Raw genomic sequence first — 72089 nt, 5'->3', positions numbered from 1 at the left:
CGGTCCTCTCCCAATGCTCCGGCCCACATCAAAACCTCCATCCCCGCGCCGCCTTTTCTCGCCGGCTATCCCCCGCCCCAACAGAACGATGACGTATGGAACCGGGAGTTACTGGCCATCAAACTCGCTTTGGAGGAGTGGAGGCACAGGCTGGAGGGAGCAGAACGTCCATTCATCGTCTGGACAGACCACAAGAATCTCACATACATCCAAACTGCCGAACGCCTGAATTCCCGCCAAGCCCATTGGGCATTATTTTTTGGCCGTTTCAGATTCACACTCACCTGTCTTCGGGGGTCCAAGAACAGGAAGGCTGATGCTCTCTCCCGTCCATACCTCTCTAAAGATGGCCTTCCCAACCCCGAGGCCATCCTTCCACCATCTTGTGTGGTGGCTGCCCTCACCTGAGAGATCGAATCCATGGTCAAAGAGGCCCAACGGACTCAACCTGACCCAGGCAATGGACTCTCCAATCGCCTCTTCGTGCCTGACTCTGTACAGTCTCAGGTTCGCCAGTGGGGGCACATTTCTCATTTTGCCTGCCATCCCGGGATCGATCGAACTCTGTTCCTTCTGAAGAGACATCTCTGGTGGCCCTCCATGGATGCTGACACTCGTTCCTTCGTCTCTGTTTGTGCCCACGGAAGTGCCTCCCACCAACCACTGGTGGGTTGCTTCATCCTGTACCTGTCCCTAGCCGCCCTTGGTCTCACATTGCGCTGGATTTTGTTACTGGACTTCGCATGGGAACACTGTTGTACTCACCATGGTGGACTGCTTCTCCAAAGCCGCACACTTCATAGCCATTCCCAAACTCCCTACGTCCCTTGAAACAGCTGACCTTGTTCATCACGTCTTCTGCCTTCATGGAATTCCCTCTGACATTATTTCTGACCAGGGCCCCCAATTCATCTCTCAAGTCTGGAGGTCTTTTTGTCAAGCCTTTGGAGCCTCAGTAAGTCTGTCTTCCGGCTTCCATCCGCAGACTAACAGAACAAGCAAACCAGGATTTGGAAGCAGCACTGCACTGCATGACTGCTAACAACCCGTCATCCTGGAGCACCCATCTCGCTTGGGTAGAGTATGCCTACAACTCCCAGGTCAGCTCCATCACCAGAATGTCACCCTTCGAATGCTCCCTCTGTTACCAATCCCCTCTGTCTCCCGCACATGAAGAAGACATTACTGTGCCTTCAGTTCATGCCCATCTCCGCTGGTGCCGCAAGATCTGGAAGGATGCGCGTGCAGCCATGCTCCACTCAGCCGACTGCAACTGGAGGATTGCTGATTACCATCGAACTCCTGCTCCCAATTAGCGGCCTGGGCAGAAGGTTTGGCTCTCGTCAAAAGACATGCCCCTTAAGAATGAACCTAAGAAACTTGCCTATCGCTATCTGGGACCATTCGAGATTGAGAGTATAATCAACCCCTCGGTGGTGAGACGTAAACTGCCAAGATCCATGCACATTCATCCCACATTCCACATCTCCCAGTTGAAACCTGTATCTGTCAGCCCTTTGTGCCTCCTGCCAAACACCCTCCACCCGCCCGGATCATTGACGACTACCCAGCATACACCGTCTGGCGAATTCTGGATGTGCGCCGGTGAGGCAGGGGTCTCCAGTACCTGGTTGATTGGGAAGGATACGACCCGGAGGAATGCTGCTGGATTCCCCGCTCCTTCATCTTGGACCCTTCCCTCATCCATGATTTCCATCGTGACAATCTGGACAAGCCTAGTGGTTTGACTGGTGGCTGCTGTTGAGGGGGAACTATTGTCATGGTCCCAATCGTTAATTCTCTATTTTCATCTAATTTCCTTTGATTGTGTCACAACTCTGACTGTTAATTTCCCATTTGCTCCTAATTCTCTTTGATGACAACACACCTGGTTTCCATCAGGACCTGCAGCATAAGAACCCCAGCATTACAACCACTAGTTGCCAGATTGTTGGTATTGCCTGTGTGGTAATTAACGTTTCCCGGCCGCTTAGGACCGTGTGTTCTAAGTTCTGCTTCAATTTCAAGGTTTCCCTATACCGTGCCAAGATATATAGACACACAATTCTATAATTGGGGGTACATTTCATGTCCATTGATGATAATGATATTTTTTCTAACTATTTTCTTCAAAAATATCATATTGTACCGATTAAGGGAAAGCATATTATAAAATCAGACAAACATTTTGTGCACAATATGTTTCATTTAGCCTGAAATTGTCATGATGTTCCTAAACTGACAGTTTTTGCAATGTTAATTTTTTAATTGAGTGGATCTTGGCCTCAAAATAATGATTAAAAACCATTAAAGTTAGCATAATCTATTTGTTATTTATTTTAAAATTCTAAATACTTTTGAAAAATACAGTTTTTTAAAATTGAGTTTCACATTTAAATGAAATAATTATCTTAGTTGACAAAACTTTTACAGACATTAATAGACTATGTTACCAACAGAACACCCCCCCCAACTGAAAAATGGTTTGTCCCAAAACCATGTGACCAGCATCACAGGATGTCATTTCTCTCAGTGGCTGCCACTTTGAATACATTCTGGTGAGTGTCCTCTCATTTTTAAAAATATTTTATCTGTAATAGCTCATTGTCAAGGAGTATATTAATTGACCGCCAGCTATGTTCGGTACATTGTTATGGTTTACAATTCTTTTCTGACTTTAATTCAAATATATGTTGAAACTTAAGGTTAACCTGATAAAGAAAGTGACATGTGGTCAGCCATGCAAGGCCTACCATTGAAATTAGGGGCTAAAATAGGGAAATTGTCAACTCTGTTACCTGTCAACTAAGTTACCCAGTAGGGTCAACTCATGAGTAACATAGTTGACGTGACCCTACTGGGTAACATGGTTCACTGATGCTAATGGATCAGTTGCCATAGATCAGTATATTTTGTAATAGTTTAGGCTTGCATGTGCCAGAGGAGTTTGAGGATTAAAGGGATATGTGCTGATGATTTTAAACGGTATCAGCAGCTGAGAAGCAGCAGTGATACAGGGCTCAGCGGGATGCTGATCCTGCAAGATGGTCAGCGTACTTGGAGAAGCAGAGAGAGGCATGGCACAGGCTTAGAGCACAAGGCAAGGTCAAAACTGTGTCAGAGATGAGTGAGAGACAAAAAAGAAGCAAGAGGGCCTACTGGAGGAAAGTACAGCAAAGAAGCAGATAAAAAAAAGCGCCGACTTGAGACCTTAGCTACGCCACCAGAGGCCCAGACAGTGAAGTTTTCCAACAACCCGAGGAACACCTCTACAGAACTTTGGCCAACAACAAAACTGTGAGAGTGTTTTACACCCAGGAGGATCTCGTGGAAGAAGCTACAAAAAAAATGCCAAGTATTCTGCCAGTGCTGCCCCCAACTGTGCGGATCTACCAGGTAGTCACAGTGGCACCCGGAGAAATCATATACCGAAATGTAAGCTGCCCTTGCACCATAAAACAAAGTTTTGAGTGTCCGTGTGAGAACACTAATAACTTTAGTTTTGGAGTTCAGCAAAAAACCTTGTGCTGCCTCAAGCAGACAAAACAAGGATGACGAATTCCAGTGGGTCCTGATTTAATTGACCAGTGGTGTGCTGTGAAATACAATGGTAAAATTTACCCAGGAGTCATTCAGGAAGTCACTGAGACACATGTGCAGGTAAAGTGCATGCACCACATAGGAGTCAACTGTTTCTTCTGGCCACTAAGAGATGTTGTGCTGTGGTACCTGTTTGAGGACATTGTGAGAATGATTCCTCCTGCAAAGCCAGTGACATCGTGTCACGTCGAAATCGATAAAAATATCTGGTCTAGTTTCTAAGATGTGCAACTGAATGTTGTAGTTAATATGTTCTGTTAAATATTGATTTTACTGTACTATTTTTAGGTTAGGCGTCACTTGGACCCCTGCTGCCACAGTTGTTTGAACTCATTATTTTAACAAAGCATTACATAAAAAAAAACTGTTGTCTTCTATGATTCACCAGTTAGTCAAACTAAAGCTTGTTCTTCTACTACGTTTTTTTGCCTCACATCTGTCAAATTTCTAAATGTCAATGTAAAATACAATATATTGACTGTTTTGTATGAATTTTGTTAGTCAACATTTAATTCTGATTAAATGTGTGAATTGAAAGCACTTGTTTGAACCCTTCACCAGTTACTGGTCAATATTTTATTCAGACTGTACAAAAGCTTGTTCCTCTACTATGTGTTTGTTTCAAGTAAATGAAAATGTATTGTGTTCTGTATTCCTTTAATTATTCATCATTGAATTCTATCTATGAATTGAAAATTGAATGGCACTTCTGCCTTGAAATAAACACTGTGCTGATGGTTAATAATTATGTCCAGTCAACTATGTTACTTGTGTCAACTATAGGACTTTCATTGTCAACTATGTCACACCTGATTTTTTTTACATTGAAACTAATGAAAATGCTGCTTCTGATATCCTTCAAGGTATATCATACATCCACACAGGTTTGAGTTTTGCATAACATCTCTTAAAACTATGAAAAGGACCTGTAAGGCAGATTTATGATTTAAAAAAAGTTCTCCTGACCTTAATGACAGCGCTGAGCATATCACATTTATATCTGCAAAATATTAAATTCTTAAAAAAACATAAAAAATCATTGTGCATATGGCAGAATAGACACAAGAACTCCTAAAAATGTATGTTACCTAAAGTAGAGCATTAGACTAAGTGTGTAATGGCATACAGTTTGTCCATAACATAGTTGACAAACTAACTAGCAAAAATATCCTTTCCCTTAAAATATCAAAAAAGTTGTCAATGCTTAAGCTTTGCAACTAGTGGATACATTACATTGAATGAATATTTTAACTTAAACCACTGATTGTTTTATTGAGAAAGCACATTACTTTTGTACTTTTTTATTTATGTGAAATGTACCCCCAATAATAGAATGACTCACAAACAGAGAGAGGGAGACAGACAGGGTAGCAGGAGAAACACAGGGAAAAGAAAATTAGGAGAACATGAGGATTAAAAGGAAGGGACGGCTGGGACCGTGACAGTAACCCCCTTCCTCAAAAGGAGCCTCCAGGCGAACCAGCAGGCTTGCCGGTATTGTTGATGACCCAGACGGGTGGAGGGGGTTCAGCAGGTGGGCACAAAGGGCTGACAGATACAGGTTCAATTGGGAGACGTGGACCGTGGGACGTATGTGCATGGATCTAGGTAGCTTGAGTTTTATGTTGTCATCTTTTGCGTTCTGGACTTGCTTCTCTTTTTACGGCCTTGTTTAATCACAGGAGATGGTTGATTTCTTGATCTTGTAACTGATACTGGTGCTGGAGATTTTCCTGACTTTAGTTCAGTTGTTGGTTTCTCTTTTGTAGAAGTCAGTGAATGCTTTTCTTGCTCAGTTACAGACAAGTGATCAGGACAGCTACTTTCTACGCTGCACGAGTGGTTGGTTTACTCTGGCTACTTACACCAGTGGTCAGGTTTCTTGCTTTACCTTCAACCTTTGTGGTCTTTTCTTACGATTGTGTTCGACTTTCCTCCTCTTGTATTTGAACTGGTTTGGCTTCAACAGGTTCATCCACTGCAGCAGATCTCTCCTCTCATTTGTCTTCAGATCTTAACAACTTTTCAATTTGCACCATGTTTCCTGGAGAAACATGTGCAATTTCCTTAGTATCCAGTCTGCTTTCTTTTAAATGCAACTGGGAATTTTCTATATCAGTTCCTTCATTAATTTCAAATTTTTCACTAGACTCTGAGAATGTATTTTCAGATCTTTCTTTTGTACTATTTGTTTCATTTTCTCCTAAATGCCATTCCTTAAACTTGAAATATACAATATCTTTTTTCCCTTCTACAATTTCTTCATCTTTGATATCTGTATGCAAGTTAGCTTAAGATCCCGACTGATCATACTCCATTTTATGATTCTCTTGCATTTTATTACTTTTGATCATCTCCACCTCCTCCACATATTCTGCCACATTTTTCAGCTTATTACTCTTGTCTCTGCTTTGTTCATCTTCATGATCTGTTTTAGTCTTGGATAAAGCAGCTGGCGACTTGATCTCTTTTTCTTCTAATTTCTCATTACAAAGCAGATCTGGCACTTTATCCTTAGAACATGACTGAGTTGTTTCAAAATTACCCACAGATCCTTTCTCACCACCTTGTGCTTTATTTTTGGACCTTGCTTGCATGCTTTTTGGACGGGACAGGCTAGACAGCGGACTGGTAGGTAATGAGGCTCCGGGGAGAAGGTCAGTCGTGCAGTCGTAAGGGTGATGTGGTGGCAGAGAAAGGGCCCGTTGCTTACCAAACACCTCTCTACGATCATGATATTCTACGGGAACGGTGGACAAGTCGGGGCTCGGAGGCGGACGAGGTAGCATTGACCTCCACTGGGGGAAGGGCTGATTGCAGGCAAGAGGAATGGCAGAACGGGCTCCAGCTGACTATCTTCCCAATGGGCCAGTCGACGTGGGGGTTATGACGGCTTAGCCATGGGTGGCCGAGAACGCAAAGGGCTTGAGAGGGGATTAGATTGAACCGTATCTGTTCCCGATGGTTTCCGGAGAGAAGGAGAAGCAGGGGTTCCGTGTAGTGCGTGACTCGGGCCAGGAGTCTACTGTCTAGCGCATTGGCGTCCAGCACCGTACACAGAGGCTCATGAGGAATACCGGCTTGGAGGGCTAGTTTTCATCCAGGAAGTTTCCCTCTGGCCGGAGTCCACTAGCGCTAGCAGAGTCAAGGACTGTTGATTATGACACACAGTGGCTTGAAGCTGCATCCGGGGTCGGGGGACTACAGGGAAGGTTGTGCGGCTCACCAGGGTCCCCCCCCCCACCACTACTGGTGAGCCCTCCCCTTGGGCCGAAGTGGACAGGAGGCAAGGAAGTGGCCGGACTGACCGCCCGCTCTCATTCTCTCATTCTCCGGATACGTTCAGCAGGAGAAAGGTGTGCCTGCCCCAGCTGCGTGGGTTCCTCTCCCGGGGTGGTGGAAGCGGCAGGGCTGGGAGCTACTTGGGGTGCAGGAGGGGGAGAGACGCTTGTTCTGGCGAAAGGCGGTAAAGAGAGCTGAGAAGTGTCCAAAGGTGGTGGACAACCAGTTCTCTCTCTACGGCGCTCCCGGAGGCGATTGTCCAACCTGGTGACCAGGGAGATCAGGGAATCCAGGCTGTGAGAATCGTCTCTCGGCGCCAACTCGTCCTTCACCAGGTCACAAATACCCCCTGGAGCGACTCGTCGTTCCACCCCGAGTCAGCTGCTAATGTCCGGAACTCCACTGAGTATTCAGCAATACTGCGGGAGTCCTGGTGGAGAGTGAGTAGGCGCTTAGTGGCATCTTTACCCGAAACTGGGTGATCGAAGACCTTTCTAATCTCTGCAATGAAACTGGTGAAAGAGGAGCAGAAGTTGGTTGTCCCAAACTGCTGTGGCCTATGCTTATGTGTTTCCCCGTAGCAACCCAATGACATAAGCAACTTTAGGCTTACCTGTGGAGTAGGTCGGCGGCTGCTGCTGAAACACCAGGGAGCATTGAAGGCGGAAACCCCGGCACTTCCCCAGGTCTCCGGCATTGTGCTGCAGCTCTTGTACGTGAGGCTCTCTGGGTGAGGTTCCAGGTATGTGTTGGGTAATATGAGTGGAGATACGGTCCACCTGGTTCCCGATCTGTGTGACGTTAACAGACAGAGAACCGAGGTTCTCCATGACCTTCTGGAGGAGTTGGTCGTGCTGTCCCAATAGGGAACCCTGGCTGGCGATGGCTTGTAGGATGGTGTTTGCGTCCACTGGGTCCATGTTGGCCACATTGTTCTGTTACGTCGAACGGGTGAACCCAAACGCAGGACACTCACACAGAGGGAGTGTAATCTGAAGAGTGTTTATTAATGGTTGCAGGGAAGGCCGGGGAGTGAGGATTAGGCTGAGGAAAGCAGAGGAGAGAGCGAGGCTCAACCGGGAGACGAACCAGGGTTGCTGCGGTGAGAGCGCCCCGTTTAACCACTGAGCCAGCGGAGAGTGTAGGCTGGCAGTGCAACAAGGCAGAGCAGGGATGCCGATGAGGGTGTGAGCGTGGCTGGAGGAGAACGGCAGGCAGGAGGATGAAGGGGAAGGCAGGCGGAAAAAGGAATTAGGAGAACATGAGGAATAAACGGAAGGGATGGCCGAAACCATGACATCATGATTAAATGCTATAATTGGCTACAAAATGAAGCAGTATATGTTTGATCACACTACATCCCTTCTCAATGAACCTTATGCATTCTAAGCATGGTTTAAGCAGAAAGGGTTTGGAATGTCATCACTTGCCCCGTAGGCCTCCAGTGCTCCTGATCCCACAGTCACTGTTACAGATATCAATTCAGTCTGGAGACTCAACCCACGGAAAGCATCTGGACTGGATGGTGGACCTGGCCAAGTTCTCAGATCCTATGCGGATCAATTGGTGAGGGATTTGGCAGACATTTTTTAAACTTCGTCCTGCCTCTGTCTGAGGTTCCCTTCTACTACAAGATGAGCACTATCATCCTGATACCAAAGGTAATTTGCCTTAACCACTTTTGCTTGTTAGCTCTGACATTCACTATTCTGAAGTGCTTTGAGAGGCTGGTTGTGACACACATTAACATTAGCCTCCTGGACAATCTCAACCCATGGAAGTTCAACTACTGCAAAAACTAGTCTATGATGGAGGCCATCTTCCTTCCCCTATACTCCTCTCTGGAGCATCCAGACAGTAAAATACACCTGTGTTAGACTGCTTATGAATAAAGCTCTGTTTTCAATACAATAATCCAAGCACAATCATCTCCAAACTCCTAGGTATGGGGGACAGCATCTCTCTTTGCAATTTGATCCTTAGCTTCCTGACCAATAAACCACGATATGTAACGATAGGCAGCAACACCATCGAGATTATTGAGTTTAAAAGCCATTAGGTATTGTAGCAACTCTATAAAAACCCTGGTTATACCAGACTGGAGGATTGTGTTCAGCTCTAAACATCTCATTATATGAAGGACGTGGCAGTTTTAGAGAGGATGCAGAGGAGGCTCTCGTGTTCAAATGAAAACAAATATTTGTTCAGCTTGAGCATATTTACAATCATTGGATGAACAGCCCGAAGGTCAATTAACAGTGGGGAAACTGTTGGATATTGAGTTGGACCATACAATGATCAATGTGTTGTGACATTTTTCAATAGGATAGAATCTCGGTGCTGTCTGTGGCTGCCCCAGACTCCAGTTGTCACCAGTTGTAGTTTCAGGTGAAATATTATTTCCTTCTATGACGTTGTAGAGGACTACTGACCTTATAGAGGGATATAAAATCATGAGGGGCACAGAAAGAGGAAATCACACAATCATTTTCCCCAGGGAAACTCATGCCTGAAGAATGTTTTACAGTCTTAGGAATAGGGGTTTTATGTTGCAATCGTACAATTTGTTGTTGAGGTCTCACTTGGAGTACTGTGGACAGTTTTAGTCACCCTGCTAGAGGAAAGACATGGTTAAACTAAAAACAGTGCAGAGATGATATATCAAGGTGATGTTCGGTTTAGAGGGCACTGAGTTATAGGGATGGGTTGACCAGATTAGATCTTTATTCCTCGGAATGCAAGAATATGAGGAGTGAGCTTGTCGAATAAACAAGTAAGAACAACTTTACAGGTATAGCCACCTGAAACACACACAATGTATAGAAATCGACCAGTGAAAAATAAAAGTACACTGAATTTAAGGAGAAAATTGAAGAACTATGGAACAGGAACAGGATAGATGGTACATTGCCCAGTAGTAATATCTACAACTGGTATCTCCCAAATTTACCACACAATAGCATTAAACAATTAGATCTACACAGCAAATATTTATGTAAATCTCACATTACTAAATACCACTAGAATAATCCGAAAGGTCCTGGCAATTGAGAAATGAATGTGCTTGGCTCTGGTCGTACCTCAAGTTTTACCAGCTTGAACTGAGGGGAAAAAAACAATAACTAAATAATAAGAGGCCCTCGGCTGGTCAGGGTCAACCATGGATATTGCTTCCCAGGTGTCTACGTGATAAGCAAGCCGGTCCGTACAATGTGGAGAGCAAGCTGTTGCCCATGTAACAGATGCACCCCGCCCCCCCATGCAGCTGATGGTTCCAAAGGAACAGCAGAGACAAATACAGTTTGGCACCAGTGGCCTCACAGTAGTAGCCAATCAGCATTCAATTCAATGTAGGACTGCCATTGGGACACCTGGATACTCACAAAGCCTTACCCATGAGTAGGTACAGCTGCAAGGCAGTAGAGGTTTGAGTTGTGGAGTCTTCCAGAAGAAGTGATGAGGCAGGTACAGAAGCACCATTTAAGAAGCACTTGAATGGGTACATGGAAGGTCAGGGTTTCGAGAGATGTGGGCTGAATGCAGAAAATCAGAATCACGTTTAATATCTGTCGTGAAATTAGCTGTTTTGCAACAGAGGTATATTGATATTCATGTCTGTCTGTCTAGGTACCATATCCGATGCAGACTTTGGTGACCATGGTTTTCCATATAGATCTATCCTTCGTTTTTTGGATGACTTCCATTTCCTCGATGTGTAGCCACCTGGCTAGGCTTTTGATGTACATAAGCCGAGGTCTTCCTCTAGGTTTACTCCCCTCGATCTTTCCAGAGAGTATGAGTTTTTCTAGTTCATCTTTCCGCATGATGTGTCCTAGGAATCTGAGTTGTCTTTCTCTCATTGTTGTTACGAGTGATGGAACTGCTTGGGCTCTTCTGAGAACTTCTTCATTTGATGTGTGTGTGGTCCACGATATTTTTAACATTCTCCTGTAGAACCTTAATTCAGCTGCTTCTAGTCTCTTTTCCATTGCTGGAGAAATGGTCCAGCATTCATTTCTATAAGTCAGGATAGAATAAATGTAGCACTGCAGTATTCTGTTTTTGGTGTGCATTCTCATCTTTCTGTCTGTTAATATGATCTTCATTTTTTAGAAAGCTTCTTTCACCATTGCTATTCTGTATTTGATATCTGTGTCGCACCTGCCATTACTTACCATTAGGCTGCCAAGATATTTGAATTTGTTGACTTGTTTGATGTTTATAATTCCGATCTTGATCACACTTTGTGGGATGTTTGTCTCTCTGGAGATGACCATGCTTTCTGTCTTCTTGGTGTTGATTGAGAGGCCTCTGCGATTACTTTCTGCTGCCACTATAGTGAGTAGTTCTTGACGTTTTGTTTCTGAGTCAGCTATTAGTATGATGTCATCAGCATATCTGATGTTATTTATATTACGGCCTCCAATTGTGAATCCTTTGATGTCTTTGATACTTCTCAAGATATTTTCACTATACAGGTTGAATAAGTCTGGTGAAAAGACACAACCTTGCCTGACTCCTCTCATGATATTCACATACTCACTCACTTCTCCTTCTATTCTGATGGATGCTGTCTGGTCCCAGTATAAGTTTCTTAAGAAACATATATCTTTCCCATCTGTGTCAAGATCTTGAAGCATTTCCAGAAGATCTTGCTGTCTGACAGTGTCAAAAGCTTTTGTATAGTCAATGAAACGTAGCTAAATGTCTTTTTGTACCTGGATGGCCTGTTCACAGATCATCCGTAGCATGAAATTTGCATTTCTGGTTCCAGTGTTTTCCACAAAGCCGCTTTGTTCTTTACTGATTTCTGGTTTTAAACAGCATCTTGCTCTCATGGTGATTACTCTGAGAATAATTTTTGCCACATGGCTCATCAGGCTTATTGTATGATGTAACTCACATTCTGTTGCTCCCTCTTTCTTTGGAAGTGTGATGAACACTGATTTACTTAAATCATCAGGTATCTCCCCATGATCATAGATTTCATTTGCTATTACTGTTATTTTTTCTATTCCAAAATCTTCTAAGGCCAGTATCATTTCAACAGCGATGTTGTCTGGACCAGTTGCTCTATTATGTTTTGTTTTATTTACGGCTGCTCGAATTTCTGATTTTAGAATGCTAGGTCCTTCAAGATTCTTCTTTATGTTCTGTTTTTCTCCTCTTTGGTCTTCAAAAAGTTCTTATATATATATATATTCTGTCCATCTGTTTAGGATTTCCTCTTTGTTCATAATTAAGCTGCCATCTTTTGCCTTGATGCATCCACTTGCTGAGCAAGGTAATTTCTTCATTAGTTCTTTAATCTTACTGTGCATCAACTTTGTTCCAGGGTTATGGGTTTGTAGCATTTCTATCTCTGAGCATTTCTCATTTAGCCATCTGTCTTAAGCTTCTCTGCATTTTCTTTTTATTGTCTTATCAAGTTGTTTGTATTCTTTGCTATCTCTTAGTTTGATAGTCTGTTTTCGTTGCATCAATTGTATTATATCTTCAGTTATCCATTTCTGCTTACTTTTCCGTTCTTTTCATGGGATGGTTTCTTTTGCAGCTAATCCATGGATTCCTTCAGTATGTCGCAGGAAGATATGCCTCCTTCATCCTGCAGCAATTGAAAATGGTTTTTCACCTTGATTGTGTATTCTGTTTTCACATTAGGGTTGATTTGTGCTTGTTGATAATCCAGTGGTTCTGATCTTTTTGGTTTCTTTAATTTTCTCATCTTTATTTTCATTTTGCAAATGACCAGTATGTGGTCGCTTCCACACTCTGCTCCAGGGTAGCTTTTAGATTGAGTTATAGAGTTTTTGAATCTGTTATTGATTGTTATGTAGTCGATTTGATTTTTGTTGTTCCCATCTGGGCTTCTCCGTGTCCATTTCCTTCTTGGATGTTGTTTAAACCAAATGTTGGTGATTATCTGATTGTTTGTTTTACACCATGATATAAGCTTTTCTCATAATGATTGATATACATAATAAAAAACATAAATTACTATACTGTATATAAGCAATGCAAAAAGACAGGAAAAATAGTGAGGGGATGTTCATGAATGCACTGTCCGTTTAGAAGTCTGCTGGTGGAAGGATTGAAACTGTTTCTGAAACATTGAGTGTTTGTTTTCAGGCTTTTGTAACATCTTCTTGATGATAGCAATGAGGAGAGGGTCAGCATGCTCCAGAACATCAACCTCACTTATATTGTCCTCACCATCATCAAGTTCCCTCTCATTGGTGAATACCGAAGAGAAGTATTCATTGAGGACCTCGCTCACTTCCGCAGCCTCCAGGCACATCTTCCCACCTTTATCTCTAATCGGTCCTACCTTCACTCCTGTCATCCTTTTTTTCTTCACATAATTGAAGAATGCCTTGGGGTTTTCCTTTACCCTACTCGCCAAGGCCTTCTCATGCCCCCTTCTTGCTCTTCTCAGCCCCGTCTTAAGCTCCTTTCTTGCTTCCCTATATTCCACAATAGACCCATCTGATCCTTGCTTCCTAAACCTCATGTATGCTGCCTTCTTCCTCCTGACTAGATTTTCCACCTCACTTGTCACCCATGGTTCCTTCACCCTACCATTCTTTATCTTCCTCACCGGGACAAATTTATCTCTAACATCCCACAAGAGATCTCTAAACATCGACCACATGGCCATAGTACATTTCCCTGCAAAAACATCATCCCAATTCACACCTGCAAGTTCTAGCCTTATAGCCTCATAGCCTCATAATTTGCCTTTCCCCAATTAAAAATTTTCCTGTCCTCTTTGATTCTATCCTTTTCCATGATAATTATAAAGGCCAGGGAGCGGTGGTCACTGTCCCCCAGATGCTCACCCACTGAGAGATCTGTGACCTGACCCAGTTCATTACCTAGTACTAGATCTAGTATGGCATTCCCCCTGGTCGGCCTGTCTACATACTGTGACAGGAATCCATCCTGGACACTTAACAAATTCTGCCCCATCTAAACCCTTGGAACTAATCAGGTGCCAATCAATATTAGGGAAGTTAAAGTCACCCATGATAACAACCCTGTTATTTTTGCACCTTTCCAAAATCTGCCTCCCAATCTGCTCCTCTGTATCTCTGCTGCTACCAGGGGGCCTATAGAATACCCCCAGTAAAGTAACTGCTCCCTTCCTGTTCCTGACATTCACCCATATTGACTCAAAAGAGGATCCTGCTACATTACCCACCCTTTCTGTAGCTGTAATAGTATCCGTGACCAGTAATGCCACCCCTCCTCCACTTTTTCCTCCCTCTCTATCCCTTTTAAAGCACTGAAATCCAGGAATATTGAGAATCCATTCCTGCCCTGGTGCCAGCCAAGTCTCTGTAATGGCCACTATATCATAATTCCATGTATGTATCCAAGCTCTCAGTTCATCATCTTTGTTCCTGATGCTTCTTGCATTGAAGTACACACATTTCAGCCCTTCTCCCTTACTGTCTTTACACCGTTTATTCTGCTTCTCTTTCCTCAAAGCCTCTCTGTATGTTAGATCTGGCTTTACTCCATGCACTTCTTTCACTGCTCTATCGCTCTGGGTCCCATCCCCTTCACAAATTAGTTTAAACCCTCCCGAACCATGCTAGCAAACCTACCTGCAAGGATATTGCTCCCTCTCGAGTTCAGGTGCAACCCATCCAATCTGTACAGGTCCCACCTTCCCCAGAAGAGATCCCAATGATCTAAAAATCTAAAACCCTGCTCCCTGCACCAACTCCTCAGCCACGCATTCAACTGCCATCTCCTCCAATTCTTACCATCTCTGTCAAGTAGCACTGGCAGCAATCCTGAGAACGTCACCCATGAGGTCCTGTTCTTCAGCCTTCTGCCTGATTCCCGAAACTCACACTTCAGGACCTCATCCCTCTTCCTGCCCATGTCGTTGGTCCCAACATGTCTCACGATTTCTGGCTGCTTTCCCTCTCGTACCAGGATGTCATGCACCCGGTCAGAGACATGGCGGACCCTGGCACCCGGGAGGCAATAAACCATGCGGGTGTCCTTCTCACGTCCACAAAAGCTCCTGTCTGCTCCCCTGACTATAGAGTCTCCAATGACGACAGCTCTCCACTTCTCCGTCCCACCCTTCTGCACCACAGGGTCAGACTCAGTGCCAGAGGCCCTGCCACCGTGGCCCACACCTGGTTGGTCATCCCCGCCAACAGTATCCAGGATGGTAAACTTATTATTCAGGGGAAAGGCGATAGGGATGCTCTGCACTACCTGTCTGCTCACCTTCGCTTTCCCTCCTCTGACTGTCACCCAACAACCTGCTTCCGACAGCCTAGGTGTGACTACCTCCCTGTTGCTCTCATCTATGACTGCCTCATTCTCCCTTATGAGTCGAAGGTCATCCCACTGCTGCTCCAGATTCCTTACACGGTCTTCCAGATCGCCCAGCCGTATGCACTTCTGTCAGATGTGACTCTGCGGGAGAGGGGAGTTCCCCCAAGACTGCCACATCTCACATGAGAGGCACATCACCATCTCAGGAGACGTTGTAAAAACTAACTGCGAGCTAGCTTGTCCTCCGCCTCTTCTCGTCGAAGCCTCAAAGCTCCACTCCTTCACTGGCCCACTCACACTCTGGCCACTTTCCACTGGCCGCTTCGCTTGAGCTATCCCTCTACTTATCTGTTTGAGCTTTTCAAAATGTTTGGTCACCTGACCTTGACTGCCCAATCAGCTGCTTTCTGCTGAGTCTGAGCTTATTCAAATCTTGATTGTCTAATTAATGGCTTCCTCTTGATCTATTCAAATCTTGATTGCACAGACCAACTGCCAAAACTGCCAGAATCTCTCGAGTCAAAGCCTCAAAGCTCCACTCCTTCACACTGAGGAACTTGAAACTGCTCACCCTTTCCCCTGCCGATCCCTCGCTGTGCACTGGTGTGTGTTCACTAGACTTTCCCTTCCTGAACTGGGACCAGCTGGGGGGCCCTGTGGTCGGCATAGAGAGACTGGGCCGAAAGGCCTTTATCTGCACTGTATTGCTCTGTAACTCTACGAGATTGTTGTGAGTGCTGAACTATGCCACATGGACACCGAACATGTGAGATACAAAAGAACTTTATTCAACACAGCAGATCCAGAGAATCTATTTCTGCTCTCTCCAAGCATCAGTACCGTGATGTTTTATACTTTGTCAATAAAAAGACAACAATAAGTGATTAAATGCATTTTAGTAGCTATCGTTACCTAACATTTGACTTCAATTTTTGAAAATAGACAGGTAACTTTTGCAGAATTGCATATTTACAATGGGAGATCAGCACATCTGAATAGACTAGTGGCTGGTCCAAGAGCTTCTGAGCATAAACACCAGGCACCCAAAATATATATCTTTTATTGCAGAGCTGAGCAATGAACCCTTAACTATACAAAAGCAGGTATGTGTTAATACAGGAGACGACCACTTAATGGCTCCCTTGATTTTATCCTGAAGGCTTCATTAAGTACAATTTAACATCACCATTCATCTGTTGTCTCACCCTATGGCAATGTATAATCAGAGGAGGCCATCCTCAGGGTGGAGGAGCAAAAGCTTATTTTCCATCTGGTTAACCTCCAACCTGATGGCATGAAAATCAGTTTCTCCTCCTCACCTTTTCTTCTATTCCCCACCTGCCGATCACCTCCCCCTGGGTCCCTCCCTCTTCACTTTCTCATATGTTCTCGCAATGTTGTAAAATAATAAAAAATGCAAATATTCTAGAGGGGGGTGAATACTTTTTATAGGCACTGTAGATCAGCTGGGAGTTTGGGACAGAGAAAAGACAGATAGTCTTCAAATCACACAATCATGAGGTGTTGCATTTTGAGAGGTCAAATGCTGTTATGTAGTAACTGGCAGGACCCTTTGGAGCACTGATCGACAATGGGATTGTGGCATGAAAGTCCACAGCTCCCGAAAGTAACAATACAAGTGAACAGGGTAGCAAAGGCAGCGTACGGCATGATTGCCAACATTGAGTATGATAGTTAGCAAGTCATGTTGCAACTGTATAAAACTTTGGCAACATTTAGAGTAATTGTGTTTAGTTTTGGTCTCCACAATATAGAAAGAATGTGAAGACTTCGGAGGTGGTACAGTAGAGGTTAACCATGGTTTTGCCTGGATTAGAGTGTAATAGCTATATGGAGAGTGTGGACAAACTTGGAGTGTCAGAGCATGAGGGGCGACCTATTGGAAAGGTGTGTAATTATGACAGGCATAGACAGGGGAGATAGTCATAATTCCCTGGGTAAAATTATAAAATACCAAAGGACTTACATTCAAGGTGTGCAGTAGAAAACTTTGAAGGGGATGTGAGAGACATTTTTTTGATACACAGGGAGTATAAATGGTGCATGGAATGGTCTACCAAGGGATGTGGTGGAAGCAGATACAATAGCAACATTGAAAAGGTATTTAAACAGACACATGGACAGGTAGGAACATGTGCAGGCAGATGGGATTAGTTAGATTGGAATAATGGTCAGTACAGACAGGGTGAGTCCCTGTGTTATACCCTTATATAATTTATATTCTATGTTCTTTATTTCACTGAATTGGCCTCTACAGTTAAGGGAGTAGATTTCCAGTCAGCCTCATACAGCAATCTCTCCTTATATAACAAACACAAAATCCCAAGAATCTTTCTGGGTAAATGTTGCTGTACTCAGTCCATTTTAAGTGTGTCCTTCTGTAGATGGGAAGAACCAGACTTGTCCAGATCTAGCCTCCAAGAGGATCACAATCTTGTCATGGTTTGGAGGCTTGTATGCCTGAATGACCTGGAGAGCTACATTGACTGGAGTCAAGGCATTATGCTTTGGCTCTTGGTAGGGTTACCCTTGTCAAACAGTAGAGGCCAGACTAAGTGTAGTCTATAAGTCCTCCTGGTTCAGTCGTTCAGCTCAGGACTAACAACCCTGACAGGTAAAACAAAACTGCTGTGGAAATAGCAATGAAGTATTGTCCTATATCTGAGTGTGATAGTATTCCGGAGTCTCAACCCGGGATTTGCATGACTAACAATAGTGAAAACTGAGAGAAGGCTACTGACATGATGAAGGAAGCCCTGAACACCACCAGCGATGGAGGACTTTCATCGCTGCCTGAAACGCCAGTAGTGTAATGGGTAATAACACAGAGATGATTTGGATTCAGACACTCATTGCCAATGGGCTATACTTGCCTGTGAAGGGGAACTGGAAGAGGGGTGTGTCTGAAAGAAGCAGCTCACAATCAGCTTGAGAGAATAATTATTTGGATAGATTCAGTGGCCAGTTTATTAGGTACACCAATACACCTGTTCATTAATGCAAATACCTAATCAGCCAGTCATGTGGCAGCCACGCAATGCATAAAAGCATGCACATATGATCAAGGGGTTCAGCTGTTGTTCAGACCAAAGTTAGGAATGGAGAAGAAATGTGACATTAGTGATTTTAAAAAAATTCCAGTTCTGTGCGCGCAATGCCTGGTTAATGAGAGAGGTCAGAGGTGTTGGAAACCACTGCTTTTTAAAAACAATACTTTTTCTTATAAGATTTGTACATTTTAACAAATTTATGTATTTTTCGCAGTATGTAGTATTTCGTCCCCACTCCCGACAGAAACCGGTATAGCAGTTAAACTAATGGTTTATCACCTTCCTCACTTTCCATTGGCTAAGTATTAGCAAGTTACCCACGAGAGGTAATTGTTTTAATTATGTGGCCTTTTAATTATGTGGCCTATTAATTAGTTTATTTCTGTCGATTTTCCTGATCTTAACTATAAAGGTCATGGAGTTTTCAGAGATGCCATCATTTTGACTTCACATCTTTTGCCATTCATTTACCTCCAGGCATAATTTCTCACACTTCATTTACTTTGCTTAATCTGCTGAGTTACTCCAGCATTTTGTGCGTGTTGCTTAGTATTTGTATGTTTATTTGTACTTTAAAATAAATGATCATTAGAGCTAAGACTGCTCATCGTTCCTGTCTCCTGAACGAACCCGAAGGATCAGTAAATAAACAGAGGTCTAATAGAGGATAATGACAAAACTGGTTTAAACTGACAGGAAGGTGACAGTATCTTCTATATATTGGCGAGACCCAATGCAGACTGGAAGACCGTTTCACTGAACACCTACGCTCTGTCTGCCAGAGAAAGCAGGATCTCTCAGTGGCCACACATTTTAATTCCACATCCCATTCCCATTCTGATATGTCTATGCATGGCCTCCTCTACTGTCAAGATGAAGCCACACTCAGGTTGGAGGAACAACACCTTATATTCCGTTTGGGTAGCCTCCAACATGATGGCATGAACATTGACTTCTCTAACTTCCGTTAATGCCCCTCCTCTCCTTCTTATCCCATCCCTTAGTTATTTTTTTCCCTTTCTTTCTCTCTCTCTCTTTTCTCCCTCTGTCCCTCTCACTATAACTCGTTGCCTGCTCTCCATCTCCCTCTGGTGCTCCTCTCCTCCCATCCCATGATCTTCCCCTCCCATCCCATGATCTTCTCCTCCCATCCCATGATCCTCTCCCTTCTCCAGCCTTGTATCCCTTTTGCCAATCAACTTTCCAGCTCTTAGCTCCATCCCTCTCCCTCCTGTCTTCTATCAATTCGGATCTCCCACTTCCCCTCCCACTTTCAAATCTCTTACAATCTCTTCCTTCAGTTAGTCCTGACAAAGGATCTCGGCCCGAAACGTCGACTGTACCTCTTCCTATAGAAGCTGCCTGATCTGCTGCGTTTCACTAGCATTTTGTGTGTGATGCTTGAATTTCCAGCATCTGCAGATTTTCTCGTGTTTGCGTAACTCAAATAAACATGCGTTACAACAGTGGTGTGCAGAAGAATAGTTTTCAATGCGCAACATGCCAACATGCATGCTCTTATGCATCGAGTTCCTGCCATATGTTTGGTTGATTAGGTATTTGCATTAACAAGCAAGTGTACAACTGTACCAAATAAAGTGGCCTCTGAGTGTAAATCTTCTGCCTTACTCCACATAATGACTTTGTCAAACTTATTCTGAGTCCTATGGAGTACCAGGAGAGAAAGCTTTCCGTCTGGGCTTTGTGGGTTGGCTTTGAAATTTGATATCTGCATAGGTGGCGTTGTCCTCATCCATAACAGAGTGTCCTGCTCGTGACTTCCTTTTAAATTTCATGTTTGCATACACAGTTCCATTTTCATTGTTAGCCGACTGGGCAGCTGCCTCATTGTTTTGATAATGGTGTAGATCTGCATAAACGATGTTTTCTTCCAACGTGGCCGTTTCCTGAGAAGATAAATCAATTCCAAGATCTGTTGTCTGGTTGGTGAATGTGGAAGGTGAGGCATGAAAGGTTGCAGGGAGAAGGCTCCTTGCTTTCTGATCTATGGTTTTGAGTTGCTGGATTTAAAAAAAAATTATCTTATGTTTATAGCTAGAGTTCTATTCTCAACTTTAAGTGGAAACATATTCACTACTCTATAAAACAATTTGATACTCTTGCAGACATCTTCCAGAACACCTTCAGTTTCCTCTCTTTAAATAAACCCTGATTCATTCAATCAGCTTGTAGAATATAATTTTCCAGAATGTTTGATAACATTTTATGACTCAGTGGCTGTAATCCTTAGTCCGGACCCACTACTAACTGGGCAACAACAGCATGTTGCTTTACAACACCAACACACTAAACTGCTCGAAGGTGTTTCACAGAGTTTAGCAAGAGAAGAGGTTGAAAATGAACTTGAGCTAGGGCTTTTACTCTTTGGAGAGAAGGGGGATGACAGGAGACATGATAGAGGTGTACAAGATAATAAGAGGAATAGATAGAGTGGATAGCCAGCGCCTCTTCCCCAGGGCACCACTGCTCAATACAAGAGGACATGGCTTTAAGGTAAGGGGTGGGAAGTTCAAGGGGGATATTGGAGAAGGTTTTTTACTCAGAGAGTGGTTGGTGCGTGGAATGCACTGCCTGAGTCAGTGGTGGAGGCAGTTACACTAGTGAATTTTAAGAGACTACTAGACAGGTATATGGAGGAATTTAAGGTGGGGGGTTATATGGGAGGCAGGGTTTGAGGGTTGGCACAACATTGTGGGCTGAAGGGCCTGTAATGTGCTGTACTATTCTATGTTCTATGCTCTATGTTAACTTGAGAATTATTTGGGTAAATTACAATACTTTTAGGGTTTACAGTCTAAATGGTTTGTTGTAGCAGGTTAATTGAGCACATGGGTGTAATTGAGTGGTTCGTGGGTCGGAAGGACCGGTTACTCTGCTGTATCTCTAACAAACAAAAGTTAAGAGGACAGAATTGCAGGAGTTCATGGATTTGTGGGATTTGTCTAGTATGTGGGATTTGGGCAGCTGAAGCTACTGACATTGGTGGTAGGACTCAGAGACTGGAGGATGCACAAGAGGAACACACAGTTTTCTGAGGGTACAGCTCTTGGAGGGGAAGTGATGCCAACAAGGGAAAATGTACGGCAGAGCAGAATCCTTCAACAATCCCCACCCTGCAGTTACCTTTGAGAAAGTGAAAAGCAACTGATGAAGTTGAGAGAACAATTGAATCTCTTTGATAACATTGACCCTAATTATTCAATTAGGACAAAGTTAAATCAATTGGGATTTTAATGAAGAAGATAATAATAAACAAACATTCTGAAAACTGTGGAAAATATCACAAAAAATGTTGTTTATAACAGACCGAATAGACAATAGAATATTCATACTGGTGTCAGGATTGAGGGGTAGAGTGAGAAAGTTGGGTGGGTGAGGTCAGCACAGAACAGATATTTACTTATTTAGATATACCACATGGTAACAGGCCATTCTGGCCAAACAAACCCATACTACCCAATTAAACCCATGTGACCAAAGTAACGGACTTTGGTATGTGGGAGGAAATGGGCGCACCCAGATGAGATCCACACAGTCATGGGGAGAACATACAGACAGCAGCCACGGTGAATGTAGGTTGCTGGCGCTGTAACAGCATTACGCAAACCGCTATGCCAGTGTGCCATCCCCAGTTTATTCTTCTGAATAGACTTGCCTATTTTTCTGACTTCACATCAGAGTTTGAGACTCAGACGGATTACACAAAATGTAAACTGGTAAATTATTAAACCCAAAGACAGATTTAGACAATTAGACACTCGATCTCTAACAGTAGAGAAAGGACCAACCTCGCTTTTCACCATTTGGTAATGATAATCAGGCCTGGAGCCACTTTGAAGAATAGTCACGCAAAATATTATGGATAGACTGAAGGAAAATCTGGATGAGCATGAGAGCAAGGGACAAATAACTGGAAAGATAGGCTGATGGGATTCAGTGAGAGCGGTGTTCAGAGGTTTGTGTAAAATAATACTGGAATGGACTGGTGGCGGGGGGGGGGGGAATGAATGATCTGTAAACTCCTATGTAATCCAATTGTTAAACATTCTGAAACATTCAGACACTTTATACTTCATGTCCGTACCTGGATTTCATTGTTGCCTTCTCCGTGAGATGTGTTGTGCTTCGATTCTGGAAAATACAACATTACTGCTAAAAATTCCATGAGGGGAGCACAGACATGAATATGTATTTATTGATTGATTGATACAGCACAGAGTCGGCCCCAGCAGCCCTTTGAGCTTCGCCACCCCAACAACCCCCGACAAACCAGATTAATCCTATCCTAATCATGCGACAATTTCCATTGACCAATTCACCTACCTGGTACGTTTTTGGACTGTGGGAGGACACTGGAGGACCCGGAGTGTATCCATGCATCCCACAGGGAGGACATACAGAGACTCCTTTCAGAACAGCTCTGGAATTGAACTGCAAACTCCAGAACGCCCCGAGCTGTAATAGCTTCACCTGAACCGCTAGGTTACCATGACACCCATACTGAATCTCAGAACCACGGGAACCCCAGCTGCAACACAGTAATGATTCTCCACACAGAGCAAACCTCTGCTCTGGTTACTACACAATGTTCAGAAAGGATCATAGCTTTTACAACCCCCCCACCACCTTCTCTGCTACTGAAAACTAATGTTTACCATCTTTGTACAGTGTAATGACGGTTTTGGATTTGACATTTTAATTGTTTTTCATTGTTAAAAATTCTGTCTGATCTACCAAGCGTTTTCTACATTGTCTGTGTGTGCTTTTAGATCAGATTTCTCCTTCACAATATGGTGGAGCAGATTATCTGACAAAATTCTCATTATCTCTCCAGGGCTCTGTGGAAGATTGTCCCTCAGACAGAAGGAACAAACTGCCCAAAATAAAAATCACCTCATTTTCCAACTGACCATAAAACCACCTTTCAAATTCAACACTGAGATCAACAATTTAATCTGTTGTCTCACCCTGGGGTCATACAGAATCTGAATGTTCCATTCTCAATAAATGGTTTTGATGACCTGAGACTATTAGTGGATGTTATGTCCCCGCCGATATGGTTTGCTATTTTATTTCTAGCCACTAGATATCAGTGCTTACTTGTAAGTTTGCAGCTGTTTTTCATTCCTTACAACTGTGTTTCTAAGCAATTGACCTTCGACATCAGGTCAGCCATTTTATAATCATTTGTATATTTTTTCATTCAGAAACACTTTGTTACGAGTCAAATGAATTTATAATAATATTTAAATCCATCTCTTGTGAGATCATCTAGAAACACTGTCATTTTGCTTACTGAGCTCCTGGCTCACTGTAATGTGTTGCTGGACAATAGAACTGCCTTCAGACTACAACTACACCTGGACTGGAGTTTACCTGTCTGACTACCTTAAGAAAACAGGGAAAACTCCTGAGTGAGGAGCAGAACAGTGGAAGTTGAGTTGTGAACAGATTTTACTTCCCAAAGCCCGTCTCATTTTTTTTATTAATAGTAGTTAACAATATAAAGAGAAATGTCAAGGGAAATCAAGAGCAGTACACTCTGTTACTGATGAGGATAATGTCACCAATGAAGATATCAAATTTCAAAGCCCGCTCATCTTTAATTCTTCATTAATCCTATTACCACCCACCTTTTGCCTCACACATCTTCTTTTCTAGTGTTTTTTTCTGTCTTGTACTCTATCAGAATCGCACTTTTTTGTGCTTGCTTCCGTGCTTCCTCTGCACCTCGAGACTCGTTATTGCTCACATTTTCCAGTTCTGATGCAAGACCGTTGCCTTGAAGGATCAGCTGTTCCTCTCTCCACAGCTGCCATCTGACATGCTGAGCATTCCGAGCACTTTTCTGCCTGTATCTCAGGTATTGAACTTTTAGGGAATTTCTCCTTTGGAAAAGAATGCATTCCTTCTGTTCAGATCTATGCAACAAACAGTGACTTGGCGATAATACAAGGCTGAAAGTAACTGTCTGGTTTGTTGGAGAGAGAGAGAAGCCAGGAAATACATCACGGGGAGCAGTTGAATTATTAATTGTTATAATTTTCAGCCAATGAGTTATGAGGCTGCAGGGGCTTTATTTTCCAGTGATCAACTCAATTTCCCCATCTGATAATAACACACAGAAGATCACTGTACTCACAGCTCTCTTTACTGGTATACAAAGTCTATTGAAGGGACACAAGATTACTCATTTATTTATTTATAGATCACAGAGTAGGCCCTTCTGGCCCTTTGAGCCATGCTGACCCAGCAACCCTGACAAACGTGATTAACCTTAACCTAATCATGGGACAATTTACAATGACCAAATAACATACCTGGTACGTCTTTGGGCTGTGGGAAAGATATAGAACACCCCGGGAAAGCCTACACACTCGATGGTGAGGACGTAGAGACTCCTTACTGAATTTCACCGGAATTGAACTCCAAACTCCAAAATACCCCGAGGAGTAATCACGTCACACTAACCTCTACGCTACCGTGGTGCCCATCTCAGGATCATCTCAACAAAGCAGACTATAAGTTAATCTACAGCAACTTTTCCAATAAGAGCAGGGAAGTTTCTCCAGTGATATGTAGTGAGTGATAGATTGGTAAAAGATACACCTGATCTTTAATTGGAGAATTGCATGTGAGTATGATTTTACACATACATTGTCCAAACGATTGCATTTAATTGGGGGTTGTACTGAGGAACAGCTTATTGAATACACTTTCAAATACTGTACAACAGTTAATTTCCCAAAACTGAGAACAACAGGCGAGACCATCTAAATCTTTCTCCTACCCAAACTCTTGGTTCTCTGCCATTCCACAGTTGATGTGAGATTCCATCACCTGATGTTTCAGGAATAATGGAGTCACCATGTTACAGTGAGAGCAACACCATTCATTCATGTGTTGTAAACCAACACATCAGCACTCTAAACCTGGCTTTTTGTTGACTGCAACCGAATCACGTTCCTTCAGATTCAGCAGTTGCTATCATTTTCATCATGAAATAATGAAAGCAAAAACAAAACCTACCCCTGTTTTTTCTCTTCAGGTAGCAAAGGAGACAAACGACAAGTAGTATGAGAAGAATTCCAATGATACTGAGCACAATCATGTAAGTGTGTCTGTGGTAAAGAATAGGAAAAGGTCAGTCCTGGTTCACCACTTATTCTTGGCCATTTGTAAAGTCTGACACTTACACAGCATTTTTCATGAGCTCAGGATGTCTGCAGCTCAGAAAGTGAACATTAGACACTGTTGACTGTGGGAAATTGCAGCAGCCAATCTGCTCACAGCAAGGTCTCACAAGCAGAAATGTGACCATGACCAATGATAGTGATGTTGGTTAGAGAGTAACGATTGTCCAGGCCATTTGGGAACCCTACCATATTCCTTTGCAAACATTTCATCAGAACTGTTGCACAATGGGTTTGATTGGCAGTTTCTTCTCTGACAGACACCATTGCTGACCATGTAACCGAACCTGTTCTTGGAACGGCCCCCATGGTTTTCTTCGTTTCGTGGCTGTCTGGACTCTTGTTTGGCTTGGACGAGTCAGGCTGAAGAGCCTGTTGTTCTAATATATAACAATGACTTTATGACTCAGAACATGAGCTTCAACTGCTATACTTAAATTATTAAATATTTAGGTTAAGAAAATTATATTTGTTTTCAGGCTTGATGCCTGTACAATAAAATCAGGAATATTCAGTTTCCAATACATCATTTCATTGAAGTTAATCATGTCAAACAAGTGTAAATCCAGTTAAAGAGAAACAAATTTCTCTCCCACTGAATATATTTGGAAACAGTCGCAGTGAAACCTCCTGTAGAGAGAACCTTATACTTTACGTTTGAGGTGAAATAGTTTCTTACCTTTGTGTACTTGTCTTTGATTTTGTCACAGTATTTTCACTGAAATGATTTGACCCTGTTAAAAGAGTATGAAATTCAATTTCATCTGCTTTGTACTTGCAAAACCAAGAGAGCAGAGTTGTAAGACCAATAGGTATTTGAGCACGGTAGACCAAAGGTGATCTGTTATTTAATACACTTTTAATGATTAAAGGTGAGATTTATTTGTTGCACATATATCAGAACGTACACCAATTTTATGTTGTCCACTCATTCCCATCCTCGAACCCCAGTATGACTTTGTGTGACGGAAACCTCAACCATTCTCAGAAGCTGTCATAAAATATTGATAACGATTTTCTATGTACGTATAGGATTTCTGTGATTCTCTTGTTGGAGGAAAACTTTCCACTCCGCCAGCGAGCACTCAGATATTTGAATAAAGCTTTTCATTTTTGAAACATTTGCTTAAACTGCACAGAGTAATAGATCTAAGTATAAGAATGAAATGATGATCAATGTTCTCCTGTAATTGTCCCCAGTCCGGACCCTGCAGCCTGTGAAACATCCCTTTCAACATGAGCTCCATCTATTCCTCAGGGAATACTTTATGCATTAAAGAGACCCCCTTCGAGCTTTTAGACTATCAAGCACGACTTTCAAAAGAAATTTGTGAACCTATTAGATCCAGGGAAATGTGCCATGTTCAGTAAAAGCAGCAATGCTGAGTATTAGAAGTATTTTAGAAGTTAAAAGAAAACAAAGTAATTGATTAAAACACTGAAAATATAGAAAGTGAGCAAGTTTGCCGGAAACATATGTACCTATGTGAAAACTTCAATACGTATGTGAACAGAAGGTTAATTAAAACAAATATAGGATATCTAACAGACAGAAATGGGGAAATTTATAATGGGTGCAAAGAAACTCAAGACCAATTCAATACATTGGTTTTGGTTTTGTCCTTCTTCACCGCATTTCCTGATACCAATGTCAGGTTAATTGATCTGTAATTTCTTCTTTTCTCTCCACCTCCTTTTAAAAATAGAGTAGTGATCTTCTCTCCAATCCATTGGAATTAAAAAGGACCAGCAATGCATCTATATTTTCCCAATGCCAATTCCTTATGTTATCTGGGATGTAGAGTATCAGAACCTGGAGATTTATTGGTTTTCTCCCATATCAGTATTCCCAACACCTTTCCACTATTATTGGTGATTACCTGCTTTCTGTCTTTCAATAAACCCTGTGATATCCAGTATTTCTGGGAGATAATTCTCTCCCATATTTTTTTGATCTCTCTACCTCTGAGAAAAACAACTAAATCTTTCGTGAATACAGGGTTCTCCACTTTCAGAGGGAAGAAGTCTTCCCTATTCCCAGTCTTAAATGGCTCACCCTTATAGATTATTTTTTTCTTTTTCAATATTTGTATTGATTTCTTACATAAAAGAATACAGAGTACGGGAGGATATATATTATATCAATTGCAATATATTTAATCACACTTATAGTCTCATTACCCTGTATTCATGTAAATTAAATTAAATTGTAATATTGAAAAGTAATAATTTTATTATACAAAAAAATCTAAACACACTACCAAGAAAAGCTGTTTGGTAAAGAAAGAAAAAAGGAAAAAAATCCTTATCATATATAAAACATATTATTGGCCAACATCTGTACATAATAACAAGTCAAAGATTTTGAAAATAATTCAAAAAGGGTCCCCACAATGTTAGAAAGTCTTGTCTAGATTCAGAAATTGAACAATGAATCTTGTCTAAATTTGGGCACGACATAACATCACTTATCCATTGAACATGTGTAGGCGGAGCAACATCCTTCCACTTAAGCAACAATACCCTCCCAGCTATAAGAGAAATAAAAGCCAAAATGTGCAAATCAGGTGTCTCCAAGATGATATATTTTCCTCCAAATAAGTCAGTCAAAGGGTTAGGTTTAAAATTTACTTTGAAAAGTACAGAAGAAGTTTGGAACACTTCCTTCCAATATTTTTCAAGACTCGGGCATGTCCAGAACATATGAATTAATGAAGCTTCTCCATTGTTAATCTGTCACAATAGGGACATATATCTGAATAAAAAAGAGACCGCTTATCTTTAGTCATGTGGGCCCTATGAACCACTAAACTGTAGGAGGGAATGACAGGCACAATGATGAGGTATTAACCAATTTAAAAATTTCATTCCAAGTTTCGTCAGAAATTGAAGTCTGTAAGTCTTGTTCCCAGAGATTTTAAATTTTGTGTAAAGGGGCATTTCTCATTCCCAACAATATACCATAAATATTAGATATTGATCCATTATGAAAAGGTTTCAAATTAAAAAATTACATCTAATAAATTCTTATCGGGATTTTAAAGAAATGTATGTAATTGAGATCGCAGGAAGTCTCTAATTTGTAAATATCGAAAAAGGTGGATTTTTGTTAAGCTATATTTAGCTGACAACTGCTCAAACGGAAAGTGAATTTCTCCACGAACAAATCCTAGAAGCATTTAATACCCAGTCTATCCCAATCTTTGAAAAATACATCAGTCATAGAAGGTTTAAAAAAAAGTTAGTAAAAATGGGACTTGAAAGAGAAAATCTCAATAAACCAAAATATTTTCTAAATTGTACCTAACTATCAGTTAGTTTACTTAAAAATAAAGGAATTGAGGATCCGAGAAGAGAAATTATAGAAAATTTATTAACAGAGGTAGCTTCTAAAGAAACCCAAACCGAACAGTCCTCTGGGTTAACATAATATGACCAAAATGTGAGGTTCCGTATATTGACTGCCCAGTAATAAAACCTAAAATTTGGGAAAGCTAAACCTCCATTCTTGTTAGCTTTTTGAAGATGAACTTTATTTAGTTAAGAAAGTTTATTTTTCCATATATATGAAGATATGTAGAATCAAAAGAATCAAAGAAGGATTTAGGAATAAAAACAGATAAGGCCTGAAAAAGATAAAAATTTAGGCAAGATATTCATTTTAATAGAATTAATTTGGCCAATCAACAATAATGAAAGGGGCGACCATTTTGATAGTGCCCTTTTTATATAATTCAGTAGGGTAAAAAAATTTGCTTTAAATAAATATTTATAGTTCCTGGTAATTGTTACAGCTAAATAAGTAAATTGAATTTTTACAAATTCAAAAGGAAGATTAGTATTAATTGATACCAAATTATTCAAAGGAAAATGTTCACTTTTATGAAAGTTTAATTTATATCCTGAAAACTGACCAAAACAAGAGAGCAAGGAAAGCACGGAAGGTACTGAAGTCTCAGCATTAGAAATATAAAGCAATAGATTGTCAGCATAAAGCAAAACTTTGTGAATAGTACCTCTCCTTAAAATACCAGTGATATGATTAGATTCTCAAAAAGCAATAGCTAAGGGTTCTAAGGCCAGATCAAAAAGCAAGGGACTCAAAGGACAACCTTCCATGTTCCATGTTGAAGTTTAAATGTTTTGGAATTCTGAGAGTTAGTAAGAACTCGAGCAGAGGGAAATAAATAAAGTAACTGAATCCATCGAATAAAATTGGGCCCAAAATTAAATTTTTCTGAGGTTTTAAATAAATAATTCCATTCAACCTGATCAAAAGATTTCTCAGCATCTAAGGATATTGTACATTCTGATATCTCTTTAGAAGAAGATTAAATAACATTTAATAAATGACGAATATTAAAGTGGGAATATCAATTTTTAAGAAATCCAAATGATAGATGGTAAAATATTTTCAATCCTGTGAGCCAAAACTTTGGATAGGATTTTAGTGTCAACAATAAGTAAGGAGATTGGTCTATACGAAGAGCATTCAGTTGGGTTCTTATTCTTTTTAAGAATAAGTTAAACAGAAGCTGCATAAAAAGATTGTGGCAAGCTACCCAACTTAAAGTAGTCCAGGAGGACTGAATATATGTGAGGTATAACCAATGAGGAAAAAAGCCTTATAAAATTCTCCGGAAAATCCATCAGATCCAGAGCCTTCCCCGAGTGCAATGAACATACAGCCTCGGCCATTTCCTCATAAGAAATAGGTAGATCAAACTGTTTTCGGTTATCATCAGAAAGTGTAGGGATGTTTAATTGATCTAAGAAATTATTCATAACAGTATTATCTTTAGGAAGATCAGAACTATAAAGTTTAGAATAAAATTCTCTAAAGCTATCATTTATATCTAAATGATCAGTTGTCCTATCACCATTGGCTTTACGAATTTCTTTAATTTGCCATTTAGCTATAAATGTTTTTAATTGGTTAGCCAATAATTTACCTGTTTTGCCTCCATGAATATAAAATTGACTTTTATCTTTTAGGAGTTGAGTTTCAATTGGCTATGTTAAAAGAAGATCATATTTAGTTTAAATTTCAACACGCCTTTGATATAAAGCGGGTTCTGGAGCCAAGGCGTATTTCTGATCTAATTGTTTCAACTGATTAGCTACTTCAATTCTCTCTTTATTAGCTTTTTGCTTAACATTTGCAGTATAAAAAATAATTTGTCCTCTAATATAAGCCTTAAGGGCATCCCATATAATAAGACTAGAAGTCTTTTCCTGTGTATTCTCTTCAAAAAAAAGAGTAATTTGTCTCTCCAATTTTTTAAAAAATCCTTATCTGATAGCAAAGTTGGATTAAAATGCCAAAATCTGTTTATTTGAGGGAGACGAGGGAGATTGAAAGATAAAAACACAGGAGCATGATCTGAGACAGCAATCTCTTTATATTCACAGCATCAAACTGATGGAATCATTGGGCAATCAATAAAAAATAATCAATCCTGGAATACTTATGTTGGATATGGGAAAAAAACGAGTACTCCTTATCTATTGGATGTAAGAAATGCCAGACATCAATAATATCATATGTCATTAGAAAAGATTGAATAAACAAGGCTGATTTACTAAGTGTCGCTGGTTTGGAAGATGATCAATCTAAAACTGGGTCTAACCAGCAATTAAAATCTCTGCCCAAGACCAGTGGGTAAAGACTTAAATCTGGCAAAAGCAAAAAAAAACACTCAAAAAAACCCTGGATCATCTATATTCGGGACATACACATTAGCAAGTGCCATTAATTTATTATCTAATTTTCCTGATACTATAACCAAATGCCCATTGGTACTTTATGTTGAACAAAAGAAACTGTATCTATAAAAATCAAAATCCCCTCGACTTATCCTGAAAGTAGGAATGAAATTGTTATCTTTTCCAACGACTAAAGATGCATAAGTTGTCATATTTACGAACGTGAGTTTCTTGTAAAAAAATAATTGGGACCTTAAATTTTTTAATGTAGGTAAATATCTCATTCCGTTTTACGGGGTAGTTTAATCCATTTACGTTAAAACTAAGTAAATTAATAGTATGATCCATTCTTAATACTACTTAAAAGAAAGGTTAGAATAGTAACCACTGGAATGTATATTAAATCCAAACAATGAACTTTGAGATAGGGTAACCAGGCAACAAGTGTGGCTAAGTGACCAAAACAGCTTACAGAAAAGAAAACACCCCGCCCCCCACCCAAAGTCAAAAAGCCGACCAATAGTCAGTCGACAGCTAAACCTAATGACATTACTTTCCCAAAAGTATAGGTCCAAATCATTTTCCAAGATTAACTGCATTCCAACCTAGACAACTCATGAGACAAAGCAACTAAACCTTATTGAAAGGAAAAACCTCAAAAATGTATAATATATAATATTTAAAAAAAACTATCAAAGTTCAAAACATATTAACACTCAAGGTATTATCTCATTAAAATCTTATTTTTTAAGTAAAGCATTGAAGAGTTCAAAAAGAGAGTTAGCTGCAAAGGTATACCAAAAGTAAAAGAAGCAATTATTCATGTAGGAAGATATTAAACAGTTAGTCTCCTGATTCTAAAAAAACTCTTGAGCGTCTTGTATTGAACGGAGCCATTTCTGAGAACCATTCCTCAAAATAATTCTGAGCCGAGCAGGGTAACAGAGAGATGGCTTGAAACCTTTGTTATACAGTTCCGACATAACCTGTTTAAACTTGAAGTGCTCATTCACCACCTCAGGTGAAAAATCCTCAACAATTCTGATCTTCTGGCCGTTGTAATCAATCATACCTCTTCAATGGAATTCACGAATTAAAAGTTCTTTTGTTTGAAAATCATGAAACAGATTATCGCTGGTCGGGATCTTTCTCCCTCGACAGGTCTGGGCACGGGTGATCTATGGGTTTGATCAATTTAAGGTGGAGATTTTAAAATTTTAGGAAATAATTTTGCCAAGAAGTTTGCAAAGGATTCCATAGGCTGATTACCTTCCATTAACTCTTCAAGACCCAGAATTCGTAGATTATTTCTTCTACTTCTGTTTTCTATGTTGATAATCTTCTGTCTTAATTTTTCATTAGACTTTGACTGTTTTTCACAAAGCTGTTGCAGGTCTTCAATTTTCGCATCTAAAATCGTCAGAGTATCTTCATTCTCCTGTAATCGTTTATCATGTTCAATTAAGGTTTTTTGAATAGAGTCCAATTTTACATCAATTTGTTTAATTTCAGCGCTGAGCTGCTGGAACTTCTGCTGGAACTCCTCTGAAAATACTTTTTTATGTTTCCGAAGTGTCTCCATAATAGATTCCAAAGTTGCAGGAGAGTCCTCTTCTTTTTTACCTTTGGCACCCCTCATAATAAAACAATGTTATGTTTTCAAGTAAGATTTCAAAACAGCTTGGAAACAGCAAAGTAAGTAATATAGGAGCAGACACAAAAAGCTGTTACAGTACTCCATCAACAATCAGTAGGCATCTCCAGATTATTCTAAGACTCCATGCCTATCCTGTATTCCCTGGCATTGGAAGCATCCTATCTACACCAGTATCACCCTGTTAAAATATTGCACATTTCTATGACATCACCTCTCAGCCTTCTAAACTCCAGTAAATAAAAACCTTATCAACCAAATCTCTGATCTAATGTCACTTGTTCCTTTGTTCACCTCCTTCCATAACAGGAACATCTTTCATCGGACCAAATCATGCACACAATATTGGTGGCCCGAGAGTGAGGATCAAGTTGGTGTCTGACCGATTTAAACTTCAGGCCTGAGTGGAAATATTGGGTACGAGCCGAATTGAGTCGGCGGGTCCCGAGCATGAGAGCATATCGAAGCAGCAGGGCCTGAGTGTGAGTGTGAGGAATGACTTTCTGTTTGGCTGGTTAAAGCACTGGACCAGATTGAAAAGTTCAGGGTGTCAGGGCTGGACAAGAGGGACGGGCTGATGTGAGGCTAACTGCTCCACAAGGTTTAGCCATCACTGCGCTGAGTTGAGGCTGTGGCCAGCAACTAACGGGCTCCTAGATCGGCTTGCTTGGCTTCATGGCTGTGGACTTCAGTCCTGAATGTTATTTGCTTACTATTAGTATTTGATTGATTAGTATTTTTTTTGCACATTGAGTGTTTGATGTTCTTTTTTTGATAGGTTCTATTAGGTTTCTTTGTGTTATGGCTGCCCGTAAGGAGATGAATTTCAAGGTTGTATACGGTACAGATACTTTAATAATAAATATACTTTGAAATTTGTTCCCTGTATCATTGCAGTGTTTCATTCTTGTTCCTTTATGCGAATCTTCTCTCTGCAAGTCTGAATACAATTTGCATTCTTTATGTCTTGCTGCATCTGCAAGTATACCTTCAGTGAAAGATGTACAAGGACACCCAAAACTCATAATATTCCTCCATTTTCTATTCTATTGCTATCCAGATAATTATCTATATTCCTGTTATTCCACAGTCTAAGTGTCACTAAATTTTTTACCCAATTATTTTCAATTCACTGAATTGGGGAAATAGACAGAATTCAACTCATCCAAGCCCCCAGTGGTTTAGTGGTTGAATGTTTCCAATTTAACCCTACCCGCTCCAATAATGTTTCTGTCCTTGAAACTGCTCACCCATAGAATTCACTTGGGCTCAATCTGTCTTCGCTTTTGCATGGAGACTCAGTGAATGAGAATACACAGTTCTTCTTTTTTGTGTGGTCATATGTTGTTTTTAGGACACAGACATTCACGATCCATGTGATTTCTGTACTTTTCATCAAGATAAATCTCCTTTAATTTTATGACTCAGCCCATTTTCTCTCAAATGCAGCACAGATAATTGTTTATAAATTCAGGCAGAGCAAATATGGATAAAAGTCTCCAAGGAGCTCTGCCACGAGAAAACAGCATCCATCATCAGGGACTGCTACCATCCAGGCCATGCTTTCTTCATGCTACTGCCACAACACCAGGTTCAGAAACAGTTATTACCCTTCAACAATCAGGCTCCTAAACCAGTGTGGATAACTTCACTCACTTCAACAGTGAACCGATTCCACAAACTATGGACTCATTTGCAAGGACTCTACAACCTATGTTCTCAATATTATTTATTTATTTACTTATTACTAATTTGTTTCTTTTGTATTTGCACAGTATGTCATCTTTTGCACATTGGTTATTTGTCCATCTTCGATGTGTTGTTTTTCATTGATTCTGTTTTATTTATTGGTATCTACTTGAATGCTTGCAAGAAAATGAATCTCAGGGTAGTGTATGGTGACACATGTGTACTTTGATATAAATTTACTTTGAATTTTGAGTGATTTTTTTCTTGGAAGGACTGTCTTAACAAATGGCCAGAAATATTAGCAGCTGTGACACATTCACAGTCAGCCAGCGAAAGAAGATCGGAGACAGGAGACACTGTGCTGAGAGACTCACATTTGAACTGCTGTGCCGAAAGGTTTTTCATTCTCTGAAAGGTGGTGACAACATACACTCCATGCTCCTGAGTGAAGTTCCAACAACACAATATCCAACAGGCATCAGTCATTCAGTTGTACTCCATCAACCATCGTAAAGAATCAAACCCTGCACCACTTACCCGTGCTGTTGACTTCAATCACATTTCTGCAGGTGCTGACACTGCTGGAGATGGACACACTGACCACTTCACTGTACGTTGTTCCATTAACATTTGAAGCTTTGCAATAATACATTATTTTATGGATTGACAATGTAGCTCCAGTTTATTGGTATCAGATGTATTTAAATCCACAGATGGAGTCTTTTCATACCATGAGTACTGAATGGGAAGGGATCCATGGACGGACTCACAGGACACTGACACGGAGTCCGCACAACTTGAGCCGCTTTTTGGTGGTGAAGATCAAAGCAAAGGAACAGACATAGCACAGGGTTCTATGGCCAAAAATCAGCAAACTTCTGAAGATCAATCACACTGAAGATTTCAGCAGTTTTGTGTCTCAACCAGAACCCACAAGTTTGGAATCTCAGCAGCTCATCTACTCCACTCTGTCTCTGCATCCTCACATCTGCCTGAACTTCCATGTCTGTCAGTATCCCTGAAAACAGCAGGATTCCTGATCAGAACAACAGTGATGACACTGAGTGAAAATCTGGGCTTCAGTCTCTCAGCAGCAAGGAGACAGTCTTAAGTGATACCTAGTAATGTGACTTTGGAATGGCAACATTGTGTGCGTCCTGGAAAACTCACCATAATTTGAAAACAGGAAATTGTCAGATATGTACAAAATGAATGGTGACTTTAAGGACAGAGTATAATTGTGATTTGGTTTCAGTGATCTACAGCAGCGAGAGAACCCATTATATGTACTGATACCGATATGAAGCCAACAAGGAATCATGTGAGATCATAGACCATAATACCATGAAACATAGGAGCAGAATTAGGCCATTCTGTCCATTGAGTCTGCTCCACCATTCCATCATGGCTGATTTATTATCCCAACAAATCTATTCTCCTGCCTTCTCCCTGTATGCTTTGATGCCCTTACTAATCAAGAACCTATGAAATCCTGTTTTCAATATACCCAATGACTGACAGCTGACAGCTCATTCCTCACTCTTAAGTTCTGCTGATTGAAGAAGTTTCCCTCATGCTTCCCTTAAACTTCTCACCTTTTACTTTTAACCCATGACCTCTGGTTGTTGTCCCACCCAACCTCGGTGGGAAAAGCCTGCTTCCATTTGCCCTTTCTATACCCCTCATAATTTTGTGCACTCTATCAAATGCCCTCTCAAGCTTCTACATTGTAAGTAACACAGGCATAACCTAGTCACTCTTTCCTGATAGCTAAGGTCCTCTACAACTGGCAACATACTTGTAAAGTTTGTCTGTAGTTTTTCAACCTTATTTATATCTCTCCTGCAGATAGGTGACCAAAACTGCACAAAATACTCTAACTTTGGCCTCAGCAATATGTTATACACCTTCAACATAACATTCCATCTCTTGTACTCAATACATTAATTTATGAAGGACAATGTGCCAAAAGCTTTCTTTACAGCCCTATCTAACTCTTACGCAACCTACAAATATTATGGACCAGTCTTTGCTTTGCTCTACCACACTCCTCAGTGCCCTACCATTCGCTGTTTAAGACCTACCCTGGTTGGTCCTACTGAAGGGCAAAACCTCACTCTTGTCTGCATTAAATTCCATCTGTCATTTTTCAGCCCATTTTACAATCTGTTGTTGATCTCTCTGCAAGCCGTGATCGCCTTCCTTACTGTGCAATACACACACAATCTTGGTGTCACCTGGAAATTTGCTGATCCAGTTTGCCACATTATCATCCAGATCACTGATACAGATGCAAACAACAACAGACCCAGCACCAATCCCTGCACTAAGCATCATAGTCACTAAGAATATTTTAATTAAGTCTGCCAGGGCCCCGGTAATTTCTGCACTTGCCTCCCGTGAGGTCCAAGATAACACGTTAGCAGGCCTTGGGGATATACTCACACTGATTTGCCTCAGGATAGCAAACATCTCCTCCTTTAACAGGGTGACGTTTCATGGAATTCAGAAGCAGGAAAATACACTGAGCCTTCCACTGGAAACCAGTATCCCAACAGTGGATCAGAACTCACAGTGGGTGAGAGAATTATGAGTGAGGTCTCCCCATTTTGCACACTCGCCACAGGGCTCTGCACTGCTGTGGAGCCTCAGGATATTCCTGCTGCCCTGACTCTTCCCAGAGCAAACCTGAATCAGATATTTCAGTGGAGCCATCAAGTCAATCAATGAGAAACCTACCATCAGATACTTGGAGATGCACATCAAACACTGGATGATTGCCAGGTGTTGTAATTCCACATCTGTAAAGTCCTGTATCATTAGAGACAAGATTCTCCATAGTAACAGTAAATATTCCCTGGGATGTGTTATCTCTGATTGTCATTCTTCCATACTGCTCATTTGTCCCATTTGTGTTCACTGACGATGTGCATTGACGATCCCACATGCGGCACAAATACTTTGTGTGTGAACGGTACATTGGTGCATAGTGACAATCGATTGTGACCGCTCTTCCCACAACTCCTCTTACTTTAGCTTCTGCCCATAAAGCACCTGAAACTGAGGGAGAAAATCTTCAGAAAATGGACAGGTAAAATCAAATTTACACAAGCAGGCTCAAGTTTCAAGATTATTAACAACTGTTGTTTGTCAGTAATATTAATAATTTGGAATGAATGTGTAGGCATGAATAATAAGTTATGGGTGACACTGCAGTGTGGTGGACAGTGGAAAGAGTTGTGTAAGTTTACATTAGGATCTTGAATATGAGCCGGTGTTCACCCCCATTGCTCTGTGCCAGCAAGCAGCCCCCATCTTTTGCATATCAGTTTTTTGTCAGTCTTTGTTGTGTGTGGTTTGACATGGATTATATTGTATTACTTAGTTTTGTGGACAAAGGTATGGTGGATAATCACTGTCTTTATCCCAGGTGGGGGAGTTGAAAACTAGAGACACTCACTTAAGGAGTGAGGGGAAATTCTTAGAGAGCCTGGAGCAGCAGGGTTTTCCACACAGAGCAGTGTGTGCGTGGAAAGGGCTGTCAGAGGAAGTGCTGGAGATGGTTACACATATAGTATTTAAAATACATTTGGACAAGTTCATATTGGAAAGTTTTAGAAGGATACCAGCCAAATGCAGGGAAATGGGAGAAGCTCAGGAAGACACTGTGGTCGGCATGGACAATTTGGGGTGAAGCTGCTGTTTTCATAACCTGTAACTCTCTGACTCTGCAGCATCCTCTCTAAACTGGAACACGCTTTTGAAATGTTAAATTCAGAATTCTATTTCATTACATAGATGTGACAGCTTATGGGATCACAGCTAATCAGATTGCACTTCAGTCTGAAAATTCAAAGTTCAAAGTACATTTATTATCGAAGAATCTATACCATATACAACCTTGAGTTTCACCTCCTTCCAGGCAATCATAAAAAAAATAGAACACCCAATATACAGAAAAAAAGAGCGAATCAAAGTAAGCAAATAACATTTGGAACAGAAATTCACACAACTGAGGCCACAGTCAAGAAACCAGTCATCACTGTAACCAACTCATGAGCCCGTTAATTGCCAACCACGGACTCAGTTCAGCGTAAAGACAAGTAAATCTTGCTGTGCAGAAAGCTGAACACCAGCCCATCTCTCGCATTGCACTGACATTCCTTCAGTGATTAAAAAGGATTTAAAGGTTTATTATCCTTGTTGTAATCATGAAATGCAGCAGCCTTGTTCACAGAAGGAATGGATTTCCTTCTCATGTCTCAAAGTGAGTGAGGTTTTTTATTTAACAAACAAAAACTCAATTTTAGAAGTTAGTAATTTACTTGGGCTGCTCAGATATTCAAAAGCTGGAGGTGAACAAAGACAATGAGAGCATGAAACATAGGAAGAGAATTAGGCAATTTGGCCCATACAGTCTGCTCCACTATTCCATCAAGGCCGATTTATTATCCCTCTCAATTCTATCCTTGGGATTTCTCCCCGTAATCTTTGATGCCTTTCCTAAACAAGAAACTATTAAGCTACGCTTTAATTATACCCAGTGACTTGGCCTCAAAAGCCATGTATGGTATTGAATTCCACAGATTCAACACCCTCTGGCTACAGAAATTCCTCCTCATCTCTGTTCTAATGTACGGAGTCTGCACATCCTCCGTGTGGAATGTATGGGGTCTCCCCGAGTGGTCCTGTTTCCTGCCACAGTCCAAAGATATACTCATTAGGGTAATTGGTCTTTGCAGATTGCCCTGTGATCAGATTACAATTAATTGAATTTGTCGAGAGTTCCTTCGGTGTTGTGGCCCAAAGGGCTGGAAAGGCCTATTCTGTACACTATCGGTAAATAAATAAAATAAAGGGATGTCCTTGCATACTGAGGCTGATTTTTCAGGCACGATGTCCCCATAAGGAAACCATATTTGATCATATACTTCGAAGTACCCCAAAATCCTGTTCTTAATAATAGACTCCCACATCTTCTCAACTACTGAAGTCATGCTAACCGTTTGACAATTCCCTTCCTTTTATTTCCCTCCTTTCTTAAGGAATGGGGTGATATTTCCAATTTTCTAATCCTTCAAACATTCCAGAGTCTAGTTATTCTTGAAAGGTGACCACTAATGCCTCCACGATTTCTTTATAGAACTCTTTCAGAAACTTGGGTGTAGTCCATCTGGTCCAAATGACTCATCTACTTTCAGATCCCTCAGCTTCCCAAGCACGTTTTACTTAGTAATAGCAACGACACTCATCCCTGCCCCTGCCATTGCCAAATTGCTGTCATTCCCACTAATATTTGCAATATTATGTCTTTCCTTTTGCTTTTATAAGAATGTCACTGATTCAGAAGTCGATACCTAGTCTAGACTTTTCAAAGTAAAGCCAGAAGTATGAATGGAATATTCTCAATTTGTCTAGATGTGCAAGTCCAACTATGTTTGAGATGCTCCACATCTTCCTGGAGCAAGTGATAGACTTAACTGTTCATTGCACTTTAGATCTACCCCTTGGTGGCTGCAATGTGTAGCTTCTACAAATGCAAAGAAATTCCTTACCCTCACTAGAAGCATAAGAGCAGCAGTAACAGAGTAATAAAAAGAAATATTTAAATGTATCCTCCCTTGAAATTACAACTTACTGATGCCATTGATTTCTGTCACGTAACTGCAGATCTCTCCGTTGTTGGAGACTGTCACATTAACCATTCCACTGGACCTTGCTCCAAGCCAATTTGACGCACTGCAGTAATATTGATAGCGCTGCTGGTTGAAGGATTGACAATGTAGAGTCAGTTTATTGGTATCTGAGATCTTCAGCTGCTCAGATGAGGTTTGTTCATACCATCGGTACTGAATGGGAAGGGATCCCTGGAGAGACTCACAGGAAAGTGACACAGAGCCCCCGAGGCGTGAGACATTTGCTGGTGACAGATATCGAAGCACAGGAACAGACACGAGTTCTGTGGGAAAGAATTAAACATTCGGACACTGAATGAACATCTAAATATCATACACTCTTCTGCCACTTTATTAGGTACAAATATTAACCTGATCACTAATGCAAATATCTAATTAGTCAATCAGACCATCAGCAACTCAACTCATCAAAGCATGCAGAAATATTCAAGAGTTTCAGTCAATGTTCAGGCCAAACATCAGAATGCCGAAGTAATGTGATCTAAGTGCCTTTGACCATGCAATTATTGCTGGTGCCAGACGGGGTAGTAAATATCTAAGGCACTACTAACCTCCTGGGATTTTCACACACAACTGTCTCTAGAGTTTACTGAGAATGGTACGAACAGCATGAAAAAACATCCAGAGAGCAGTAATTCTGTGAACAAAAGTGCCTTGTTAATGAGAGAGGTTAGAGGAGAATGGCCAGACAGGTTCATGCTGAGAGGAAGTTGACAGGAATTCAAATAACCGTGGGTTATGACAGCGGTGTGCTGAAGAGCATCTGAAAGTACAACACATCAAAGCTCGAAGTGAATGGGCCACAGAAGCAAAAGACCATGAACATACACTCAGTGGCCACTCTATTATGTACAGGAGGTTTAAAGGCAGCAACTTGGGAGATATCTGTCACATGTTTGGTGGCTTTCAGGAGAGAATGAAATTGTAACTGGGTTCAGTGACCTGCCGTATGGTGGGAAACATTTGGCACTGATATTAATGCAGAGATAATGAGGGATTGATAGGGTCTGGATAAAGATCATGAGACATTTATTTTATGGAAGGCACAAATCAATCACTGAGAAACCTACCATCATTTACTTTTAGATGTAAATTAAATCTTGCATCGACTCCTGGTGTTTCAATGCCACAGCTGTACCATCCTGTATCTCCAGAGCGAAGATTCTCAATTGTAACTGTAAATTTTCTCTGTTCCGGGTTATCTGTGATTGACACTCGTCCACTCCGTCTGTGTTGCCCATTTGTTTTCACTAAAACTGAACAGAGGCCAGTATATCCATTGCACCAATACTTTGTGTGTGAGTGGTACATTTCTTGATAGTGACAATCGATTGTGATCGCTCTTCCCACAGCTCCCTTGACATATTTCTTTGCCCACAATGCACCTGAAACTGAGGGAGGCATTTTCAGAATTGAGGGAAAGGAACAAATTAATGCAAAAATTATTTTTGAACATGATGGTGAAAACAGGTGCAGATCATGTACAGCATGTGGTCCATGACACCACAGCCAATGATTTTGGTCTGAGGTGCAGTCAGTGCTGTTACTGTGTCAGCTGTGTCAGTGCTCTCTCCCCTGTGTCAGTACTTTGTGGGTTCAATTCCCACTCCAGAGTCCTGAGCAGAAACCCAGGGCTGATCTTCCAGTGCAGTACAGAGGGAGAGTGGCAGTGTTGAACTTTCAATTACACAGATTATGTCGGCCTTTGAAATGTCCACAAAGGTCTCAGCTATTTCATCTAAGATGCTCCCAATTGTGTGTGTGTGTGTGTGGTTTTGTATTCAGACAAGTTTATAAACTGCAGAAAGAGACCCCACACAATGTCTGAAACTGTGCCCTCTGGTTCTGAAGCAAGTTGTAAATATTGTACCTATCAAGTATTTCTATGTGTAGTTAGAAAGTGGTGCAACAGTGGTCATTAGTACTTTAGTGTTTAGAAATCCAGGTGTGATTTCAATAACTGTTGGGATACTTTGAGTGCTAAAATCCAATTTATTATTTCTGGAATTTAAAAAACAAGTATCAATAATAATAATGATGAACTGCCAGAGTGTCAAAATCCCATGTGGATTGGAAAGGCATAAAGGGAGAGAAATCTCTCATTCATACCACCCTGCTTTACCTTAGACTCCTGATCAGGTAACTTTCTCTGCCAACTGAACCACTGAAGTCGCCCAGGAAGAATTCTGATTTCAGGAGCATAATGTCGATCGTCATAGTGATCTCTGCAGATTGAGATCAGATTCCACCAATGGTAGACCTGACGTTCTCGTTTAACAGGTTCCAGGATATTTCTCCAGCTGGACATATTCTCCCCACACCTGGCTCTACACTATTCCTCTTTTCTCCTTATCTGCGTCCACTCTCACCCACCTCCAAACACCATCCCTTTTCCACCCCATTCCATTTGCCTGTTGTGCTTCACCTCTCCTCAGCCCCGACTAACTTGAGGACCCAGTTTCATGCCTCCCTCTCTCCTATTTACACCCTCTCCCTCTCCAGTCACACGTGATGCAGGGTCTCGACCCAAACCATTGACTTTTCCCCTCCCCCTGATAGATGCTGCTTGACCCATTGAGTTTCTCCAGGAGTGAAGTCTGAACTCCAGCTTCCGACATCTTTAGTGTCTACAGGTGTTCAAGTATTGTTGTGGAAACGTTGTATGACCCCCAATCCAACACTGATTATGCAGTTGTCCAGTGCTATCTGTAACTCACCAGGTAGGAAACCAATCAGAAGAATCAATGTCCACATCATTTTAATCACAGAGACACAGCCAGGACCTGTCTGTCCTCAGAGAGAGATGACTGAAATAAAATAAGGAAGAAGGCAGCAGGAAGTTTGCTCAAAAAAACTACAGTAACACAATTGGTGTGTTGTACGTGACAATCTGAAAAGCTTTTAGTTATATTTAGCAGGACAGGAAGATGTAAACAATTCTCAAAGACTGAATGAAGTGCTGAGACATGTTAAAATATTAGACACAAGCAATAGTAAATGTTCTAATCTGAAGTCAAAATAAACGGCTGGAGGTGTCCTGAAGCAGAGGATTAATCTGAAATGTTGACAACCTGACTCCTGAAGTTCAATTTATTTTTTGCTTGATTTATAACGTTAGCCGTGGTGCGTCAATAGGGAAAGGTTCATGGTGAAAAGTTAATGATGGAAGGAGAAAGAGCCCATGTTGAGTGTTGTGAGTGTGAGGAGAAAGTTTGATGGCTGTGGGCCTATACTCACTGGAGATTAGAAGAATGAGAAGTCGTATTCAAACCTATTGAATATTGGAAGGACAAGGGAGAGTGGATGTGGAGAGGATGTTCCCTGTGATGGGGAGTTCTAGGATCGGAGGGCAGTGCCTCTGAGTACAAGCACACTCCTTTAGAACAGAGATGAGGGAAAATCGCTTCAGCTGGAGGATGGTGAATCTGTCAAATTCACTGCCACAGATGGCTGTGGAGGCCAATTCACTGGAGATTGTTAAATTCTTGAATATTATGGTTATTAAAGATTAAGGGGAGAAGCAGGAGAATAAGTTTGAGAGAGAAAATAAATCAGACATGACGGAATGGTGGAATAGAGTCAAAGGGAAGAATGGCCTAATTCTTCTCCTATATCTTTTGGTCTTATGGTCTGATATTACAGGCAAAATCTAGTGAACCTCTTGTGCAATCCCTCCAATGTTTCCACATCCTTCTTGCTATGCTGCAAACACAACTACACACCAACCTAAAGTGTGCCTTAACCTTATTTTTATAATTTGCAACATGAATTCTCACATGCACAATGCTGGCCTATTGCCATAAGCTCTTTTTATCAGCTACTTTACCATCTCCCTCTGTTCCAAATTTCAGGGAGTTATGGACTTACACTCCAAGATTTGTACATCATTCTGGATCTTGCCTTGGTGCCCCCAGCACTCAGGGCAAACCCTTTTCTCAATGTTACCATCAGTTAGGAGATACAGAAGCCTGAAGGCACACACTCAGCGATTCAGGAACAGCATCTTCCCCTCTGTCATCCGATTTGTAAATGGACATTGAACCCTTGAACACTACCTCACTTGTTAAATATATATTATTTCTGTTTTTGCATGATGTTTAATCTATTCAATATACATATAGTGCAATTTATTTATTCATAATTATTATTTCCCTTCCATATTATGTGTTCAATTGAACTGCGACTCCTAAGTTAACAAATTTCACGACACATGCCAGTAATAATAAACATGATTCTCATTCTGATTCTGATAATTCAATCAAATGTGTTTTGCGGAACTTGCTGCTTAGGACTGACAAATATGGAAATAGGTGTGATGTGGAAGGGGCTTTTCATGCAAACTCAGGTGTTACGTACCCCGTAACTGGGTTGCCAAACCAGCAGAAATGGACCACTTAGTTGGAGTCTGGTTTAACAGAAACTAATAAAGTTTTATTAAAGAAATAAGTAACACAGTACTCTAATCGTAAGGATATAAATGCAATGGGTTAGCGATGATATAACACACATGTACACAGAACTAGGGTAATAGGAATCAACCAAGCTCTATCGCAGTCCAGGGGTAAAATGATCAGTCTCAAGTGACGCAAAGTTCAGCTCAGCACTGTTCGCAGTAATCACTGTTGTGCCGTTGGAGAGAGAGAGAGAGATAGAGATATGCAAATCTGATTCAGCAGACCTTTGATGTTCTTCGCAGTTGGCTTTCGGGCGGACCCTTTGTTATGTCTTCTGTGGTCACCGACTGTGACCCGTCCGCTCCGGATACGACCGTTCTTCCGCGGTGAAGCCGGCACCCAGGCAAGGGCGGACACACACACCAGGTTCCCGCCGATCGTACCCTTTGACCCTGTGCGTCTATGGTCTTCCAGGGTCTCGTTATCTCGTGGTCTCGTGGTGTGTGTCGTGCCTTAGCGAACCTGTTCCTTTTATCCCCCTGCTGGGGTATCGCCTGTCCATCAAACTTCAAACAGTTCAGGTTCAAAGCAACCGGTCTGTCAATACTCTGAAATGTGTTTCTTTCTCGTTAATCTCTCCCTTCTCTCTTATTAACATTTTGAATGTTTCTCCATTATCTCCCTTATCTCTCTCATCAGCATCAATCTTCTGATAACTTGGTTTGTCGTCACACAGCATACAGTGCTCCAGTTCATTTCCTCCCCTCTGAAAGCTGTGTCTCCTCTTTGAAGGAAACTTTATAGCTCACCTCTTCTGAATTCTTTTCCATCTGTTGATGCAATTTCATGAACTCTGATGGAATTTCAGTTTGCTATGGTTAAATGTGAGGAGGAACCAAGTGAATGGAATTTACACAGTCACAATGGAGTAACATCCATGTCAGGTCTGTTCTTAAACTAAATCAACTCCATTTTGACAGGAAATTGTCTGTGTTAAGTAGATGACCCCTGTTGTTTCTATTTCTCATAGAATCAGAGGGCACAGTAAATGGGCAGGTCACACTTGTCCAAGGAGAAGACATTCCTATTTTACCCAGCTCAGCTCCATGGTCTCCCTTTCTCCTAACCCTGCATACCTTTGCTGAGATTCTCAGTCTCTAGCATCACAGTATCTCTGTTCACCAGGTTAGATCTTTCTATGTGTTAGTCGAAGTGTGATCTATCCAGATTTATGCTGTGCGATTCCCTGGGGCAGATGAAGTCTGAGGAGAGTATCAGTACAAGGAATAACAATTCTCACATGTCACACATATTGGAGAATTAATACAGAATCAGAATACGAATCTGTTTTAATATCACCGACATACTGTATGTCGTGAAATTAACTACAGCAGTCCTAAACGGGAATATTCGATGATTACCATTGGAGCTCTACACAGAGTCGACACTTACCGGCGCCATCCTGAATTTTAATTGAACAATGTTAATTGTTTAACTTTAACTTCGTTGTAAACACTGGAAAATCTGCAGATACTAGAAATCAAAACCAACACACAGAAAATGCTGGAGAGAACTCAGCAGGTCAGGCAGCATCTGTGGAAATGAATAGATTTCGATGTTTCAGGCTGAGATTCTTCTTCAGGTCTTAGAAGGAAGTTGGAAGCTGTCTGAATAAAAAGATGGGGGAGAGGAGGAAGGCTGTCTGGAAGGTGATCGGTGAAGCCAGGTGGATGGAAATGGTGGTAAAGGCTGTAAAGAATAATCTGACAGGAGAGCAGACTGAACCAAAGGAGAAATGGGAAGAAAAGGGGACCCAGGGGGAAGTAAAAGACAGGTGAGAAGAGGAGAAGAATGGCCTCGACCTGAAATGTCAAATATCTATTCATTTCCATAGATACTGACTGATCTGCTGAGCTCCTCCAGTATTTTGTGTGTGTTGCTTTTGATTTCATTGTAGTGTGAGGGTTGAGGTGATGCAAGAATGTGGCTGATTTATATTTTCCTGAATTTTTGTTGTTGACTTTGCAATTGTTTATTAACAGTTAATTTCACATTGTATATAAAGAGATAAATGATAAAATAATTCAGTATAGATGGAGATCTTTTGTAATTTTGGGTTTGTTACATTTGTTTTAGGGGAAAACAGTGCAGTATATTAGCAGTGAATGTATATCTGCTTAAATTCTGTACATTGTAGAGTATGAGTGCTGACTCTGTTGCATCAGTCACTGCTGTCATCAGTCTAATGTTCACCCTCAGTGAAGGATGTGGTCAGAACTTCTGTTTTCTTTAATTGTCTTACCAAACAGAATATAGAGAAGTAACAACAGATGCTACACATTGACCTCTTGCTCTGGTCTCTTTCTGCATTGCACCATCACTTCTTGGAAAACTTCTCAACAACCATGGGTCAATATGCTGATGAGAACAAGTACTGAGATACAAAGCATCTTCAGCAAAGCATTTCTGTTTCAGCAACTACATTACTGAATAACAATAACAATTTGGTGAAGAAATGTGACAAGATCATTTAACCATTCTGTTTCAACCTGATCCCAATCCTGTGCTTACCTGTAAATAGAACGGTGGGATTGTAAAACGTTTTCTGTTTTGTTGTTGAGAAATCATACAGAAAGTGCAGCTCTATGAGGTATTGGTCAGACTACATGCGGAAAATGGTGAACAGTTCTAACCCACTTATCTTTGAAAGGATGTGCTGTAGTTGGAGAGGGTCAAGTGGAGGTTCCTGAGAACAATCTGAGGAATGAAAGGGTTAATGTATGAGGAGTGTTTGATGGCTCTGGGTCTGTATTTGCTGGAGTTTTAAAGAATGGGGTTGGTGGGGTGGGGGTTCTCAATGAAACCTCTTGAAGAGTGAAGGGCCTAGAACTGGGTTGGAGTGTATGTGGAGAGGATGGGGATTTCATAAAAACATTCTGAATATTTGAAGGCCTGAACAGATTAGATATGGATAAGTTACTTCACATGTAGGGGATTCTAGGACAAGAGGACACGATTTTAGGATAGAAGGACGTCCTTTTAGAACTGAGATGTGGAGAAATTACTTTAGTCAGAGGGTGGTAAATCTGTGGAAGTTGTTGCCACGAGTGGCTGTGGAGGCCACGGCATTGGATGTATTTAAGGCAGAGATAGATAGATTCTTGATTAGCCTGGGCATCAAAGTTTATGGGGTGAAGGCAGGGGAGTGGGGATGACTGGAAGAACTGGATCAGCCCATGATTGAATGGCAGAGCAGAAAGTCCTACTTCCGCCTCTAAATCTTATGGTCTATTGATCAGTGTCAAAAAGCCAAATTAAATCCACTGTTAGTCAATGTTATAAAACATGAAAACTTCCAAGGGAGGAGAATACTTTTTATAGGCTCTGTACATGTACTGTATGTGCCTACGAGTCTCTGAATGTCTCTGTTGTATCTGCCTCTCCCTCCATGTCTGCAGTGTATTCCAGGGACCCACCACTCTCTGTGTCAAAAAAAAACCTGACCTCTTATATCTCCCTGAAACTTTCCTCCGCTCACCTAAAATGGATGTCCTCTGGTATAGTTAATTGTCACCATGAGAAAGGGGAGCTGGCAGTCCACTCAAGCTGTGCTTTATTCTCCACAATACAATGATCTAACCAGAATTTTATCGAGCTGTAGCATTACCTTGTGGTTCTTGAACTCAGTTCCCTAATCTACTGAAGTCCAGCACATCTTACACCTTTTTAACACCCTTTCAAATTGTGCAACAACTTTGTGGAATTTACAGACTTGGAACCCAATATCACTCTGGACCTCCACATTGTTTAGAATTCTGCATCAACCTTGTAATCTGCCTTCAATTTTGATCACCCGATGTATATCACTTCACATTTGTTAGAGTTAAACTCCATCTACCATTTCGCCCCCCCAGCACTTTAACCTTTCTATGTCCTCTTGTAACTTACAATAACCTTCTCTACAATCCAGCACACCGACAATCTTTGTGTCACGTGTAAACATATGTACATACTTTGGACTATTCAATTAAGTAACATTACAGCGGCTTCTTCAGATGTACAAGTGTCCATAAATCAGGAGTTCATAACCTGGGAATGAACTGTATCGTCTTTTATCTTACACGTCATTGCTCTGACGAGATCAGCTTTCAAAACTGACAGTCATCCTCTTTTTATCCAGATCTGAGGAGGGGTCCCTGACCTGAAACTGGGTTCATTGAAGGGACTTGGCAAAATGCATCAGTTGCTTATTCCTTTCTGTAAATGCTGCCTGATCACCTGAGTTCCTGCAGCACTCGTGTGTGTTCAATCAGCATTTTGGAATGAGATTGCAAATCTGGCTGAATGGTGTCATAACAACTATCTCTCACTCAACATTAGCAAAATCAAACACTGCGTTAGGAGCTATCCAGAGGTCTATGAGCCAGCCCTCAGCAGGGTGCTAAGGATGTGGGAAGGGTCAGTAAATTTAAATTCCTCGGCGTTATCATTATAGAGGATCTGTCCTGGGTCCAGCTTGTAACTGTCATTACAAAGAAAGTACAGCAGCACGTTATTTACTTAAAAGTTTGCAAAGATAAAAATCTCATCTAAAACTTTGATGAAGTTCTATAGATCCACAGTGGAGAGTATTCTTACTGGTTGCATCATGGCATGGTATGAAAACAGGAATGGCCTTGAATGGAGAAACCTACAAAAGGCAGTGGATACAGGCTAGTCCATCATTGATGTGCCCTGTACACTGTTAAGTACATTGTCACTCTAAAAACATCATGGTAGTATGTGGTGACATGAATGAATTTTATAATAAATTTACTTTGACTTTGACTAATGCAGCAGTTTGTCAAAGGCCTTCTGAAAATCCAAGTAAACAACTTCCACTGACAGAAAAAGTCTCCTTTCTCTATCCAGCCTGTTAAATCCTGAAAGGAATTCCAACAGATTTGATCGGGTAGATTTCTCCTTAAGGAAATCCTGTTGACTTAGGCCTATTTTATCATATGCCTCCAAGTACTCTGAAACCTCATCATTAATTATAGATTCTAACATCTTACCAACCCACTGCAATCAGGCTGCCTGGCCTATAATTTCCTGCCCTTGTCTCCCTCCCTTCTTAAAGAGATGAGTGACATTTGTTATTTTTCAGTCCTCTGGAACCAAACTTACAAAATCATTACTCATGCCTCCATAATCTCTTCAGTTTCCTCAATCAGAACTCTGGGGTGTTATCCAGGTAATTAATCCTATTTCACAATATCCTCCCTCCTATTTACACCATCTTCCCTTTCCACTCAGATTCAATGCAGGGTCTCAAGCCAAACCGTCGACAATTACCTTCCCCCTGACAGACGCTGCTTGGCCTGCTGAGTTCCTCCAGCTTTCTCGGAACTCCAGATTCTGACATATTTAGTGTCTACACATATTCAAGCACTGTTCTGGATACGATGTAAGACCCTGCAAATGAACACTGATCATAAAAATGTCCAATGCTGGTTGTCACTCACCAGGTAGGAAAGTAATTAGAAGAATTGAACTCCACATTGATTTATTCACGAGGCCTGTCAGCACTTCACAGAGAGAAATTACTGTCAAATGAAAATAAGGAAGAAGAGGGCAGGAAGTCCGATCAGAAACCACAGTGAGCCAGTTTAGGCTGACGTGTGATCATATGAAAAGCAACACGCAGAAAGTTCTGGAGGAACTCAGCAGGTCAGGCAGCATCTATGTAAATGAACATGCAGTCGATGTTTCGGATCGAGACCATTTATCAGGACTGAAAAGGAAGGGGGAAGACACTAGAATAAAAAGGTGGGTTAAGGGGATGCAAGCTAGCTGGGAGGTGATCAGTAAAGCCAAGTGGGTGGGTAAGGTATAGGGCTGGATAGAAAGGAATCTCATGGGAGAGGAAAGTGGACCATTGGAGAAAGGGAAGGAGGCAGTCACCCAGGAGGATGTAAAAAGTAGGTTGGTTGAGAAAACAACCCAGATTATCAAAAGCTCATAATTATATTTACTAAAATAAAAGATAATTCCCAATGACTGATAAAAATGATGAGAAAAATCAAATTGTGAGGCACTAGCAACAGCAGATATTATAATCTGGCACAAAAATAAATTGCTGGAGGTGTCATGAAGCAGGGGCTTAATCCAAAATGTTGACCACTCTGCATCTGCAGATGCTGTCTGACTCCCTAAGTTCCTCCAGAAGCTTTTTTTCTTGCCTGAGTTAAAATGTCAGCTGTGATAAGTCATCGAGGAAAGGGTTCATGGCAAAAAGTTAACTGAGGAAAAGAAAAGACATGATCAAAAGGTTCAGTTGTTGTTCTGAACAAATATCAGAATTGGCAAGAAATGTAATGTAAATGACTTTGGCTGCAGAATGATTTTAGTTGCCAGATAGGGTAGTTTGAGTATCTCAGAAACAGGTGATCTCCTGGGCTTAGCACACATTACAGTTTCTAAAGTTACAGAGATATATGCAAAAAACAAATGAAAAAAACATCTTGGAGTGGCGGCTCTGTGGGTGAAAACGCCTTGTTATCGAGAGAGGTTAGAGGAGAATGGTCAGACTGGTTCAGGTTGACAGTAAGGTGACAGTATCTCAAATAAGCATGCGTTACAACAGTGGTGTGCAGAAGAACATCTCTGAATGCATAATACATTCAACATTGAAGTGGATGGGCTGCAGCATTTGAAGACGACGAACATAAAGTCAGTGGCCACTTTATCAAGTACTCCTGCTGAGGGTATATTGAGTGTTATTTTGGATGTGCGTGGAATAGTTCCCAACCCCACCCCCTGTATGTTTTCACCAGTGCAGGGGATTTTTTTTTGAACCTTTCAATATTTTTATTAATATTATTTAAATTGCATGAATACAAATACAAAATTCATAAGGATACAATTAAGTAACACAAATTACATTACATTTAAATCACAGTAATATGATCACAGTATCCATATTCCAAAGCAATCATGTAGAAAAAGAGATTGAATTATGAAATTCAATAAAATTGTTTTATTTTATTTCATTAAAAAAATCTATCCCCACTACCAAAATGAACTGGTTGGTAAAAAAAAGACCTTACCATATAATATTATAATAATAATGGCTCAGATCAATACTTTAATAGCAGTTCAGAGATTATGAAAATAACTCAGAAAGGGCCCCCATTACATTAGAAAATCATGTTTAGAATCAGAAATCAAACAATGAATCTTCTCTAGATCAAGGCATAACATAACATCAGATAGCCATTCAGCATGAGTGGGCAGGGCAGCCTCTTTCCACTTGAGCAAGATCAAACTCCTGGCCATAAGAGACATAAAGGCCAATACCCACAAATTAGATGGCTTCAGTTTTGTAGCACTATCCACAACAATACCAATCATGGCAGTCAAAGGATTGGGCTTAAAGCTGACATTGAAATGTGCAGAACAAGTTTGAAATACAGCTTGCCAGAATTTTTTAGGCTCAGAAACAAATGAATTAGTGTGGCCACTCCATTAGTACATCTATCACAGTAAGGGGAAATATCTGCGTAGAAACAAGAGAGCTTGTCTTTAGACATATGAACTCTATGTACCACTTTAAATTGTAATAAAGAATGACGAGCACATAATGATGAAGAATTAATCAATTTTAAAATAATCTTCCAGCTCTCTTCAGATATAAAAATCTATAAATCCTTTTCCCAGTCTCCTTTAATTTTATCTAAAGAAACCTTTCTCAGTCCCAATAGCAGACCATAAATGTAAGATATTGAACTGTTGTCAAAGGGTATCAAATTAAAAATTGTATCTATTATATTCTCATCTGGACTTGCAGGAAATGAATGTAATTGAGATCTTAAAAAATCATCTGTAAGTATCGAAAAACGTGGGTGTTGGAAAGGTTAAATTTTGTTGAAAGTTGTACAAAAGAAGAGAGATTCCCTGCATCAAACAAATCCTGAAATCGTTTAATACCCAATCTATCGCATTCTTTAAAAGATAAGTCAATTATAGATGGTTTGAAAAAACAATTAGAAGAGAATGGACTCGAGAGAGAGAATCTCAATAAACCAAAATGTTTCCTAAACTGTAACCAAATCCTCAAAGTATGTTTGACCACCACATTGTCAGTTAGTTTATCTAAAGATAAAGGAAGCGAGGATCCGAGTAAAGAAATAATGGAAACTTCCATAACAGAGTTGACTTCCAAAGAGACCCATATAGGACAATTCTCATGGTTAATGTAATATATCCAGAACGTAATGTTTCGTATATTAAGAATTAACAATTAAGAAGAAAGAATTGAATCCAAAGAGTCAGAAAAGATTTAGGAATAAAAACAGGCACAGCTTGAAAAAGGTATATAAATTTAGGTAAGATATTCAGTTTAATAGAATTAATTCGGCCAATCACTGATAAAGAGAGAGATGACCAATTAGAAAGTGCTTTTTTAACATAATTCATTAAAGTTAAAAAAATTTCCTTAAACAAATCCTTATAATTCTTAATAATTGTTATTCCTAAATACGTAAATTGTTTTCTTAAAATTTTAAAAGCAAGGTTAATATCAGTTAGTATTAAATTGTTTAAAGGAAATAGTTCACTCTTATGTAAATTTAATTTAAATCCTGAGAACTGACTAAAATTAGTCAGTAAACGGAACACAGATGGTAAAGAGGTTGTAACATGATATAAAAAGCAATAATTCATCAGCATAAAGCGACACTTTATGAATAGTACCTCTCCTTAAAATACCAGTAATCTCTTTAGACTCTCGAAAAGCAATTGCTGAGGGTTCTAATACCAAATCAAAAAGCAGAGGGCTCAAAGGACAACCTTGTTTAGTCCCACGTTGGAGTTTAAAGGGTTTAGAATTCTGAAGATAAGTAAAAACCCAAGCGGAGGGAAATAAATAAAGTAATTTAATCCAACGAATAAAATTAGGTCCAAAATTAAATTTTTCTAATGATGTAAAAAGATAATTCCATTCAACTCTGTCAAAGGCCTTCTCCACCTCCAGGGACAACACGCATTCCGATATTTCCTTAGTTGGAGAATGCATAACATTTAACAAATGGTGTATATTAAAATGGGAATATTGATTTTTAATAAATCCTGTCTGATCATCTGAAACTGTAGAAGATATAATATTTTCAAGCCTGCGAGCCAACACTTTAGATAAAATTTTAGTATCAAAATTGAGTAAAGAGATAGGTCTATATGAAGAACTGTCAGTAAGATTCTTATTCTTTTTAAGAATAAGCGAAAGGGAAGCTTTGTAAAAAGACTGCGGTAACCTTCCTACCTTAAAGGAATCTGTAAGGGTAGAACATAAATGTGGTATAAGCAAGGAGGAAAAAGCCTAATAAAACTCTCCAGAGAATCTGTCGAGTCCTGGCGGTTTCCCAGAATGCAATTCTCGAATAGCCTGGGCAATGTCCTCCTGGGAAATAGCTTGATCCAATTGCCTACGATCATTTATCGAAAGATTAAGAATATTTAATTGATCGAAAACATTATTAATTGCAATATTATCATTAATAGAGTCAGAACTATACAATTTGGAATATAAGTGCACAGTTAACTTAAACTAGTATTATGAACGTCTGTAATGTTCTTCACTTGTTCCAAGCTAGAGTCATGGAGTCAAAGTGTAAAAGCACAGAACCTCTCCATTTGGACAAACCAGTAATTTGAAAGACAAAGGGGTCGGGGAGGGGTTGCTTCGAGGATGCTTCCCCTTCCCCTCCCCCTCACTTTGTCTTTCAAATTACTGGTCTTTCAACTGAACCTACAAGCATTCTTCAAATCCTTCCACCTCCTTCATTCTTCAGTCCTGACCAAGGGTCCCGGCCCGAAACGTCGACTCATCGTTTCCACTGATGCTGCCCGACGTGCTGAGTTCATCCAGCGTACTGTAAGTGTTGCTTTGATCACAGCATCTGCAGATTATTTTGTGTTGAAGAAATATGATCGAAGTGACTTTGACCGTGGAATGATGATTGATGCCAGACAGGGCTGTTTGAGTATCTCAGAAAATGCTGATCTCCTGGAATTTTCATACACAAGTTTCCGGAGATTTTAGAGAATGGTGCAAAAAACTAAAAAATAAAATATCAGCGCGTCAGATCTGTGACAAACACGCCTTGTTAAAGAGAGAAGTCTGAGGAGAGCAGCAGACTGGTTCAAGTTGGGAGGAATGTGACAGTAATTCAAACAACCGTGTGTTATGACAGGGGTGAGTAGAAGCACAACAAATCAAACCTCGAAATGGATCGTCTTTAGCAGCAGGGGACCACAAATATACACTCAGTAGTCACTTTATCAGGTGTAGGAGGTACATGATAAAGAGGCGACCGAAGGTACTGTATATAGAAATATAGAAAACCCACAGCACAATAAAGGCCCTTTGGCCCACAATGCTGTGCCGAACGTGTACTTACTTTAGGAATTACCTAGGGTTACCCATAACCCTCTATTTTTCTAAGCTACATGTACCTATCTAGGTGACTCTTAAAAGACCCTAGTAGATGCCCCCAACAGACTCACAGGACTGCATGAATTGTGTGCATCACATCGTATGAACATTGAGATTGTTGTATCAGGCAGGCACTCTTGTTAGCTGTTTGATGGTTATTTCCCGTAAAGATCTTTGTCTGGAACCTCTGCCCTCTGTACTTTCCTTATGAAACACAATGTGGAGATACTGCAGTGGGTACTCCAGAATGAGAACTTCTTCCATCCTCTTCCTTGAATGCCTCATCACATCAGAAAACAGCTCAGCAAACCACAGTACCAGGTGCTGATGAGAACAAGTGTGCAGATATGAATCACATCCTGTGTTTCACTGGTGGATTAGAGTTTCAACATTTTACAGCAATTCAATGAAGTGCGTAAAAATGTTGTTTAATCATATTTGCTCAAAGCAAAACTCAATCCTGTAAATTGAACTGTGGAATCTTGCAATGTTTACCACTCTGTGCTTTGTGATGCCCAATGATAGTGTAAGGCTCCATTTTAAGGCAATCCATCCCATCAGTGGGGTAACTGAATCTGGAAGTATCTGTGGCTAATCAACACTCATGAGATAACCGTGACCTGAAGAGGTTAGGAACTCAAAACAGACTCTGGTCATATTGCATCACTTTCTCACAAATCAGGTGAAGGACGTTATGTCACCTGATCATTTGTACCTGATTAGGAGTAAGTAATTACGTTTTCGAACTTCATGATTACAACAATGGAGTTCTTCTTCTGTCATTTTTAAATAAGATGGTTTATTGTACAATTTTGGGTTACAGTCACAGATCAGCTTTGATGTACACCACATCTCCTGTTTGGAATTTCACAACCCGTTGACTGATACAAGATGCAACAAGTTGTGCATCACTCATTTTATTCAGCTCCCTATATTACTTTCTATTGCTCTTTGTCCTTTAACACCTTTCTACAGTGACATCAATAGTACCATATTGAATAATTCTTCACAGCAATCGCTGTGTAGCAATATTTCTGAACACAAAAGCAAAGTAAGATAGTGGCATGTTCAATTGTTGTGGCTTCTATGAGCTCAACCAAATGTATTATTGCCCATTTTAAATGTAGTTTTTACAAACACCAGAGCCTGCTGGACATTAACAATATTTCTGAACACACAAGCAAAATAAGATGGTGGCATTTTCGATCATCGTGACTGTATTTTATTAATATCTTAAATATGTTATAGGTACTTTGTGCCGTGTGTGAATATTGGTACTATGTTTTGTACCTTGGCCCCAGAGTAACACTGTTTCATTTGTCTGTATTCATGCATATTCATGTATGGTGGCTGATTGACAATAAAACTTGAACTATGAACCATGAATATGTACCTATCTGAAATGAAATCTTTGAATAATACAAATACCCAGTATGTCCGACAGCTTCTGAAGAGATAAAAGTCAAGCTAATACTTCATAAATGTGTTCTGATGGAATATCAGAATGAGCAATCAACTGCTTCTCTTTCCTGAAGATTCACAGCTGCAGACAACAAAGGGAAGTCCAGGAGCCTGAATGTTATCTATTTCCCATAAATGCATTTCAGTTTGAAACAAACCCCTTTCTTGATAATATCAGTTTATGAAGAAGCATCTTAATTGATTAGCATTGATTGGTTATGAGAATAAAAAACATCTGCGGGCATTTGAATCCATAGAACAAAGTTTAACCATGTAAAAGGGTGTTAATCATTTCAGAGGTATGTAAGGGTTAAATTTTTAGCTGTGGTGATGAAGGAAGCATTGGGAAAACTGCCACTATATTGATATCCTTGAGGGTAACATGTTGGAGAAGGAATTCAAAAATCAAAGTCACTGCCTTGAAGGATGACGACATTGTCTTGTTATTTTTTATCTTCACGGAGACAGCAGTTGAATTCTCACAGCACAAAGTGGGCAGAAAAACTAATATTTGTTCTTGATGCAAAATTGCAGCACAGTCAGTGTAATCTGGGAGTCTTCACTTTACCTCCTGGACCACCGTGCTGTGAGGATCAGATTCTTCACGTCTCTGGAAAAGGCAATGATCAATCCATGAGAATTTTTGACAATGGGATCTCTGCTCTATTTCACTCACTACGAAATTCCGTCTGAAACAAGCATTCTATACATTGACATTAAGCATTCCACACACAAGAGAGCATGTCAAAGCTGAGTTATATCATGAGCAGTATATTTGAAAGTGATTCCACTGATATCCATAAGCCTACCTCAGTTTCTCTTGTGAACCACAGGACTGAACTCGTGCTGAACATCAGGAGAGCGAAGAGCAGCCAACGGCCCACCTTCCATATCATGAAACTGAGCAAAGGGGAAGAGATATAGAATCAGTGCAAGGAAATGGGGCAGCATTGTGTTTCAATCATTTGCCTCCTGTTTCTGCTGTAATCTCGGTGGAGTGGAGTGAGGTAAAGCAGCTGAGCCGGGGGAGTTCAAACAGGAGAATAAACGAGTGTTCAACTGAGAGAGAGAAAATAACCTGTGATCGTCAGTTACAGACCTAATTACTGGGACATGACTGCTGGGAAAATGAGGACTGCGAATCAGAAATTGCAAAGTAAAAATAAATTTTGTGAAGGAAGAGAAAGAAATGGTGAAGTGCAGAGGTGCGACGATGATAAAGAAATACAATTGAAGGAAGTGGACACTGCCGTAAGGAAGACAGTGATAGAGTGCACATGGATAGATGTGAAAGATAATAAATGATGCGTGACTGATGGTGAAAGGGAGAAGGGACGTGAAATAATGCAGAAAAATTAGAATGATTAATATGGAGTTGTGGGGCGGAAATACATCTCTACCAGAGGTGTAAGACCCGAAGACAAAGGAGCAGAATCAGGCCATTCATCCCATCGAGTCTGCTCTGCCATTTCGTCACGGCTGATCCTGGATTCCACTCAGCTCCATACACCTGCCTTCTCGCCATATCCTTTGACGCCCTGCCCCATCAGGAAACGATCCACTTCGGCCTTAAATATACACACGGACTTGGCCTTCACCACAATCTGTGGTTCAGCATTCTACAGATTTACTACTCTCTGGCTAAAAATTTCCTCCTTACCTCCGTTCTAAAGGGTCAGAGCTGAATTTTGAGGCTGTGCCCTCTAGTTCTGAATAGCCCCCACCATAGGAAACAGCCTCTCCACATTACCCCTATCTAGTCCTTCCTGCATCTGGTAGGTTTGATGAAATCCCCATACATTCTTCTGAATTCCATTTAGTACAGTCCCAAAGCTGCCAGAGGGTCCTCATATGTTATGTCCTTCATCCCAGGAATCATCCTCGTGAACTTGTCTGGATTTTCTCCAAAGACAACATATTCTTTCTGAGATATGGGACCCAAAACTGTAGAGAATATTCAAGTCCAAGTGCAGCCTGATTAGTGTCTTATAAAGACTCAACATTATCTCTTTGCTTTTATATTCTCTTCCCCTTGAAAGAAATAACAAAATTGCATTTGCCTTCTTTACCACAGTTTCAGCCTGTAAATTAACCTCTGGGAGTCTTACACGAGGTCTCCTAAGTCCCTCTGCAACTATGATGTTTGAAACTTCTCCCCAGTTAGATAACGGTGCGCACTATTGTTCCTTTTAAAAAAATGCGTTATCATACATTTCCCCACACTGTATTCCATCTGCCACACTCTGCCCATTCTTCCAATTTGGACTAAGTCCTGCTGCAATCGCTTTGCTTCCTCAGCACTACCTACCACTGCACCTACCTTTCTACCATCAGCAAACTTTGCCACAAAGCCGTCAACTCTGTTATCTAAATCATTGACAAACAAGTTTAGGCTAACTGAGCTATGATTTCCTTTCTTTTGCATTCCTCCTTTCTTAAAGAATGGAGTGACAGTTGCAATCTTACATTCCTCTGGGACCATGCCAGAATCAAGTTATTCTTGAACGATGATGACCAATGAATCTATTATCTCTTCTGAAATCTCTCTCAGGACTCTGGGATGTAGTCCATCTGGTCAAGGTGTCTTATCCATGTTAATACCTTTGAGTTTGCTTTGCACTTCTTTTCCTTTCTAATAGCAATGGCACTCACTCCTGCTCCCTGACACTCACGGACCTCTGGCACACTGCTAGTATCTTCCACAGTGAAGACAGATGCAAAGCACCTATTAAGTTCATTTGCCATTTCTTTGCCCCCCCATTATTAGCTCACCAGCATAATTTTTCAGTTGTCTAATATCACCTCTCTCCTCCCTTTTACTCTTTATATAACTGAAAAACTTTTGGTATCCTGCTTTATATTATTGACTAGTCTGCCCTCATATTTCATCTTTTCACTTCTTATCGCTTTCTTAGTTGCCTCATTTTGGATTTTAAAAGCTCCCCAATCATCCAGCTACCCACTCACCTTTACTACCTTATATGCTCTTCCCTTGGCTTTAATGCAGCCCTTAACTTCATTTGTCAGCCACAGTTGCCTACGGCTGCCATTTGTAAATTCTTCCTCTGTGGGACATATCTATACTGTGCCCTGTGAACTATTCTCAGAAAATTCAGCCATCTCTGCTCTGCCGTCAACCCTGCCGGCATCTCCTTCGATCCACCTGCACAAGCTCTTCTCTCATGTCTCTGTAATTCACTTTGCGATACTGATACATATGAGTTATGCTTCTTCCTCTCAAATTGCAGTGTGAATTCAATCATACAGTCGACCTTCACTAATCCCACAACCTGTATCCGGTTCCTTCGATAACCTGGCACTGATTATCCTTAATGTGATCCTTCTGTAATTCGGCATTTTCACTCCTTAGGTCCCAATGGTGCATGATTAATGAAAGTTGACCTGTATTATGATCACTGCCTCCTAAGGCTTCCTTTACATTAAACTCCCTAATAAGATCTAGGTTACTATACAACACCCAATCTAAGGTGCTCCTTCCTTCTGCTAGTCTGTTGGTCACCCTTGCCCCTTGGGCAAGGTGTAGCATTTGCTTAACTCTACAGATGAGGGTGGCATGAAGCCATTGGACAGGTGCTGGATGGTCATATGAGCAGCTGGCTATGCGACCAATGATGCCAGGGAGACAATCTCTGAAGTGTCTTGATAATGGCTGGGATAACCTGTCTTATAAAGACACTGCCCATAAGAGGTCAATGGTAAACAACTTCTTTGGAAAAATTTGCCAAAAACAATCATAGTCTTGGAAAGACCATAATCATCCAAGTCATACAACACGCCACAAAACAAATGAATGAATATGAAACTGAGAAAGATAATCATTGTTGATCAGGAAAAAAAATCTCATTATTCCTGGACTGGTGTTTATGTGGGGATGGAGGAATTAGGTTCAACAAACTTCAGTACAAATCCAAAAGCCAATAGAGAATTTGTAAATTGAAACAACTGCAGGATCAATCAACCAGAGCATGCATAAAAGCAAAAAGATGTTCAAACAATAAAATGTATGTTATCGTGATTTAAAAAATGATGTGGGCATAAAACAAATTAATGCATTAGGAAAAAAACAAATGTTGAGCAGTTCTGCATAAAGATTTGGAAGATAAAGTGTGCAAGAAGAAGGCAGAAGACTCAGAATGCTTGGTCTCAGAGAACATTCAGCATAATATCAGCAAGGGCCAAACATAGAACTAGCAATGAGAACATTGTACCATTAAGCAAAACTGAATCAAGTGATTTACCTTGCAGATGACACTGTTGTAAATGAATATTCACGTCCTGTTGAGTCAAGGAATGAAAATTCAGTCTCACGTGGATGTGTTTTCCAAATGTTATCAAGCAGTAGCGCATGACGACATATTTGGCAGATAAATGTCATTAACATCAGAGAGTTATACAACAGGATCACATTTCTGTTCTCAATGACAAAGCGACTCTAGTTTATTACAAAATGCTGGAGGAACTGGTCAGATCTGGCAGTATCTACAGAAATGTATAAACAGTCGACATTTCTGATGAGGGTCTTAGCCTGAAACATCAACTGTTGATTTCATTCATAGATGCTGCCTGGCCTGCTGATTTCCTCCACAATTTTATATATGTTGCTCTTGCTGTCCAGCATCTGCAGAATCTCTTCTATTCCTGTTCTAATATTGGTCAGACAAACGTCATTGAACATCGAAGTGTTATACTGTAAGGGAACAGGCCCTTCAGCTCAACTCATTCACACTGACCAGCCTGAGCTCGTCATTCCACCTGGTTGTATTAGTCCCATTTCCCTTTTCTATATATGTGCTAGTATAGAAATCTTCTATTCATTTTTACTGTACTCACTTTTCCCTGTTCCTCTAGCAGCTCACTCCATATACCCACTACTCTCTGTGTGAAAAACATGCCCCTAAGCTCTTGTTAAATCTGTGAATGTTCACATTATCAATTCCCCTCGTGAATTTTCATAATAAAGAATCAAAGTACTTTCTTCGACTTGGAGCACAGTTATTTGGAAATGCATCATACAGTGTCGAGTCCCACCTCTCTTGAGTTTTTGGTTTGTAAAGTAACCACTACATTGCCAATGACATAAAAATGTCTGGGTCGATGATGATATCAGGGCTCCCCAACTGTACATAGATAGATGAATGTGGAGCCAAAACATGGAGAATAGGACAGTATGAGGTTATGACCCTCAGTGTAAGGAACCTAAAAATAGACTGTTATCTACAATACAGTATTATAAAAAAAACTGTAAATGAGTGAAAAAAGGCATCCAGGTGTCTTATGAACAAATGGAAAAAAAGTTTTTGCATGACAGTTTGGAAGAAAAGCAAATGGTGTACAGTCCTTTATTGCAAAAGGTTTGGAGTTTCGACAGAATGAATTCTTGTTGCACTGCAGGCGGTGTTGTTGAGACCATGTCTGGAGTACTCTGCGTAATTTTATTCATTCAGTTTAAGGATGGATATACTGATTGAAGGAAGTTCAGTATAGATTTATTGGGATGACTCCTGACTATTGGACCCACAGCTCAAATCTGCAAATTAAATTTGCCGACAACATTACACTGATTGGCCTTATCTCAAATAATAACAAGACAGCCTACTGAGAAGAAGTCATCACCCTGACACAGTTGTATCAAGAAACAAATCTCTCCTTCAATGTCGCAAAAACAAAGAAGCTGGTTGTGGTCTGCAGGAGAAACGGAGACAGTCTCACCCATATTGACTTCAATGGATCTGGGGCTGAGAGGGTAAACAGCTTTAAGTTCCTCAGTATACACATCACCGAGGACCGGCTGTGTGGTGAAAAATGCACAACAGGACCTCTTTCAAATCAGACTGTTGAAGAGGATTGGCATGAGTCCCCAAATCCTAACGACTTTCTGCAGGGGCACAACTGAGAGCATCCTGACTGGCTGCATCACTGCTATGGATGCAAACTGTACTTCACTCAATCACAGAGTTTGGTGCGGACAGTCCAGCGCATCAGTGGATGTGAACTCCCCACTATTCAGGACATTTACAGTGTCAGGTGTGGACTCAAAGGATCCATGGGGACCCAAGTCAACCCAATTACGAACTGCTCCACCTGCTACCATCCGAGAAATGGTACCACCGCATTAAAACCAGGATGAACAGTCCCTGGGACAGCTTCTTCCACCAGGCCATTAGCCTGATGAATTCACACTGATACAATTGTATTTCTATGCTATATTGACTGTCCTGTTGCACATACTATTTTCTACAAATGAATATAAATTGCACATTGCAGATTCAAACAGAGACGCAACATAAAGGTTTTTACTCTTCGTGTGTGATGGATAAGGAAGAGAGTCAATTCAATTCAATTCAATTGATGTTGGAGACTAAAGCTGACAAGGCATTTTGTAGCTTCATAAAACTTTGGATAGGTCATATCGAAAACAATAATATGTAGTTCTGTTTGCAACCCTGTGGAAAGGATGTGGATGTTTAGGAGAGGGTAAATGCTTTGCTAATAGTCTACGTAAACAACATCCACTGTCTTGCCTTTATCCACTTTCCTGGTAACCTTCTCGATAAAATCTATAAGTTTGATTAGACATGTACTACCACACACGAAGCCATGCTGACTATTCTTAATCAGCCCATGTCTATCCAAATATGATATATCTATCTGCTCAGTTAGAATACATTCCAATAATTTTCCTGCAACTGATGTGAGATGTGAGATTCACTGCCCTACAATTTCCTAATTTATGCTTAGAGCCTTTTTTAAACAGCAGAACAGTATTGGCTACTCTCCGATCCTCTGGTACCTCTCCGGTTGCTAAGAATAGTTTCAGTATGTCTGTCAGGGACCAGGTATTTTCTGCACGTGTCTCCCGTCAGGTCTGAGGGAACACCTTAGCAGGCCCAGGTGATATTTCCACACTGATATGCCTCAGGATGGGAAACACCTCCTCCTCTGACAGGGTGACATTTCATGGAGTTCGGAGGCAGGAAAATGTGCTGAGCTTTCCATTGGAAATTGGTGTCCCATCAGTGGGTCAGACCCTGCACTGGGTGAGAGCAACATGAGCGGGGTTTCTTTACCCTTGTCTACTCCCTGCAGGGCTCTGCACTGCTGTGGAGCCTCCGGATATTCCTGCCGCCCTGACTCTTCCCAGAGAAAATATGAATCAGGCATTTCATTGGAGACATCAAGTCAATCAAAAAGAAACCTACCGTCAGATACTTGTAGATGCATGTCAAACACTGGATGATTGCCAGATGTTGTAATTCCACATCTGTAATGTCCTGTATCATTAGAGACAAGATTCTCCATAGTTACAGTAAATATTCCCTGGGTTGTGTTATCTCTGATTGTCATTCTTCCATACTGCTCATTTGCCCCATTTGTATTCACTGACGATGTGCATTGATGACCCCACATGCGGCACAAATACTTTGTGTGTGAACGGTACATTGGTGCATAGTGACAATCGATTGTGATCGCTCTTCCCACAACTCCTCTTACTTTATCTTCTGCCCATAAGGCACCTGAAACTGAGGGAGAAGTTTCTCAGAAAATGCACAGGTAAAATCAAATCAACACAGGGAGATTCAAGATTCTAGATGGTTTCAATGTCATTTCCTGTACAAAGGTGTAAAGGAGTACAAAATCATTATCACACTGAATCTGACACAAAAGATAAGAAATGCAATCATCATAATAAAGATATTTAATTTAAAACTGTCACTGTGTCCTAAGGAAACTGCTACACTGTCAATTGGTGTAATTGAATTCCACATTGACTGAGAAGATAACAGCATCGAAAACACAAAATAATCTGCAGATGCTGGGATCAAAGCAACACTTACAACATGCTGGAGGAACTCAGCAGGTCAGGAAGCATCCGTGGAAACGATGAGTTGACTTTTCGGGCCGGAACCCTTCGTCAGGACTGAAGAGGGAAGGGGCAGAGGCCCTAGCATCGTCCCTCATCTCGTGCTCACACCTCTTCACAAGTAACGATTCTTATTTGATTGGAGTCATCATTATCACTGCCCAATAATGTCTCAGTGTGTTTCCACATTTCAGAGTCAATAGATTACTGATCCAGTCCCATTCCAGGCAGGTGAGCACAAGATCAGTGGGGGGTTAACTTTCTGGAGGCAATTGTGTGAAACAAGATCTCCTTGAATTTACAAAGGCAAGATCTGATTTGGGATAGTCAACATGATATTGTGCATGGGAAATCCTCTCCCAAAAATATTTGACTGAGTTTTTTTTGAGAGATAATCAAAGGAACTGATGAGGACAGGACCTAAGTGTTTATCTGTTTTGTTTAGCAGGGCTTATGACCGTACCTTGCATAGCAGACTGATCTGTAATGTGAGATCACATGGTAACCTAGCTGGATGGATATTGAATAGGCTTGACGGAAGGATACAGACTGGTAGTGGAGTGTTGGTTTTCTGACAACATCAGACTTTATCACCAGTGGTGTGCCATCAGGATCAGTGTTGTATTTGTTAACCACTCTTATTTGTCGTCAATATTAATAATTTGGAATGAAAATGTAGGTGGCATGATTAATAAGTTATGGGTGACACTGCAGTGTGGTGGAGAGTGGAAAGAGTTGTGTAAGTTTACACGAGGATCTTGAAAATGAGCCGGTGTTCAGCCCCATTACTCAGTGCCAGCAAGCTGCCCCCTCCCCACCTGAGCCTGTATTGTCCGCTTGCATTTGACCCATCTCCCTCTCTTCTCGGTCCTACCATCAGGTGGAAGGTGCAGGAGTCTTGGGCCCCACACCACAGGGTTCATAATAAACAGTTGTTGTCCTGCAGCTATCAGGCTCCTGGATTAGTTTCACTCGCCTCAGCACTGAACTGACTCTGTAGCTGCGGACTCGCTTTCAGAGACTCTGCCTCTCATCTTCTATGTATTATTTGTTTACGTATTTTTATTATTTGCACGATTCATCATCGCTTGCACATTGGCTTTTTGTCAGTCTTTGTTGTGTGTGGTTTTACATGGATTCTATTGTGTTACTTTGTTTTGTGGGCAACGGTAGGGTGCATGATCACAGTCTTTATCCTGGGTGTGGGAGTTGAAAACTAGAGACACTCGGCTTAAGGAGTGAGGGGAAATTCTTAGAGAGCCTGGAGCAGCCTTGCTTTACACACAGAGCAGTGTGTGCGTGGAAAAGGCTGCCAGAGGAAGTACTAGAGATGGTTACAAATACACTATTTAAAATACATTTGGACAAGCTCATTAATAGGCAAGTTTTAGAAGGATACGAGACAAATGCAATGAAATGGGAGAAGCTCAGGAAGATACTGTGGTCTGCATGGATGATTTGGGGTGAAACTCCTGTGTCCATAACCTATAACTCCCTGACTCTGCAGCATCCTCTCTAAACTGGAACATGCTTTTAAAAGGATAAATTCAGAATTCTATTTCATTGCATAGATGTGACAGCTTATGGGATCACAGCCAATCAGATTGCACTTCAATCTCAAAAATCAAAGTTCAAAGTATACTTATTATCAAAGAATCTATACCATATACAACCTTGAGATTCACCTCCTTCCAGGCAATCACAAAAAAAATAGAACACCCAATATACAGAAGAAAGAGAAATCAAAGTAAGCAAATAACATTTGGAACTGAAATTCACAAAACTGAGGCCACAGCCAAGAAGCCAGTCATCACTGTAGCCAATTAATGAGGCCATTAATTGCCAACCACAGCCTCAGTTCAGCATAAAGACACGTAAACCTTGCTGTGCAGAAAGCTGAACACCAGCCCATTCCTCACCTTGGAATGACATTCCTTTAGTGATTAAAAGGGACTTGAAAGTTTGTTATCCTTGTTGTAATCATGAAATGCAGCAGCCTTGTTCACAGAAGAAATGGATTTCCTTCTCATGTCTCAAAGTGAGTGAGGTTTTTTATTTAACAAACAAAAACCCAGTTTCAGCGGTTGGTAATTTACCTGGGATGCTCAGATATTCAAAAGCTAGAGACGACCAAAGACAATGAGACCATTAGACATAGGAGGAGAATTAGGCCATTTGGCCTATACAGTCTGCTCCACTATTCCATCAAGGCTGACTTATTATCCCACTCAATTCCATCCTTGGCATTTCTCCCCGTAATCTTTTGATGCCTTTCCTAAACAAGAAACTATTAAGTACGCTTTAAATATACTCAATGTCTTGGCCTCAAAAGCCATGTATGGTATTGAATTCCACAGATTCAACACCCTCTGGTTACAGAAATTCCTCCTCATCTCTGTTCTAATGTACAGAGTCTATACATCTTCCATGTGGAATGTATAGGGTCTCCCCGAGTGGTCCTGTTTCCTCCCACAGTCCAAAGACATACTTATTAGGATAACTGCTCTTTGCAGATTGCCCTGTGATTATGTTACAGTTAATTGGGTTTGTCGAGAGTTCACTCGGTGTTGTGACCCAAAGGGCTGGAAGGGCCTATTCTGTACTCTATCGGTAAATAAATAAAATAAAGGGACGCCCTTGCATTCTGAGGCTGATTTTTCAGGATGATTTCCCCATAAGGAAACCACTTTTGATCATATACCTCCAAGTACCCCAAAATCCTGTTCTTAATAATAGACTCCCACATCTTCACAACTACTAAAGTCATGCTAACTGGTTGACAATTTCCTTCCTTTCGCCTCCCTCCTTTCTTAAAGAGTATGGTGATACTTCCAATTTTCCAATCCTTTGAACATTCCAGTCTAATTATTCTTGAAAGATCACCACTAATGCCTCCACGATTTCTTTAAATAACTCTTTCAGTAACTTGGGATGTAGTACATCTAGTCCAAATGACTCATCTACTTTCAGATCCCTCAGCTTCTCAAGCACGTTTTGCTTAGTAATAGCAACAACACTCATCTCTGCCCCTGCCATTGCCAAATTTCTGTCATTCCCACTAATATTTGCAATATTATAAGTCCTTCCCTTTGCTTTTATGAGAATCAGAAGTCGATACCAGTCTGGACTTTTCAATGTAAAGCCAGAAGTATTAATGGAATGCTCTCAATTTGTTGAGATGCGCAAGTCCAACTATGTTTGAGATGCTCCATATCTTCCAGGAGCAAGTGACAGACTTAACTGTTCACTGCACTTTAGTTCTACCCCATGGAGGCTGCAATGTGCAGCTTCCACAAATGCAAAGAAATTCCTTACCCTCACGCGAGGTATAAGAGCAGCAGTAACAGAGTAATAAAAAGAAATATTTAAATGTATCCTCCCTTGAAATTAGAACTTACTAGTGCCATTGATTTCTGTCACGTAACTGCAGATCTCTCCGTTGTTGAAGACTGTCACTTTAACCATTGCACTGGATTTCGCTCCAAGCCAATTTGAGGCACTACAGTAATATTGATGGTGTGTGTGATTGAAGGATTGACAATGCAGAGTCAGTTCATTGGTATTTGAGATGTTCGGATGCACAGATGAGGTTTGTTCATACCATCTGTATTGAATGGGAAGGGATCCCTGGAGAGACTCACAGGAAAGTGACACTGAGCCGCTGAGACGTGAGACATTTGCTGGTGACAGATATCGAAGCACAGGAACAGACACGCGTTCTGTGGGAAAGAATTAAACATTCGGACACTGAATGAACATCTAAATATCATACACTCTTCTGCCACTTTATTAGGTACAAATATTAACCTGATCACTAATGCAAATATCTAATTAGTCAATCAGACCATCAGCAACTCAACTCATCAAAGCATGCAGAAATATTCAAGAGTTTCAGTCAATGTTCAGGCCAAACATCAGAATGCAGAAGTCATGTGATCTAAGTGCCTTTGACCATGCAATTATTGCTGGTGCCAGACGGGGTAGTAAATATCTAAGGCACTACTAACCTCCTGGGATTTTCACACACAACTGTCTCTAGAGTTTACTGAGAATGGTACGAACAACATGAAAAAACATCCAGAGAGCAGCAATTCTGTGAACAAAAGTGCTTTATTAATGAAAGAGGTCAGAGGAGAATGGCCAGACATGTTCATGCCGACAGAAAGGTGACAGGAATTCAAATAACAGTGGGTTATGACAGCGGTGTGCTGAAGAGCATCTGAAGGTACAACATGTCAAAGCTCGAAGTGGATGGGCCACAAAAGCAAAAGACCATGAACATACACTCAGTGGCCACTCTATTATGACAGGAGGTTTAAAGGCAGCAACTTGGGAGATATCTGTCACATGTTTGGTGGCTTTCAGGAGAGAATGAAATTGTAACTGGGTTCAGTGACCTGCCGTATAGAGGGAAACATTTGGTACTGATATTAATGCAGAGATAGTGAGGAATGGACAGTGTCTGACAAAGATCATGAGACATTTATTTTATGGAAGGCACAAATCAATCACTGAGAAACCTACCATCATTTACTTTTAGTTCTAAATTAAATCTCGAATCGGGACCTGTTGTTGAAATTCCACAGCTGTACCATCCTGAATCTCCAGGGTGAAGATTCTCCACAGTAACAGTAAATTTTCTCCGTTCCGGGTTATCTGTGATTGACACTCGTCCACTCCGTCCGTGTTGCCCATTTGTTTCCACTGAAACTGAACAACTGACGGTCCATCCATGGCACCAATACTTTTGTGTGTGAGCGGTACTTTTCTTCATAGTGACAATCAATTGTGATCGCTCTTCCCACAGCTCCTTTTACATATTTCTCTGCCCACAATGCACCTGAAACTGAGGGAGGCATTGTCAGATGTGAGGGAAAGGAACAATTTAATACAACAATTATTTTTGAACATGACGGTAAAAACAGGTGCAGGTCACGTACAGCATGTGGTCCATGACACCACAGCCAATGATTCTGGTGTGAAGTGCAGTCAGTGCTATTACTGTGTCAGCTGTGTCAGTGCTGTCTCCCCTGTGTCAGTACATTGTGAGTTCACTTCCCACTCCAGAGTCCTGAGCAGAGACCCAGGGCTGACCATCCAGTGCACTACTGGGGGAGAGCTGTAGTGTAGCCAGAGGGTGTTGACTCTATGGAATTCAATACCATACACGGCTTTTGAGGCCATGAAAGTGTTCAACTTTCAGTTGCTTCAGAATATGTCAGCCTTTGAAATGTCCACAGAGGTCCCAGCTATTTCATAAGATGCTCCCAATTTTGTGTGTGTGTGTGTGTGTGTGTGTGTGTGTGTTCAGACAAGGTTCTGAAGCAATTTGTAAATATTGTACCTATCAAGTATTTCTATGTGTAGTTAGAAGGTGGTGCAACAGTGGTCATTAGTGCTTCTGTGTCTAGAAACTCAGGTGAGATTTCAATAACTGTTGAGAAACTTTGAGTACGAAAATCCAATTTATTATTTCTGGAATTTAAAAAACAAGTATCAATAATAATAATGATGGACTGTCAGATTGTAAAGATCCCATGTAGATTGGAAAGACTTTTAGGGAGAGAAATTTCTTATCCCTACCACCCTGGTTTATCTTTGACTCCAGATCTAGTAACGTTCTATGCTAACTGCACCACTGAAGTGGCCCAGGAAGGACTTGATTTCAAGACAATAACGTCAAATGTCACAGTGATCCCTGCAGAGAGAGAACAGATCCCAGCAATGGTAGATCTGATGTTCTTGCTTAACAGGTTGTAGGAGATTTCTCCAGCTGGACATATTCTCCCCACACCTGGCTCTACACTATTCCTCTTTTCTCCTTATCTGCTTCCACCTCTCACCCACCTCCAAACACCATCCCTTTTCCACCCCACTCCATTTGCCTGTTGTACTTCACTATTCCTCAGCCCCGACTAACTTGAGGACCCAGTTTCACGCCTCCCCCTCTCCTATTTAACCCTCTCCCACTCTACTCACACATGAGGCAGGGTCTCGACCCGAACCATTGACATTTCCTCTGCCCCTGACAGAAGCTGCTTGACCCATTGAGTTTCTCCAGGAGTGAACTCTGAACTCCAGTTTCCGACATCTTTAGTGTCTACGGGTATTCAAGCATTCTTGTGGAAACGTTGTACGACCTCCAATCCAACACTGATTATGCAGTTGTCCAGTGCTGTCTGTAACTCACCAGGTAGGAAACCAGTCAGAAGAATCAACGTCCACAGCATTTTATTCACGGAGACACAAGCAGGACCTGTCTGTCCTCAGAGAGAAATGACTGAAATAAAATAAGGAAGAAGGCAGTCGGAAGTTTGATCAAAAAAACTACAGTAACACAATTGGTGTGTGGTACGTGACAATCTGAAAAGCTTTTAGTTATATTTAGCAGGACAGGAACACTTAAACTATTCTCAAAGAGTGAATGAAGTGCTGAGAAGTTTTAAAATATTAGAGACAAGCAACAGGAAACGTTTTAATCTGAAGTCAAAATAAACGACTGTAGGTGTCCTGAAGCAGGGGATTAATCTGAAATGTTGACCACCTGACTCCTGAAGTTCAATTTATTTTTTGCTTGATTTATAACGTTAGCCGTGGTGCATCATCAGGGAAAGTGTTCATGGTGAAAAGTTAACGATGGAAAGAGAAAGAGCTCATGTAGAGTGTTGTGAGTGTGAGGAGAAAGTTTGATGGCCCTAGGCTTGAACTCACCGGAGATTAGAAGAATGAGGGGGAAAGGGGGAATCATATTCAAACCTATTGAATATTGAAAGGACAAGACAGAGTGGATGTGGAGAGGATGTTCCCTGTGATGGGGAGTTCTAGGATCGGAGGGCAGTGCCTCTGAGTACAAGCACACTCCTTTAGAACAGAGATGAGGGAAAGTTGTTTTATCTGGAGGGTGGTGAATCTGTCAAATTCACTGTCACAGATGGCCGTGGAGGCCAATTCACTGGGTATACTTAACGTGGAGATTGATAAATTCTTGAATAGTAAGGGCATGAAAGATTATGGGGAGAAGGCAGCAGAATAGGGTTGAGAGAGAAAATAAATCAGGCAGAATGGAATGGTGGAATAGACTCAATGGGAAGAATGGCCTAATTCTTCTTCTCTACCTTTTGGTCCTATGGTCTTCTAATACAGGCAGCAATCTGCTGAACCTCTTCTGCAATCCCTCCAATGTTTCCACATCCTTCTTGATATACTGCAAACACAATTACACACCGACCTGAAGCGTATCCTAATCATATTTTTATACATTTGCAACCTGAATTTTCATATGCACATTGCTGGCTCATTGCCATTAGCGGAAACCCATCTCCCTCTGTTCCAAATTTCAGGGAGTTATGGACTTACACTCCAAGCTTTGTCCATCATTCTGGATCTTGCCTTGGTACCCCCAGCACTCAGGGCAAACCCTTCTCTCATTGTTACCATCAGTAAGGAGATACAGAAGCCTGAAGGCACACACTCAGCAATTCAGGAACAGCTTTTTCCCCTCTATCATCCAATTCCTAAATGGATATTTTATGCATAAAGACTACCTCACTTTTTTAATGTATATTATTTCTGTTTGTGCATGATTTTAATCCATTCAGTATATGCAAACTGTAATTTATTTTTTTCTCTTCTTCTATATTATATATTACATTGAACTGCTGCTGCTAA

At 40.8% G+C, this 72089-nt stretch overlaps 1 protein-coding gene and 1 pseudogene across 1 annotated transcript; both read right to left on the bottom strand.

Moving 5' to 3' along the window:
* Positions 1–19424: 19424 nt before the first annotated feature.
* Positions 19425–50161, bottom strand: LOC134355433 (polymeric immunoglobulin receptor-like). Its single transcript, XM_063065300.1, has 9 exons — positions 50112–50161; positions 42931–43020; positions 41284–41604; positions 40156–40476; positions 37257–37577; positions 26148–26202; positions 25305–25396; positions 22360–22406; positions 19425–20161 (listed from the first exon to the last, which is right to left on the bottom strand). The coding sequence occupies exons 2-9, from the start codon at positions 42968–42970 to the stop codon at positions 19919–19921; spliced, it is 1440 nt and encodes a 479-aa protein (XP_062921370.1). The 5' UTR covers positions 42971–43020; positions 50112–50161; the 3' UTR covers positions 19425–19918.
* Positions 50162–57098: 6937 nt separating this feature from the next.
* LOC134355858 (uncharacterized) lies at positions 57099–69280 on the bottom strand (annotated as a pseudogene).
* Between the last annotated feature and the right edge of the window lie 2809 nt (positions 69281–72089).

The sequence above is a fragment of the Mobula hypostoma genome, chromosome 13 (genome assembly GCF_963921235.1).
Source record: "Mobula hypostoma chromosome 13, sMobHyp1.1, whole genome shotgun sequence".
Classification (NCBI taxonomy): Eukaryota; Metazoa; Chordata; class Chondrichthyes; order Myliobatiformes; family Myliobatidae; genus Mobula; species Mobula hypostoma.
This window is presented reverse-complemented; position numbering and strand designations above follow the sequence as displayed.

Bases quoted from the DNA above. Each gene is read 5' to 3' on its own strand.
- LOC134355433 (XM_063065300.1), bottom strand. From the start codon at position 42,970: ATGATGTGGACATTGATTCTTCTGATTGGTTTCCTACCTG. The intron at 41,605-42,930 runs GTGAGTTACAGA...TGCCTCCCTCAG, and splicing joins TCTGATTGGTTTCCTACCTG to TTTCAGGTGCATTGTGGGCA. The intron at 25,397-26,147 runs GTAAGAAACTAT...TCTTTACCACAG, and splicing joins TCAAAGACAAGTACACAAAG to ACACACTTACATGATTGTGC.